Raw genomic sequence first — 72,089 nt, 5'->3', positions numbered from 1 at the left:
AATCTACTATTATTATTTAAAACTAAATAGAACAAATTTTTTACATGTTTCAAATACATCATTATTTTAAAAATTCTCCCCAATTCTTTGTATTTTAATATAACAATTTTTTTTAAGACATTAAGATTTTAAATTGTATAGATTTTATTTTTTTAATATTATAATAATTACTCATATCAAATAAAATTGGAATTTATGAATTTTTCATAATAAAAAAATTGAGAGTCACTTTATTACATTCAATTTATGAATTTTTCATGAGTCACTTTATTACATTCAATGATCTTTATAAATATTATATTTTTAATATGAATTTATTCTTGTTTTCAATAAATAATATAATTAATAAATAAATGAAGTATTTTAATTTTTAAGAAACAAGGCAAGAAATTTTAATGACATTTACCAAATATAATGTTTTAACAAATCAAGAGACATAATGAAAGTTGAAATTGTTTAGTATTGATTTAAGATATTATAAATCGATTTTCTTACTTTTGGATTTTTTTCATTCATAGTTCTAATAGCAAATATTATTCTAACAAGTGCCACATAGTGGCATGTATTGCCTAAAGTTCTAATAGTTGAAAGTTAAAAATTTAATAGTTAGAAAGTAATAATAGTTAATAATTGTGCTGATAATATTTAATAGTATTTAATCTAATTAACATTTCATATTAATGTAATGTTATTATTATAATATAAATTATTCTGTATATTTTATTGTTATTATAATATAAATTATTCTATATGTTTTATTGTTAGTTATAATATGTTTTATTGTTAGTTATAATAGTAAGAATATTAATAGAGTAGTAAGACTCAAAATACCAAGTAAAGTAAATTGATGATTTTAGAAATTAAAACTCAGACATAAACATTAAATTTAAAATTTAAAATTTACAATTGAAATAGGAAGAATTTTAAGTATTATTGAATTTAAACCTTATCAGGGAAATGCTAGAAGGTAGATCTAAGGTAGAAAAATCAAATATGAAATTTATCATATGTTATTATATTGTTTTAAACTTTAATAGATATTTCATTCGAAAATTTTGGTAGTGGTTCCTACAAATCCGCTCCTATAAGACCCAAAATATATGAGCCAATCAAATTTTAAGAAAATAATTTCTATAATTTTCAAAGTTAAAAATCATACGTTTAAACATTACAAAACTCAAAATTTAAACTTGAAAGTAGAAATACTTGCATTTGATTGGTTGAAGTAGAAAAGAATAATCACTAGTTATAGATAATTGATTACAATAGTATATTGCCTATGGCAAATACAATAAAGAATCTTAATCTAAATAACAACTTGAGAAACAACTGGTTAAGTACGTTCTTGCATAAGTTTAAACACAATTTTTTATTATGAGAAAAGTATTATTAGAAATTTATCCTTTTTTTATGGAGTTCAATTTAAAAGTAATTAGATTTGATGTTTACTAATATATTTTTAAATATAAATAAGATATATAAATTATAATTAATTTTTAATTTAGAATTTATCCTCTCTTTTTTGTGGAGTTCAATTTAAAAGTAATTAGATTTGATGTTTACTAATATATATATATATATATATATATATATATATATATATATATATATATATATATATATATATATATATATATATATTAAATTTAATAAAATATAATTTAAAATTATAGTTTAAATTGATAAAATAATTATTTATATTTAATTTAGCAGTGTATGAAACTCGAAGTCTAGATTATTTGTTGGAATTAATTATTATTATATCTTAAACGAAGGTAGATTTGAACCCAAGACCTCCCACATGAGAGGCTCACAAGTTATCATTGCGTTGTAGGCTTTTGCCTATAAAGAAAATATTTTTTTACTAAATTAATTTTAAAATAATTTAAAATAATTTAAAAAATTAAAAAGTAAATCAATTTTTAAAATACTATAAAGAAAAATTTATATATATATATATATATATATATATATAGAGAGAGAGAGAGAGAGAGAGAGAGAGAGGGAGAGAGAGAGAGAGAGAGAGAGAGAGAGAGAGAGAGAGAGAGAGAGAGAGAGAGAGAGAGAGATTTATTTATTTATTTATTCTTGGGTTGGGAGTCTTACCCTTGCATTCTTGGGAGTCCTACCCTACCCTTGCATTCTTGGGATTCCTAACCTTTTTAAATTACTCAGCATATTCAATACCATCCCTCCTTTGTCGGTCTGGTATTGGGACTTTAGACCATTCCACTAGAATGTCACCTAGTTAAAGGATTTACAAATAATTGTTAGGTCAACCTTAATTCAAAGGATTTACACTGAACTAATACAATGATTAGAAAGTAACAGTAAAGCTTGATTTGATAACAAATTACGACTCACTTGTAGATTATAAATCTTTGTTTTAGTCCTCCATTCTACTTGGCATTCACAAACTTCAACTCTAATAACTTGTTCACCCTTCAAGCATTCATAATCTTAAGCCTTCTTGCTTTGCATGCCAACTGCAGTCACTTTTGTTCGGCCATTAAATGAAGCAATACCCTAGACTCATTATCTTCCTTAGGTTCTCGCATATGACGACCTTTGCTTCTGACCAAATATCTCTATAAATAGAGAGTTCAAATCTTTTGTCACTTAACCATAATTGTCCATTTTAGGGTTAGGTAGGATAAAATGAATCTACCTACTTTTCCATTTGGTTCCTCTAGAAACTTTTTCTACAATCTCCCTTGAATTTGCCTCAAAACAATTTATCTTGAATTTTGTGTCACCAACTCATTATAATAATATTCCACACACTTCACTGAATTCAAGAAAATAAAATAGTCGGCTCAAATTTGTCAAACTTCAATTTAACACTGTTTACTGTCACTCAACAATTATATTATTTTTCCACTCAGCCAACACTAGTTCACTCGACAAACACTAAAATGTACTGATGCTCGGCACAAACTAAACTTTACTCGGCATATACTAACAATCACTTGGCTTGCACTATTTTTCATCTTTGCCCGATACCTCTTGATTTTTACTCAACTTCCACTGATTTATGCTCGGCTTGCATTGACTACTCAGCAAGGCTTGGCAGACTCTTTTCTTACTTAACCTTCTTCCAATCTTAACTTGAGTAATCTTTCATTTTAGACTTTAAGTAGATAAACAATACACTATAGTATCAATTCCTTAACTGGTATTAGTTTTTTCATACCAAATAACTCAACCTTCCTCTAGGTGATATTATTATCTCCTCTTTTCAAATCATCTTCATCAATCAAATAAATGATAGCTTTCAGACCAAAAAGCAATTGTCTCACCAGTAGGTAGCAAGTTTGACATCATTGACAAAATAATGATTGTTCCATTACAGGTTCTTCTCTTCAAAATAGTCTTCTATCAACAATATCCCTCTTTAGCATTGATGGCAAACCAATACCAACAAAAATACCAAAAAGAAAATAAATCTTTGAAATTTCTCCCTCCATCGGTGTAGTATATGTCCTTCCTCTATGTAGGGTAATGTGAGCTTTGTCAAGTTCCTTTATAGCTCCCTCTATCTTATATCTCCCTCTTTAAAGTATCTCTCCCTCTTTTTGATATTCGGGTATCTATCTATCTCTCTGTTCTATTCTTATATCTCCCTCAGTACTTTCTCCCTCTTACTAGGTATATGTATATTTATTTCTCCCTCAATCTTATGTCTCCCTCTTGAACAACAATGCCAAAGAATAGTCATCTTTACATGAGGATATAATAAATTCAGGTTCTCCCTTTGTCACCTTTCATGTGACTACAAATCTTCTAATTCAACTCCTTTATTACTTTAGGTAGCTCTTAAAGTAATATCGACTACATCAAGTTGTAAGATACAACATTCAGCTCAGTTGATGTAGAGCACTACTTATGCTTCTTAAATAGCTTTAGAGAGGGGTATCACCCCTATTTTACCTCTTAGATACTCATGAGCATCCTTAGGTAAAGCTTTTGTGAACATATCAGCTATCTATTCTTTTGTATTCACATATTCCATCCTTACTTTTTTGTCTTAAACTAACTCTCTCGAGTAATAATACTTGATTGCAATGTGCTTAGTCTTTGTGTGCATCAAAAGGTTCTTTGATATATTTATAGCACTTGTATTATCACAATAAAGTACCACAGGTTCAGTGATTTCCTCCTTCATACCTTTGATTAGTTGTTTGATCCATATCACACTTGTACAATTTACTGTAGCAGTCACACATTCAGCTTCAGCGGTAGATTGAGATATGCAATTTTGTTTCTTGTTGGTCCAGATGACCAATCTCTTTCCTAAGAAAAATGCTCCACTACTTGCACTCTTTCTATCATCAATGTTTCTATCCCAATTAGCATATATGTAGACTCTCAACTCAAAATTTTCATTTTTCTTGTAGTATAGACCATAGTCTTTTGTTCCTTTCAAATGTCTCATAATTCTCTTAACAACCATCAAATGATTCTCCTTAGGATTTATAGAGAATCTCACAACAATCCCAACATATAATGTAATGCCAAGTTTTCTATGTACTACATATTGCAACTTGACAATCATAGACCTGTATAATGTTTGATTCACATCGACAAAATCATCATTCTTTGACAGTTTGTGTCTTGTCACCATAGGTGTGCTAACTAGTTTTGAATCTTCCAATCCAAAGTTTTCAATATTTCTTTCACATACTTACACTGAGTGATGTATATACCATATTTCATTTGATGTACTTGCAAACCAATAAAGAACTTGATCTCTCCAAACATATACATCTCAAATTATTTCTTCATTTCATTTGCAAATGCTTTACATAATGTATCTTGACCTCTAACTATGATATCATCAACACAAATATTAGTTAGTAAAATACCTTTACCTCCTTCTGTCTTCAAGTACAAATTGCTCTTATCATCAATTTTTTAAAAACCACTCTTCACAAGATAATTGTGAAGACTTTCATACCATGGTCTTAGGGCTTGCTTTAAACTATATAAAGCTTTGTGTAGTCTATATACCATGTTCTTGTTGTTAACATCAACAAATCCTTCTAGATGTTCAATATAAACCTCTTCTTCTAATATACCACTTAGAAATGTTGACTTCACATCCATTTGATAAACTTTGAAACCTTTGTATGCAAAGTAAGCAAGGAGAGTTCATACTCCTTCCAATCTTGCAACACATGCAAATGTTTTTCCATAGTCAAGTCCTTCTTCTTATGCACACCCCTTACAAACTAATATTTCCTTAGTCCTTGTGACTTCACCATTTTCATCTAACTTTTTTTTTTTTCTATACACCTACTTGGTTCCAATCACATTCTTATCCTCTAGTCTATGAACTAGAGTCCATGTCTTGTTCTTCTCAATCTACTCAATCTCTTCTTTCATGGTTGTACTCCAGTCCCCATTTTCTAAGGCATCTTTCACTATCTTAGGCTCATGCATGCTCAAAAAACATGTATCACTTCTCAACATGTTCCTTATCATTGGTCTAACACCTTTATCTCCAATAATTTGTTCAATAGGGTGATGTCTCTTGACATACTTTGACAATCTTGGTTCTGCTCTTCTTTCTTCAATAGGTCAATCAACTTCTAAATCACTATGTACTTCTCTATCTGGTAATTTAGCATCTCTTTCATGTACACTTATCTCATAATCATAATGTACCTCAACTTTTATCTTCAACTCAGATCTTGACTATAAATTGGTTCCTGAATGCAACTTAGTATTCATTGTATGCGACTCAACAATCATTGAAACTTGCTATTGATTTACAACTTGGTTTACAACATCTTCATCAACAGACATACTTTCAGAAAAGTATACAAAAGATTTGTACTCTTCAAGTTCCTTCACAGGTTCATCTTTGTGTACCTCTGTATATTCATCAAACTTTACATTTACAATTTTCACAACTTTGTTAGTGTTAGCATTTAAACACTTATAAGCTTTACTTCTTGTGGAATAGCCAAGGTATATACCTTCTTCACTTTTAGCATCTAATTTACCATTCCTGAAATCCTTAAGAATGTAACACTTACTTCCAAATACCTTAAAATATTTTACATTGGGTGAGTATCCATACCATAATTCAAAAGGTGTTGAATGAGTACCTTTCTTAACTTGCACACAGTTCAAGGTATAGACAACTATACTTACAACTTCTCTCCAATATTTGAAAGTAACATTCTTCTCCATCATGAGTGTCCTAGCATAATCCATTACAGATATGTTCCTCCTTTCAACAATTTTATTTTGTGGAGGGGTTCTAGGTGCAGAATTTTGTCTTTTGATTCCTCTATCATTATAGAACATCTCAAACTCATTTGATATAAATTCTCCACCTCTGTCAGAGCTCAGACATTTCAAGCTTTTGCCTGTCTCCTTTTCAACTCTAGCTAAGTATCACCTAGACATTTGGAAAGCATCAGATTTCTATCTCAAAAACATAACTGTCATCATCTTAGAATAATCATCAACAAATAGGATAATGTACTTGTCACCTTTGTAGCTTTGCACATCAATTTGTCCGCACAAATAAATATGAACAATCTCTATAATAACTGTAGAGGTATGAGTCTTACTTTTAAAACTATATTTTTTCATCTTGTCTAACTAACATTGTTTGCATATCATATTGTCAGGTTTCTTCAGTTTAGGCAAACATCTTACTCTTTTCATGTTATCGATAATAACTAAGTTATCGAAGTTAACATTACATAGCCTTTTGTGCCATAACCACACATCATCAAATTCTACACAAGATAAGTAGCATCATTCATATCAAGATACAATAAATTACCTCTAGTGTGATCACCTTTCCCAATTAGTTTCCTATCAGTGTCATAGATCTTTGTTATCTTGTTCTCAAACTCAAATTTGCAACCTGAACTATTCAGTTGTGACACACTCAAAAAATTATAGTTCCTTCGACATAATAAGCATTATCACACTTGATATTTTTTGTGAGTTTGATAAATCCTCTTTCTTTTATCAGATAGAGTGCATCATCACCAAACCTTTCACTATTCCCATCATAATAATCAAGGGTAATGAACTTACTTTTATCTCCAGTCATGTGATGTGAACACCCACTATCAATGATCCATCTATCACTCTTGTTCACATAAGATACTAGTGCAGTTGCCTCATCCTCATCAAAATCATCCTTCATTGCAACATAGACCACTTCGCCATCATGATTGGCAAATCCATCTTTGGTTTCCTCTTTAGCAATGTAGCAAGACTTTTTGCCTTTATCTTTGTAATATTTGTTGTCCTCTTCTCTTTTACTTTTGTATTTGTCTCCACTCCTATGATTCTTATTCTCTAGACATCTAGCAGCAATATGGCCAACCTCATTGTAATTAAAATACATGATAGGTAACTTACCTTTGAATTTTCCTTTGCCTCTGTGAAATCTCCTTGCTAGTAGTGCTTCAAGTTGTTCTATCATCCTCCTCACCTGTATCACTGACACTAGAAACATATTTGACCTTTTTCTTTTTCTCTTTAGGTTCCTTTAATGACATTTTAGCTTTGAAAGTAAATTCAACATTCTCATATTTGAAATTTTCAAAATTAGAGAGTTCAAAAGTAGTGAGTCTACCTATCAATCCTTCAAGGTTCAGATCATTACTAAGTGTGCACCTCTATTCTTGTATGTTAGAAACTCTAATAACATAGATGGGCAGCAGGGTTCTCAGTACTTTGTTGATCACAGTCTCATCTTTAATCTTGCCAGTTGCTCCTCTAATAGCATTAACTGCTTCCTTTACTCTGACACAATATTGAATTATATTCTCACCTTCTTGTATTCTCATATCATCAAACTTACCTCTTAGACATTCTAATTTGGCTCTAAGCACATTTTTGTCTCCTCCATAGATCTTTTCTATAGCATCCCACATGTTCTTGATAGTATCACATTCCTTGATGTTATCAAACTTAGAATAGCTTAGGGTAGATGCAATCTCTAGCATAGCTTGGTTGTGTTCTTTCTTCTTCTTCAGATCCTCAACAGTTAGGGCTCCAACAGGGTCAACATGTTCAGTGGTGATGGTAGATTGTGCATGGTCTCGAAGACCTCCTAGGTGTAGCTTCATCAGACTTTTCCATGCAGGAAAGTTTCCCTTGTTGAGCTTGGGTACCTCTCTTTTGGACATCTTGATCTTTTGCTTCGAGTACCTTCAAACTAGTCCTCTTAAGCATTATGGCTCTGATACCAATTGTTGAAATTCTTTAGAATAACTAAGAGGATGGGGGGGTGAATTAGTTATCCAATGTCCAGATGTACAAATAAAACTTTTCAATGCTTAGTAGGCCCATATCCATAAAACTTTATCATGCATGCATTCATTAGATCATACAATACTTAAACTTTGTAGGTTAATGTCCTAGGTCAAAACAACTTTGTAGAAATGTAAACATGAAACAACATAAGAACATTCATACAACTTGACATAAGAATTTTATGTGGAAACCCAATTTGGGAAAAACCACTAGTAACATGCTACTAATTCTCACTCTTCTAAAGTGATGTCCTATGAAAGGCTAACCTTGTTAAAGGTTACAATACACATTGTTAAATGTGACCTAGTTAAAGGATTTCAATCACCTTGTTAGGAGTGAGCCTTTTTATAGGACTTTATACTATTCCATTAGAATTTCACATGGTTAAAGGATTCACAAATGATTGTTAGGTCAACCTTAATCCAAAGGATTTACCCTAGACTGATACAATGGTTAGAAAGCAACAATAAGGCTTGATCTGATAACAAGTTACAACTCACTTGTAGATTATAGATCTATGTTTCAGTCATTCATTCTACTTGGCATTCATACACTTTAGCTCTAATAACTTGTTCACCCTTCAAGCATTCATACTCTTAAGCCTTCTTGCTTTGCATGCCAACCACAGTCACTTATGTTTGGCCACTTCCCCTGGACTCCTTGTCTTCCTTAGGTTCTCACATATGAAAATCTTTTCTTTTGACCTAATATCTCTATAAATAGAGAGTTCAAATCTTTCATTGCTTAACCATAATTGTTCATTTTAGGGTTAGGTAGGATACAATGAATCTACCCACTTTTCCATTTGGTTCCTCTAGAAACTTCTTCTACAATCTTCCTTGAATTTGCCTCAAAATAATTTACCTTTAATTATGTGCCACCAACTCATCATTGTAATCTTCCACACGCTTCACACAATTCAAGAAAACAAAATAGTCAGCCCAGATTCATCAAATCTTTGATTTAACACTATTTACTGTCACTCGACAATTATACTGTTCTGTCACTCAACCAACACTAGTTCACTCGGAAAACACTAAAGTTTACTGATGCTCAACACCAACTAAAATTTACTCGGATCTACTAACAATCACTTGGCTTACACTATTTTTCATCTTTTCTCGTCACCTCTTGATTTTTACTTGGGTTCCATTGATTTCTGCTTGGCTTGTACTGACTACTCGGCAAGGCTTGGCAGAAACTTTTCTTACTCAACCTTCTTCCAGTCTTAACTTGAGTAATCTTTCATTTTAGACTTTAAGTAGATAAACAATACACTATAGTATCAATGTCTTAATTGGTCTTAGTGTTTCTTTTTCATACCACATAACTCAACCTTTCTCTAGGTGCTATTGTTATCTCCTCTTTTCAAATAAACGATAGCTTTTAGACCAAAAAACAATTGTCTCACCAGCAGGTAGCAAGTTTGACATCGTTGACAAAATAATGATTTTTCCATTATAGGTTCTCTTCAAAACAATCTTATATCAACAAGAAAGGGTGGGGTGGGATGGGGGATGGTGTGAGCATGTTAATGTTAACATTTACCTTTTCATATTAAATCTAACAGCCATCTATATGTCAAATATTAATATTTATTATAAAATATATATTTTTAAAAATAATTTAATAAGCACTAATAAAATATTTGCTAAAATTATAAACTTTACAGGTTTAAATAATTATTTTTAAAATTTACAATAAAAAAACTTATGGAATTACATGGAAATATAAATATTTTTCAATGTAGTGGATTAAAATTTAATCATTTTACCATGGATATCTATTGACATTTCTTTAGACAGATTTATTTAAGATATCGATACTAGTTGATAATAATTAATCAAAGCTTTGTCCCTTTACTTACAAAAAAAAAATTAAAAATTAAAAACTAAATCAATTTAAAAATATCATAACTAAATTTGGATTTTCTAAAAGAAAATATAGATTGAATTCTATTTCCGAAATCATATACTATTTTGTAAACAATAATGAGAAAATAAGAAAAAATAATGAAGTGTATAATCATAAAAGTTTTTTTTGGGAAACAGACAAATTTTTGACAAGAAAAAGAAATTTTTAAGAACAAGACTCTTACATAAAGTCTATCTTAATTAGTTAAAGTTTTTTTTTAGAACAAAACTCCCACATAAAGTCTATCACCTTAATTAATTAATGTTGGAATTATAATAGGAAAGGTAAACTTCTGAAAGGGGAGCGGGCGGGGGAGGGGGGCATGAATCAGTGCTTTAACTTTGATCCATAAAATATTCACCACACATTCATAACAAGTAAATTGAAATACCATGTAAAGCATGAAAATAAGTAAGTATTCCCACATATATGACACAAGATATGATTACCCAGAAACCCTCCAATGAGAAGGTAAAACTGGGGTGGGGATGTCACCCTCAAATCTTCAGTACTGCAGTAATAAAGTTTATCCAATGGAGGTTATAATGTTTGACCATGAAACATGATCTACCTTATGAAAGGTCTACCCTGTTAAAGGTTTACAAAGACTGTTAAGTCTTACCCTAGTAAAGGATTTCAACACCCTATTAGAATTGTGCCTTGTTAAAGGACTTCAAATCACAATTAAGTAAGCACCTTGTTAGAGGATTTCAATACAACCTGTTAGGACTGCTCTGTTAAGAGATTTTACTGATTCACCTATTAGAATGTCTCAGCATTAATCTTGTGATTAACACTCTTATGCTTGATGATAGTTCACCTCTATCATATTGTGTACTTGATCCTTCTTGATCAAATGTCTCTTTGTTGTTCACTGTTTCCTTCCTCTAATGGATTTTGCAATACGATTCAGATCATGATAACTTGGTCACCATGAATGTCCTGGTTTGTGCATGCAGAACTTTCCTTAATCATTAATTCATTCCCTTTCATGCTCATACTAAGTTTAGGGCTTTTCTTCCTTAAGAAGACCTAGGTGACTTAGGGCTAGGTATGAATCAATGACTATGATTCATCCATATTGCCACTTAGACCTTCCCTTTATTCGATTGGGTGCATGTAATGCATAAGGATTCCAAGTTAAGATTCGTTCTTATTACCAAAATATCATAATTAAATCTTTAAGTTAGCTAAAAAATGGTTTACATAGTAGTTTGTGCCAATACAAACAACTATGACAAAACCGTGTTACTCGGCAACTGAAGTCCCTAGTGCTCAACACATACTAACTTCAATACTATCACTCAGCATTTGAATGACTCAACATGCACTACTTGCTTGGCTCCTGAAATACTTGGCACATACTGTCTGCTCGACACTTGAGTGACTCGGTACTCATTGTTTACTCGGCATGCTCTAACTTATATGCTGTGCTCGACATATGTTACTTGTTCGACATAACCTAAGTAAATGACTTAAGTGTATAGACACTCACTATTCAAAACCATTATGAGATCAACAATCTCCCCCTTTGACATTAGTGTCAAAAAAACTTGGTCATGTATTAATACTCTTATTCTTACAAGCATAACATAACTAACTATTAAGCTTCTATACACAATTTCAAAATATCATAATTTTGCAACAACTTATACCTCAAAAATCTCATAACTCCCCCTTTGTTGCTTGATCTATTATATTTTGTATTTTGTATCAAAATCTCTCCCATTGAGGAGATTTGCCTCAACTAATACTCTTTCACTTGCTTTCTGCTCTTACTCCCCCATTCAAAATCTCTCCTGCTCCCCCATAGCTCTTACTCCCCCTTTTTGACACTGATGTCAATGGGTCATACACTAATAGTGTATTTGTCCAAAAAGGATTTATGGACCTCAAGAATAATCTCAAGAGCAACATCCCAATTGTCACAAGTTACCACCAAAAACTTAATTTGGATGGCTAGCTTGACAACAAGGTGTACTAGGCCATCTAATGTAGAAAGATTGGGGTCTTTCTTCATAAGAGTTTCTACATAGCCTTACTCTTCGTGTAGAATCTCCATGTGAGTAGTCAATATAGTCTAAATGCTTATTAGTTTAGCCCTTATGTTGGCTTCATCTACAAATAGTGCTTCTAACTAACTTTGGGTTTGTAACAAGGTCCTAAAGTGTTTCTCACTTTATGTTGGAGTCATGGGCAATTTAGCTCTGGATGACTGCATGTGACTTTCCTTAGGATGTGATTCCTTATTTCTTGTCTGAAGAGTGTAGGATTACACAGTTTGGTGTGCAGAGATAAAATGTTCTCTAGTACCTTCTTCACACTTACTATCTTAGTTGCCAATGCAACTTGTGTAAGTGTTATTTCACTAGATATCTTCTCATTTACTTTACTTTAAAAATTCTTCTCAAACCATTCTAATAATTTGGCATTAGTATCAAGGTTTGTATCACTTACTCTTTCCACTATGTTGGTCAATTGTTCAATGATTGGCTTTGTTTCATCTAGAGTAGGCAGACTAAATGCATATGAGAAGATGTCTTTGATATCAAGCAAAGCTTGCTTCTACCTATGCTCCCTTCTGAGTAGTTCTTGATGTCTCTTTCTTGCTATGACTTCTTGAAGTATACCCATCTACTCAATTTTTATTGCTGCAAGATCAAACTTGGGCAATATAATTTCTTCATATAGGCTAACATCTCCATAGGTTATTACCTCTTCTGCCTTGGATGAACTAGGACTCGACACTGAAAATTGCAAAGGTGTTGCATCTATGCTTGGCCTCTGAAGAGTTTGACTAGAAGGAGTGCCAGATTCTGGTAAAGTTACCAGTGCTTGAATTGTTGCTAGCTCCTTTAGCTTGGGTGTCAAATTAGTCTCTTCAAGCTTGTCCTTTTCTGCCTCATTGATTTGAATTACAACTTGTTCTTGTGTTGGAGGTGCAAACGAATCTACTTGACTTGTTTGACTCTGTGTCTCATTAGTAACTGGTGTTTCCAACTTATCCTCTCCAATTGTCTCAACCTTATCTATTGCAACTTCTCGTACGCTTTCTAAGACTGGAGTGCCATCTGTGTGTGTACTGATAGTGCATTATGTTGTCTCCTTTCTCTAATATACAACCAAGGGTTGTGAAGGTTATACACTAGGGACTTGAGAAGTTATTGTAGGTCGTTCTTGTGTTTACAGCTCCTCCCTTATAGTTATAGTCACCGATTTTTGAATTTCATCACTTATCAATAGAGGATTGTCACATAATTTGGCCTATAGTGTGGATTAGTCAAGTATATTTTTTAGATCTTCCTCTGTTAAGGGATTGATGTTCTAAGTAGTAGGATTGGAAACATCCTTTAATGTAATAGTTGTAGTACTTACACTTATTATCTACGGAGGGCTGACGCTCAGTATTTGTGTATCTTGTACACTTTATTCTTATCACTGCTATTCTTTAGTTGTTACTTGATTATCTATATTCATATCAGTGCCTCTCTCAACTGTGCCTTCTTCATTGTCATCATCTTTGACTTCAATAGGTTCTTGTTCACCTTCTTTGACCATGGCTAGTCCATATGTGATCTTCCACATTTGTTTGGACTTCTTTACAACATCTGAGCTATGTTGTTCTGTAGTATGCTAAATGCCCTATACTTAGGAACAAATCTAACAACATATTTCTTTATTGCTTTAGATATTTGTGACTTACTAAGTTCTGGCATAACTTGAGCAAGGGTTGTCCCCCTAACTTACCTGTCTGTATCTAAACAATAGTTCCATTTTTGCTCAACTCTTTCATATAGACTTTAAGTATGGAGTTGGTAATAGCCATCATGACATATATTGCCTCCTCCAATTGATTCTTCTCAACTTTTCCAAGCTTTTCAAAATCAATGTGAGAGAAACTTGATAAATCAACTTTGTTTCTAACATTCTCACATAAGCTATCCAAATTTGAAGATGGATTATGATTCACCACTTGGAATTGGTTGTTGTTATTAGATTCAATCCTTTTCTCATTAGATTCAACTTGAGAAACATATTTTCTTCTAGGTATTTTCTATGCTTCACCTTCCTACTCTCTAGGTTTGGCTTTCTCTTTAGCCTTTTGTGCAATGACTCGTGTACTGGCCCTTGTGATAGGTGTCGTTGGTTTGGGCTAACTTGGTTTAGAAACCTTTTTAGGTCTTGTCACTACTTGTACCTTGGCATTTCTCTTCTTTTGATAAGTAAGAATAGGTGCTTCCTCAACTTCTTCTTCCTCGACATCTTCTGCAATCTCTATTTCTTCCTCTTGTTGATCCTCACCCTGACCTTGTGTCAATGCCAATGGTGCTTGAATCTGAGTGTCTTCTTCCTCTTCATCCTCTTCCCCTTCTTCACCCTCCTCGGTACCTTAAAAAAAAAATTCTTTTAGTTTCTTCACCAGTTTATCCTTCTTCCTAATCACTGAAGCAGTCTTCAATTCCATAGTAATCTTTGATTTGGCCAACTCATAGTTATCAAAAGATTTGACATCTTTGTCCACTTCTTCTACAAGTGATGTTGTGATTGTTGCAAAGGCCTCATCAACATTAATCCCATAACCTAATGGCCTTAGCCATCTCACTCTGGGAATTGTTGCTTGAACAAATGTGTGATCAATGTCAACTAGGAAACAAACATCATCATAATATCTTTCCACTAATGACACTAGAATTCTTAATCTCTTCTTCGTGGATTGTTTGAAATCCTAAAAATAACTAGTCATTACTGACTCAAAGTTGTCACCTAACTATTTAATGAACTCTCCTATTTGAACTGCAACAAATCTATTTGTCTTCCATGCAACATTACCAGATGTAGGAAATGTGTTCTATACATAAAAGAAGATACATACCAAAATAGATCTGAATTTACACTAAGCACTCTTGGTTTTCCTTATTGCTCCCAGATTTTCAATCAATTGTTGTATCTACAGCTCGACAAGATCATATGTATGATCCTTCTTCACAATCTTGTAGCCCATATCCACTGCAAGACAGGGTACATTGTTCAATCTACTTGATTGATTAATCTTATGTGCAATTACCCTCACTGCAAAAGCTATCAGGGGATCTATGATTGGGTCTATGGTCATTCCTCTCTTGTTCCACACAACCCCTATGTTCTTTTCAATAACTTCTCTGGACTTACTTCTCATAGTCTTTGGTCGATCTAGGGTTGGATACCCTGTTACCCTATGAATTATCCTCTTTTTTATTTTGATTGGTCTATTATCTAACAACATTGAGCTATCATGAATTCTGCTCAAAACAATCCTGATCCACTCAGTTTTGAACATGTTAGGGAAATCTAAGGCATGAGTTAACCCTTTCTTTTCTACAATCTTGAATTTTTCCCTCAACACACCATTTTCACATAATCTTCTATACTCCTCTTTGATTTCCATGTCACCAATACTCCCAATCTTACAATTATAACACTTTCTGACATCTTGAATCATTAAAACTTGTGGTGGTATCATAGATAATGCACCAAAGGGATCTTGTTTGTATGCTATGTCTAGAATAGCCTTGACAATAAGTGGTTTTATCTCATTGCTAACTAACTGAACATTTAAAACCTCTTTTCCCTCTACACCTTTCATTTTGGAAGAACTAGACGCCATTATATAAATCTAGGGTTTATGAAATTTGAAACAATGTAGCTTAGCACACGATAAATACCTTGTAAATCCTAATGAAATGATGTCAAACAACTACTCAAATCTCATGCAAACACTTCAAATGAAATTTCTAGATCATCTTTGGCTCTTCTTGCTCTCTCTTGAATTTGAATGATGTTAAATGAGCAAAAATCGATCAAATAACCCTTTAAAACACTATAATTAATGCTAAGTGCTTACATAGCTGTAAGCTTGACATCAACTAATTTCTGGCTCACTCAACATCCACTTGTCTTTCCATTCGCTCAGCAACCATTACAAGCTTGGCATCAACTAGCCAATCTATTAGCTTGACATCCACTAGCATTTCACTCGACAACCATAGGAAACTTTTCATGCTTCAGCAATAACATGAAAAAATGAAAAAACTTAAATTTTTTTTTTTTAAATTCCTAATAACACTTTGCATCTTTATTCATGCTTATGTAATCTTTTCAGAACTAAATCCTTGGAACTGATGTATGAAGCATCCTTTTTTAAATATCAGTCCCACATACCTCTTGATTGCTTAGTTTGATGAGGTGTAATCACTTGACCCATTGGGTGAAGTGATCTCTTTTCCACTTGATGTGCTACAATCCTCCTCTCTCTTCCATGTCTTGTTCATTTCATTTCTGACATTTTCAATATCTACCTTGCCTTTGCTTTTATTGAACTTATAACTTGGTGCCCTTAATCTTGTTGGACAATATCGATTGATGTGACCAGTCTTCAAATAGCTAAAACATGTGGTTTGACTCAACCACCTTTTGTAGTCACTCCTAAAGTGTGTTCTTATACTGTTCTCAGGAACATGTCCATGCTCTTGACAATGGTGACAACTATACCTTGTATTATAATCCCAATTATAAGTTGTCATTGTTCTTTACCTTTGTTTGCTTGTTTGATGACCACATTGGTGTTGATATTAGATTGGTTTTGATATGTGAGTGTCTACACACTTAAGTCATTTACTTAGTTCATGCCAAACAAGTAATACATGTCGAGCACAACATGTGTAGAATAAAGCATGTCGAGTCCACAGTGAATGTCAAGCCACTCATGTGCTGAGTCACTCAAGTGCCAAGCAAACAACATATGCTGATTGATTTGGGAGCCAAGCAAGTAGTGCATGTTAAGTAATATAGATGTCGAGTCAGAATAAAGAACTTAGTATATATTAAGCATCAGAGACTTCAGATGCTGAGTAAGACAGTTTTGATATAGTTGTTTATGATGACACAAACTACTATGTAAACCATTTTTTAGCCAACTAAAGATTGAATTGCAATATTTTGGAGATAAGGACGAATCTTAAGTTAGATTCCCAATGAAATTACATGCAGCCAATCAAAAAAAAGGGAAAGTTTAAGAGGCAAAATGGATGAATCACAATTGTCGATTCATACCTAACCCCAAGTCACCTAAGTCTTCTTAAGGAGGACAAACCCTAAACTCTTTAGAGTGTGAAAATGTGTATGAGGGATCCAAGAGAGAAGTTTGCATGTGCAAACAAAGCATTCATGGTGGCTAAGTTATGATTTGAGATTACATTGTAGAATCAGTTAAAGGAGAATAGAGGAAGAGAAGAGCATACATCAAAGAGACATCTCATTAAGAAGGATAAAAAATACATCAGTTTAGAGGTGATCAGTTATCAAGCAATCAAGTGCTAAACGCAAGATCATTGCTAAATCATTCTACTAGGTGAATCAGTTAAATCTCTTAACAGAGTAGTCCTAATAGGGTGTATTGAAATCCTTTACCAGGGTGTTTACTTAATTGTGAGTTAAAGTCCTTTAGTAAGGAGCACTTCTAATAGGGTGTTGAAATACTTTAACTGGGTGAGACCTAACAGTCTTTGTAAGCCTTTATTAGGGTAGACCTTTCACAAGGTAGATCATGTCTCATGATCAAAACATTCTAACCTTCATTGGATGCACTTTATTACTACAGTAGTGAAGATTTGTGGGTGTCATCCCCACCCCAATTTTACCTTCTCATTGGAGGGTTTCTAAGTAATCATATTTGGTATCATATGTGTGCGAATCCTTATATGCTTACATGTTTTAGATGTGTATGCTTTACATGCTATTTCAATTTACTTATTGAATGCATGCGATGGATGTGTGGTGAAAGTTTTATTGGCCAAAGTTTAAACTATTGATTCAACCTTCCCTCCCCCCCCTAGAAGTTTACCTTTCCTATTGTAATTCCAACAATTGGTATTAGAGCCTTGTTCTCTAAAAGAGAAACTTTGCATCTTTGAGGAAAGATCTTGAAATGGGTCTACAAATTGGGAAAGATTATTGAGAATTAGGAGATTGAAATACATCCCATTCTACATTGATTGAATTGAGCAAGAGAAGATTTAAAGAAATCCTTGAAGAGAAGGAAGGAAATTGTTGTTGAGGAGAATGACACACAATACAAAGAAATAGACACTACCAAGCTATTTGCTAATGGAGACTCTAATGAATTTGATGCAGTAGTTGTAGATCTAATGGCAAAGAACATATCCCAAGCTAAGGAAATTAGAAATCTAAAGTTAGAGCAAGAATCACAAGCCATACTACTATGTGAAGTGACTAAACAGAAGAAGAAAGCTATGAAAGACAAAGCCATGATTGAAGAAGACAAAAGAGTCTTGGCCAATAGATTGGAAGAGAAATCATTAGAGCTAACTAAGATTTTCAATATGCAATTGGATACTTTAAGTCAAATAATGAATGCCAACTATGAGTTGAATGTCAAGGACATTGAGATAACAACATTGAAGTTGCATAATGAGCAATTTCAAAGTGACCTAAATAGGGAAAAGAAATTTTCTAAAAGTTTCAATAAACCAAGTGAAGCCATCAAATACTTTGAGTAATTATTGAGATCCCCTAGACCTAATAATGACACGTCTAGATTGGGACACACAAGTACTGAGGAAGGAGAGTCATCCAAAAGTGTTGAAGAAAGAAGCAAAAAAAGTAAGAATTCCAAACCTACTTGTCATAATTGTGGTAAGAAAGGACATACTACTAATGTGTGCAAGAGCAGAACTACAAACCGAAATGTTAAGCACAAAAGCATGGTTCACTTTCATAAGTGCAACAAACAAGGTCATCAGGCACACGAATGCAGAACCGAGACCATGCACACATAAAGATTTAAAGGATATTGTCATAACTATTAGAATTATGGACATAGAGATTTTGAGTGTAGATCCAAACCCATGTGCTCATTAAACAAGAAAACAAAGGTAAGGAATAATGACAACTCATATAACTGGGATTATAATACAAGATATAGCTGTCATTATTGTTAAGAATATGGACATGTTCCTAATAATTGTATCAGGACACACTTTAAAGGTGACTACAAAAGGTGGTTGAATCAAATCACATGTTTTAGCTATTTGAAGACTGGTCACATTAGTAGATATTGCCTAACAAAGTCAAAGGCACCAAGTTGTGAATTTAATAAAGGAAAAGGCAAGGCAGATGTTGAAAATGTCAAAAATGAAATGAACAAGACATAGAAGAAGAAATATGATTGCAACACATCATGTGGAGAAGGGATCACTTCACCTAATGGGTCAGGTGATCACACCTCATCAAACTAAGCAATCAAGAGGTATGCGGGACTTATATTTAAAATTTATATCATTCATCAATTCCAAAAGGATTTAGTTCTGAAAAGATTACATAAGCATGAACAAAGATGCAAGATGTTATTTGGAATCCAAGAAAAATCTTTAAGTTTTTCAAGTTACTGTCGAGCATGAAAAAGTTTCCTATGAGTGTCAAGTGAAATGCTAATGAATGTCAAGTGAGTCTAAAATTGGTTGATGTCGAGCTTACATCTATGTAAGCACTCAACATTGATTACAGGTTTTCAAAAGGGTATTTGATTAATTTTAACTCATTTTACATCATTTTAGAATTGAGGAAGAGTAAGGAGAGTGAGAGCTGATTTGGAAATCCATCCAAAGTGATTGCAAAAGATTTGTGCAGCAATTCAACACTATTTTGTCAGATCTTGCAAGGTATTTACCAAGAGTCGAGTTACATTGTTTATATTTTAGTAAACCTTAGTTTTTCTTAATGGCATATAGTTCAAAGAATTTAGAGGGTAAGGAGGTTTTGAATGTTCAACTGGTTAGTAATGATGTTAAGCAATCAATATTCAAAGCCATTCTAGACATTTCTTACAAACAAGACCCCTCCGGTGCATTATCCATGATACCACCAAATGTTTAAATAGTTCAAGATGTTAGGAAATGTTATAACTATAAGATTGGAAGCATTGGTGATATGGAGATTAGGCAAGAATACGATAGACTCTATGAGAATTGTGTACTGAGGGAAGAATTCAAAATTATAGAAAAGAAAAGGTTAACACGAGACCTAGATTTCTCGAATGTGTTCAAAACATAATGGATAAGAATTGTATTAAGCAGGATACATGATAGTTCACTTTGGTTAGACAATGGACCTATCAAAATAACCAAAAGGATAATCCATAGGGTTACAGGGTATCCAACCCTAGATTGACCTAAGACATTGAGGAGTGATTCAAAAGAAGTTATTGAGAAGAATACAAGAGTCGTGTGGAAAAAGAGAGGAATGACTATTGATACCATTATAGATCCATTGATAGACTTTTTCGTAAGGGTTATTTCACACAAATTTTACCAACCCAGCAGATTGAATAGTGTGCCCTGTATTGCAGTAGATGTTGGTTATAAGATTGTTAAGAAAGATCACACATATGATCTTGCAAAGATACAATTACAACAATTGGTTGAGAACCTAGGAGCAATAAGGAAAACTAAGAGTGCTCAATTTAAATCCAGTTCTATCTTGATATGTATATTATTTTATGTTCAAAACACTTTTCCCACATTTGGTACAATTGCATGGAAAACAAACAAGTCAATGGCAGTACAAATTGGTGAATTCATTGAATGATTAGGTGAGAATTTTGAGTATGTGATGACAAGTTATTTTGAAGACTTTAAGCAGTCTATGGAGAAAAGATTGAGAATTCTAGTATCACTAGTGGAAAAGCCTTATGATGATATTTGTTTCCTAGTGGATGTTGACTACACATTTGTTCAAGCTACTACTCCAAGGGTAAGATGGTTGAGACCATTAGGATATGATATAAATGTAGATGAGGCCTCTATAGCTATTACAACTATGGAATTGAAGACTGCCTCTATTATAAAGAAGAAGGAGAAGTTGGTGAAGAAGTTGAAAGCTAAATTTGGTGAAGGTGTCGAGCAAGAAGAGGAAGAGGAAGAGGAAGAAGAGGATGAAGAGGAAGAAGACATCTAGACATAAGCACCACTTGCACTAACTCAAGGAATGGGAAAAGATCAGGAAGAGGAGGAGATAGAAGTTGGTGAAGGTGCCAAGGAAGAAGAAACTGAGGAAGCACCTACTCCCACTAATCAAAAGAAGAGAAAGGCCAAGGTCCAACGAGTGACAAGGGATAAGAAAACTGCTAAACCAAGCTAGCCCAAGCCTACAACACCTACTACAAGGGCTAGTGCATGTGTGACTACTCAAAAGGCCAAGGAGAAGGCCAAACCAGCAGAGTAGGAAGGAGGAGCTAAGAAAAAGCCATGGATGAAATACATTGCACAAGCTGAATCTGATGAGGAGAAAACATAATTAAATGACAATAGCCAATTCAAAGTGGCGAGTCACAATCCATTATCATATCTAGAAAGTCTATGTGAAAATATTAGGAATGGTGCAGACTTGTTAGGATTTTCTCATGTTCATTTTGATAACCTTGGTAAAGTAGAAAAGAATCAAGTGGAGGAAGCTATATATGCCATGATGGAAAATTTTAAGAAAGCCCCATTAGAAATTGCTAACTCTATTCCCAAAAGCTTATATGAGAGAATTGAGCAGAAATGGCACTATTGTTTAAACTTGGAAAGACAAATAAGGGAGACTTCACTTGCACAAGTGATACCTGAACTTAGTAAGGTATAAATTGCTAAGTCTATGAAGAAATATGTAACTAGGTTTGTACCTAAATATAGAGCCTTTAGCATACTACAAAACAATATTAAAGATGTTGTGAAGAAGTCCACACAAATGTGGAAAGTCACATATGGACTAGCAATAGTAAAAATAGGTGAACAAGAGCCCATAGAGGTTAAGGATGATGAAGAAGATGATAACAATGAAGATACTATTGAGGGAGGGACAGAAATTAAAGAAGATGATCAGGCAACAACTGAGCTGAAGCAGTAAAAAGAATAGTGTACAAGATACGCAATTGCCTAATGTCAGCCCTCAACATGTTATAAGTGAAAATATTAAAAAAATCATAGTGAAGGATGTTTATGATCTAGATGCTCAAAACATCAATCCCCCTACAGAGGAAGATCTCAAGAAGATACTTGATCAGTTTACACTATAGGCAAAACTATGTGATAATCCTGTATTGGTGAGTGTAGATGCATTACAGAAATGAGTGATTAACACAAAAAGGGAAGAGGTGAATACACAAGAACCACCTATCATCACCCCTCAAGTCACTAATGTACAACCTTTGGATAAAGTACTTGAAGCTACAACTAAAAAGGTTGATACAATTGAGAAGAGTATAGTGGAAACCCAAGCCACTACTGAAGAACAGAGTCAAGTAGGTTAGATAATCTTATCTGCACCTACAACACAAGTACAAGGTGCATCACAAGGCATTGTGGCAGAACAAGACAAGCCTAAAGAGATTGAGTTGAAACCAAAGGTGAAGGAGCAATTAGCCATTCAAGCCTTGGTAACCTTACCAGTATCTAGCACACCTTCAAGTCAAACTCTTCAGAAGTCGAGCACATATGCAAAACCATTCTAGATCTCAGTGATGAGTCCAAGTTCATCAAAGGATGAAGAAGTAATACAATATGGAGATGTAAGCCTTGATGAAGAGATTATGTTACCCAAGTATGATTAGGATATAATGACAATTGAGCATATGGGCATACTACAAGAAGCCCTAGCTAGAAAGAAGCATCAGAAACTGCTCATAAGGGAGCACAAGTAGAAGCAAGCATTGTTGGACATCAAAGACATCTTTTTAGATGCATTTAGTCTTTCCTACTCTAAATGGGACCAAGCCATTCATTGAACAACTAATAACTTTAGTGGAAAATTTGAGTTCAATGCTGACCTTGACACAAATGTCAATTGTTAGAATGGTCAGAAAATAAATTTCAGAATAAAGTAAATGAAAAGATATTAGGTGACATAGCATTCACACAAGTTGCATTGGCAACAAAGGTATAAAGTGTGAAGAAGGTACTTGAGAACATTTTCTCATTGCACACTAAACTGTGCAATCCAACACTCTTCACACAAGAGACAAGAAGTGACATTTTGAGTTTAGAAAGTCAAATAAATGCATCAGGTGCAAAACTGCATATGACACTAGCTCAAAGAGAGAAGCACTTTAGAACTTTACTACAAACCTAGAGTTAGTTAGCTACATTATCAGTAGATGACGCCAATATAAGGGCAAAACTAATTAACATCCAAACAAAATTGACCCTACACATGGAAATTTTGTGCAAGGAATTAGGTTATGCTGAAACTCTTATGAAGAAAGATCCAAATCTTTCAACATTAGATGACCTAGTCCACCTTGCTGCCAAGTTGGCCATCCAAATAAAGTCTTTGGATGTAGCATGTGAAAATTGGGATGCATCTCTCAAGATTATACTAGAGGTCCATAAATCTTTTTTGGACAAACACACTATTAGTGTATAACCCATTTGACATTAGTGTCAAAAAAGGGGGAGAGCAAGAAAAGGGGGATATAGACTTTGGAGGAGATAGAGAAGAATGGGGGAGAGTAAGAAAAGGGATACAGAAAAAAATAGAACAAGCTAAGGGGGAGCAAGTAGAGAAACAACATGAAGTCAAAGAGTATCAATTGAGACATATTTACTCAATAGGAGTACAAAATAGACTTATCAACTCAGGGGGAGTTATCAAATTTTGAAGTATATAAGTTGTTACAAAATTTTGAGATTTTGAAAGTTTTGTACATAAGCTGAATAAGAGATATATTATGCTCGTAAGGATAAGGATATCAATGCATGACCAATTGTTTTTGACACTTGTGTTAAAGGGGGAGATTGTTGATCTCAGATAGGTTTTGACAAGTGAGTGTCTACACACTTAAGTCATTTACTTAGTTCATGCCAAACAAGTAATAAATGTTGAGCACAACATGTGTAGAATAGAGCATGCCAAGTCCATAGTGTGTGTCAAGCCACTCATGTGCTGAGTCACTCAAGTGCCGAGCAGATAGTGTATGCCAAGTGATTTAGTAGCTGAGCAAGTAGTGCATGCCAAGTAATATAGATGCCAAGTCACAATAAAGAATTTAGTATATGCTGAGCATCATAGACTTCAGATGCCGAGTAAGATAGTTTTGACATAGTTGTTTGTAATGGCACAAACTACTATGTAAACCATTTTAAGCTGACTAAAGATTGAATTACGATATTTTAGAGATAAGGACAAATCTTAAGTTGGATTCCCAATGCAATTACATGTAGCCAATTAGAAAAAGGGAAGGTTTAAGCAGGAAAATAGATGAATCACAGTTGTCAATTCATACCTAACTCTAAGTCACCTAAGTCTTCTTAAGGAGGACAAACCCTAAACTCTCTAGAGTGTGAAAAGGTGTATGAGGGAGTGAAGAGAGAAGTTTGCATGTGCAAATAGAGCATTCATGGTGGCTAAGGATTTATGATCTGAGATTGCATTACTAAATCAATTAAAGGATAATAGAGGAGGAGAAGAACATACATCAAAGAGACATCTCATCAAGAAGGATCGAGAATACATCAGTTTAGAGGTGATCAGTTATCAAGCAATCAAGTGCTAACCACAGGATCATTACTGAATCATTCTAGTAGGTGAATCAATTAAATCTCTTAACAAAGTAGTCCTAATAGGCTATATTGAAATCCTTTAACAAGGTGCTTACTTAATTGTGAGTTAAAGTCCTTTAGCAAGGCACACTTCTAACAGGGTGTTGAAATCCTTTAACAGGGTGGGACCTAACAGTCTTTGTAAGCCTTTAACAGAGCAAACCTTTCATAGGGTAGGTCATGTCTCATGATCAAAACATTGTAACCTTCATTGGATACACTTTATTACTATAGCAATGAAGATTTGTGGGTGTCATCCCCACCCCTATTTTACCTTCTCATTGGAGGATTTTTTGGTTATCATATTTGGTGTCATATGTGTGTCAAACCTTATATGTTTACATGTTTTAGATGTGTATGTTTTACATGCTATTTCAATTTACTTATTGAACAGATGAGATGGATGTGTGGTGAAAGATTTATTGGTCAAAGTTTAAACTACTGATTCACCCCTCCCAGAATTTTACCTTTCCTATTGTAATTCCAACAATTGGGTTGGAGCTGCACTCAAAAGCTCTATGTCCATACTTTTGACAATTATAACAATATCCTTCAAATCTTTGAGTATGCATGGTCTTGGTTCTGCATTCATATGCTTAATGACCTTGTTTGTTGCACATATGGTAGTGACCCATGCTCTTTTGCTTAACATTTTGATTTACAATCTTTCTCCTACATACATTAGTAGTATGTCCTTTCTTACCACAATTATAACAAGTAGGTTTGGAATTCTTACCTTTGTTACTCCTTTCTTCAACACTTTTGGATGATTATCCTTTAGTATTTGTGTATCCCAATCTAGATGTATCATTATTAGATCTAGGGGATCTCATCAATTATTTAAAGAACTTGACGACTCCACTAGGTTTATTAAAACTTTCAGTAAACTCCTTTTCCCTTTTCATATCATTGCTCAATTGTTCATTCTGCAACTTTAGTGTTGTTATCTCAATGTCCTTGGCATTCAGTTCATGATTTGCAACCATCATTTGACCCAAAGTTTCCAATTGCATGTTAGCAATCCTAGTTACCTCTGATGATCTCTCTTCCAATCTGCTAGTCAAAACTCTTTTGTCATCTTCAATCATAACTTTGTCTTCTACTACTCTTTTTTTTCTTGGGTCACCTCACATAGTAATATGGCTTGTGATTCTTGCTGTAACTTAAGATTTCTGATTTCTTTAGTTTGAATTCTATTCTTTTTCATTAAATCTACAATTTCATGCATCAAATTCATAAAGTATCCATTTGCAAATAGCTTAGTAGTGTCCATCTCTTTGTATTGTGTGTCATTTTTCTCAATAACAATTTCCTTCCTTCTTCTCAATGATTTCTTTAAATCTTCTCTTGCTTCATTTAGCTGATGTAGAATGAGTTGTATTTCAATCTCTTGGTTCTCAATAATCTTTTCCAACTTGTAGACTTCCATTTCCAAGATCTTTCCTCGAAGCTACAAAGCTTCTCTTTCGGAGAACAAGGCTCTGATACCAATTGTTGGAATTACAATAGGATAGGCAAACTTTTTTTTTTTTTTGGTGGGGGCGGGGGGGGGGGGGTTTGTTGAATCAGTGTTTTAAACTTCGAACCATAAAATATTTGCCACACATCCATAACAAGAAAACTAAAATACCATGTAAAGCATATACATCTAAAGCATGTAAGTAAGTAAGTATTCACACATATATGACACCAGATATGATTACTTAGAAACCCTCCAATGAGAAGGTAAAATTGGGGTGGGGATGACACCCACAAATCTTCACTACAATAGTAATAAAGTGTATCCAATGAAGGTTACAAGGTTACTTCAACTCATAATTAAGTAAGCACCTTGTTAGAGGATTTCAATACAACCTATTAACTGGTTCACCTGTTAGAATGTCTCAAAATTGATCCTACGATTAACACTCTTATGCTTGATGATAGATCACTTATATCCTACCGTGTATTTGATCCTTCTTGATCAGATGTCTCTCTGTTGTTCACTATTTCCTTCCTTTTTTCTCCTTTAACTGATTCTACAATACAATTCAAATCATGATACCTTAGTCACCCTGAATATCCTGGGTTGTGCATGCAAAACTCTCCTTGATCATTCATTCATTCCCTTTCACGCTCATAGAAAGTTTAGGGTTTGTCTTTGTTAAGAAGACCTAGGTGACTTAGGTTTAGGTATGAATCAATGACTATGATTCATCCATATTGCCACTTAAACCTTCCTTTATCTGATTGAGTGCATGTAATGCATAGGGATTCCAACTTAAGATTCATCCTTATCACCAAAATATCATAATTCAATGTTTAAGTTAGCTCAAATATGGTTTACATAGTAATTTGTACCAATATAAACAACTATGATGAAATTGTGTTACTTGGCAACTAAAGTCCCTGTTGCTCAGCGCATACTAACTTCAATACTGTCACTCAGCATCTAAATGACTCGACATGCACTACTTGTTTGGCTCCTGAATCACTCAGCACATACTTTCTGCTTGGCACTTGAGTGACTCAGCACATAGTGTCTACTCGACACTCTTTGTTTACTCGACATGCTCTAACTTATATGTTGTGCTCGGCATATGCTACTTGTTCGGCATGAACTAAGTAAATGACTTAAGTGTATAGACACTCACTAGTCAAAACCATTATGAGATCAACAATTAATTACTGGAAAAAATGTAATTTAGAATTTATCCCTACTTTTGTGAAGTACCCACTACTTAAAATTTTAAAATAAGCTTTGAAATAAAAGGGGGTTGGAATAAGTGTAGTGCCCACCCGTAGTTTTTATTTTCTATTTTGATTGTTGAAATCTTACAAGGCTTTTTCATGCATGCATTAGTTTCAAAGATATTTGGTATGATATTATTCCATGACTAGGATTATATATAAGTGAGGATTACTTGGTTGATTTTGTTTCACATCTTATTTGATGATTATGATTACTTTCATATTGATGATGTTTTAATGTGATTGCTATCATAATGATGTCATATGATTGAATCTAAATGATGATTATATTATATTCATGATGGTGAGTGATTATATTTGAATATGTGATGATTTGTACTCGTGATTAATTGTGGTACTTACCCCATACTTGCATGTCTATGGCATGTGTGTTTGTTTTACTTTTCTGTTTGATGTGTCTAATGTGGTTAAGGGAGGGAGTCATAGTTACTTGCTAGTTAGTATTTACATGATGTGCCACTTTCTATCATTGCATCTTTAGCTTATATATATATGCAAATGTACATGCTCATTTTTTATGTAGGTTGTAGGTACCGACCATCGACTTCCCTGAATTGCCAAGATGAGTGTGCCCTATTGCAATAACTCAATGGTAAGAATGAGAAGATAATGATTAGATCTAATCCTGACCATAACCTAAATACTTATCTTGCAAGGAAGACTCGTAGCTCACAGAGCTAGAAGTACTAATGGAAGTTTTAAGCCTTTGTTTAAATTTGGGCATAAAAAAATGGTTATTGAAGGGGAATCCGAGATCATCTCAAATGTCATTAAACAAAGACATATCCCCAAGTGGAAGATTAAATCTATACTGTAAGATGTGCTAACATATCTAGATAAATTTGTGGAAACCATAATACAATACATATATCAAGAAGGCAACCAAGTGGCAGACAATCTAGCAAATGCAGGTGTAGACGGTGAGGAAATTTACTCGATAAATTCTACTCTTAGGCCACAATTTAGAATAGTAAGTTAAAAAAGGATAAAATATTCTTATCAAGAAAACTTACTCTCCTAAGAATTTGTGAAGATAGCTTTAACTAGTATCAACTACATGATACCTCCTCCATCATTACTAAGCTTGTCTCAACTGTGTCCCCGCATTGAGGTTCCCTTTCCTGCTTATATATATACTTTGAACTAGAATTCTCCTCTTTAGGAGTGGTTAGTTATCACTTCTTAATGACACATGGTTCAACCAATTTATTTTTGTTCTTTATTTATTCTCCCCCCCTCTCTTTTCCTCCATCTTATTATTTTCAATGTTAATGCTTGGTCTTATCCTATAATCACTTATCCCTCTAAGGAGCCCTTCTTAATATCTATCTTTCCCCCTCTATCTAGCGTTCCTTATTTATCCTTTTAGTTCCCCTATTCTTGTAGGTGTTAGCATGAATGCTTATGATATTCCCATGGGGGAGTATCCTAGAATAGCAAGAGCATTTGGGAGATTTTTAGTATGATCATATGTTGCATTCATGGTAATGTTTGTCATTGATGTCAACATACTGGTTATTCTGTAAAGAATGGGAGAGCAATAGATAGAGATTGAGATTGTAAGGTTCAAGGATTGAAGATGAGGTCAAGTATAGTTGGAGATATCTTCTACAGATTGCCATGATGACATGGCTATGAGCACATGCAACAAGTCAAAGATTGGTGACAATTATTTGAGATTTACTATAGTTAATATATAGACAAAGTTCCTGAGAAGCAATTTCTAGTAATTAGATTATATATCCTAATAAGCATAGAATTTGATTGAGCATAGTTAGACAAAGGTAGAATACATCATGATGATGATGTGGTTAAGTGCATAAAGTTCTTTAGTTGCACATGTGAAGATTTGTGAAGACTACGAGCTAACAATGTTATGTAATAATGAAAAGATGTAATGTAACATGTATTGTTTTATCTTAATGAGGTCCTGTTTTAATTGTAAATTGAGAAATCTTGAAGGCCAACTCAATAAATTAATTCGAGGACTTGGTACTAAGGAATTTTTTTTTCCTTGTGATGCAATATAAAATGATGTAAGTGAATTGTAAGTGTGAAATACATGCGAGTGAGCCATCTTATGGTTTTGTGTGATGTGAGTTTGTGAATCTGGTATTGAGATTAGAGAAGTGTTTGGTGCAATAGAGCCACAGTGAAAGTGAAAAGTAATTATATTTGGTGGACAGTGCTAGTGGAGAGTTGATTGTTTGATATTGTTTTGAAAGGAGTAATGCTAAGGCCAGGTGGACAGTGAGTTCGGTGGTCTTGCCCCCGAAACTACTTGGATAGTGGATCATTTTGCCTTCCACAACTCCTAACAAGGTTGGAATCTCCTTATAGGGATTCAAATCTCCTAACAAGGACTAATATGTACTAAATGTATTTAGTTTACTCCTAACAGGGTCCATCCTTTTGCAAAGAACTTATATATTAGTACATAATTTTGTGGGTGCCATCCCCACTGGGGTTTTCCCTCTGATCAAGGTTTATCTAGTTAAAAAAATCCAATGTTACTACGTATGGTTATCTTCTTATGGTTATTTCACTTGTTGATTACATGTTTTAGATTTAATAAGGTGAATAGAAGTTGTTTTGATTGGATAATTGATCCATCCCCCATCCCCCCCTCCAAGTTATCTTGGTGGAAATTACTTTTCTAATAATTGGTATTAGAGCATCACGTCCTTGAAGGAAAATCTTAACAACTTAAGAAGATCTATGGCAAGTCATTTCAGAAAGTATAGTCTGAAGTTTGATGGAACCAACTATGATAGTTGGAAAAAGAATACAAAGACACACTTTTTATGCATGGGTCTAGAATATTGGTTGATTCCTAACATTGTACTAAAAGACAAAGAACTATTCATGTGTAATATGCTTGCTAGAGAAGCACTTTTGACAACCCTTCTTCAAAATGAATATAGTCAAGTAAAATCTTTAAGATTATCACATGAAATTGGAAAGCTTTGCAATCTATTGATGAAGGTGATAAGCATGCTAAGAAGGTTAGATTGCAAAATTGGATATGCTTATTTCAAGAAGCTAAAATGATGTAAGATGAATTTGTAAGAAGTTATTTTGGTAGAATATAAGAATTGTTGTAGGAATTAAGGCTTGTGATGGAACAAAAGATGAAGATGAAATTATATGGAAGATCTTGAAAACTTAGACACCTTCATAGAATCAGATAGTGTTGATGATTGAACAAGTTATACCTTTCATAGAGAAGTTTACAAGAGATACTCTTGTTGGAAGTTTGGAATCACTATAAATAAACCTAAGACAAAGTGAATATTTGCCTAGAATTGAGACAACATTCAACACATTAAGTGTTTGACATACATTGACAAGGAGAGCAAGTACTCATAGAGATTACGCTAGCAACAACAAATGAAGATATAAAGATTGAAGGAGTTGCCTTGTGAAAAGAGAACCTAAAGGTAAGAAAATCTTTAAATGTTGGACATGTAATGAATATGGTCATTTTGATTCTAAATGCCCTAAGAGAGTAAAGAAGTACAAAAGGAATTTCAAGTGTAGGAGGCCTAGAGAATGTCTTTATGCAAATTATGAAGACCTGGAAGCTAGTTTGGAAATATTCTTGAGTGAAAGTGATGATGAAAGTGATGAACTAGGATTTGTTATTGTGTTGCATAAAAATGTAACTAAAAGAAAACACATTAAGCAACTAATGCACATTCCTACATTATCATGCAAAACCTCAAAATATGAAAAAATACATGTAAATGAACAACAAAATAGCACTATGCAAACCTCATGAAACCATCAAGTCTAGATGATTTCATTGCTCATGGGATGTGGTTGCTCACAATTCCAACATCATAACAATAAGGTAGATAGTGCTTCCTTGTGAAAATGAAGAGAGGGCTCTCCTTTTATAGGAAAATGGATGCAATGGATGGTTGAGATTGAATGCAAGATGGAGGGCTAGGATCTCTCAGGATCGATGAGGTGTCAATGAGGTGGAGGACAAGTAGACTCCACATGGATTAGGGTTTTGACCATTCAAAGGGGGCAATATGCTCACACATGTGTGAGCAACCTTTGATGGTGACATGATCAATGAGGTGTGAGAAGCATGGCTTCTCACACATATGTGAGACAACTTGATTCTCATGCAAGAGTACAAGTGTGCAAGGGGTGTGAGAAGGATGGCTTCTCACACATGTGTGAGACAACTTGACTCTCATGCAAGAGGACAAGTGTACAAGAGGCATGCAAGACATTAGGGATGAGGGAAGTGTGAACATCTCTCACACATGTGTGAGGATTCCTCACACATGTGTGAGAACACACTTAGGATTAAGAGGTGATTACCTAGGTGATTATGCAAAGCAAGCATGATTAGGAAGTGGGTAGGTTTAGCATGATGGGTTAGGTAGGCTAGTGAGGTTAGGTGAGGGTTAAAAGTAGGAGCCATGTGCTCAAATAGGATTAAATGTAATATTTAATTCCTAGTGGGATTTAGGCAAGGATTAATTAAGTAAATGAAGTACTTAATTAAAGTGAAAGGGGTTAGATGCAAGTGGAAATTGGTTAGGATTTAAATAAACCTTATTTTATTTAAATTAAGGTAAGGCAAATGTAATTAAATAAATGCAAATTTATTTAATTAAGGTATGGGAATTAAATAAATTATGAATATTTATTTAATTGGCTAGGAACGGGTTTTGGACAAATTTAAGTGTCTACATTTTGCCCCTCTTTGATATAGTATTAGTAATGTTATATCAAAGAAGAATAAAATATAGTGGCTAGGAGGATAAGACTAGTAGCGTGATGCCCCAGTCATGAAAGGATGAGGAAGGATGACGAGGATGGAAGGGTATGTCCCCTCGAGAGGACATGTGGGTTAGGAGAACACGGATGTTCTCTCGAAATGGATAGGAAGATGGAAGGGAGTTATGCTGCAATAGCGTGAACAACCTAAGTTTGATATTGTACTTAACACTATGCACCAAGGTATGAGGAACCAAGATGACAATGTGTCCAGTACGTAATAAAAAGGGTCTAATATAACCATATGCCTTATGAAACCATGATATGGAAGATCATGATTCCTGGGACAATAGGATGCAAAGACCATGATACATGCAATAAATGCTAATGCAGACAAGTAACAAGCAACCATGCACAAAAGACCAAAAGCAAACCACCATTTTGCCCCTAGTCAAGCTGAAAACCCATTAATGGATCGATTGATGATGATTGATTAAGGATGGCAAAGCTAATGCTAAGCATAATGCACATCCAAGGATTGGGAAGGATTCATCCCATGATAATGATGTTTGAATATAATAAATGGATTATCAGCTGATCGGGTCAAATTGATGAATCGATTAAAGATTGATGTACAAGATTACAAGAGTAGATTGGTTGAATTAGTATTGATTGCATAGTTGATATGTTTTTTGATTTTTTGATTTTATGGCGGATAGAAGAATGATCGTGGATGAGATTGGAAGAATAGATGTTGATAGGATGAAAAATGATGAGAGTAGAATTGATTTGATGTGAAAGAATTAGAAGAATGGAAATTTGATTGAATGAATGTGAGATAGAATGGATAGAAATGAATTGATTAGAGGAATGTGTCAAAGAATGGATAAGATGAATGGATGGAATGAATGTGAGATAGAATGAATAGAATGGAACCAATGACAAGGGAGGGTCAAGGTATGGGAAATGGAGGAAAAGCAATGTGATGTTGGTGGATGCAAGGAATAATGAAAGGATATGAGGGGCCAAATGATATGGTGTTGGAAAGTGTGAAACCAAGGACCATGTTTCGAAGGAGTCCAAATGCCCCATACCAAAGATATGAAAATGGAGGGAAATATGGTGGGAAAGGATGCATGGAAAAGATGCATGAAAATGGAAGGATGGTATGAAGCTTAGCGTATGGAGGAAGGGAAGGCATGAAAATGGGAAAATGATGTGAAGGCTTAGCGTATGGAGGAAGAGAAGGCATGAAAATGGGAAAATGACGCAAAGGCTTAGTGTATGGAGGAAGAGAAGGCATGTCTTCTGCCAAAGCATGTATGAACATTTATGGTATTGTGCCTCTAATAGTGATCACGAGCATGGGATGAAAGTGGAATGAATATGGGAAATGTGAGGGAGGGTATGAAATAGGAATAATGATATGAAGAGTATGGATGACATGTGGGATATGAAGTGGATGAAATGAAAGGGATAACCAAGATCAAGGACATATGAAAGAAGGATGGAAGCATGTAGGAGTATGGATGGAGCTTGGATGAATGACAAGGACGATGGGATCCAAGATATGGACAACATGTCAAGATCAACGATGTGGATGTGAAAGTGAATGGAAGTGCGTAGGATGATGTATGGATAATGTGCAAGGGATATGGAAAGTGCATAGATGGATGGAAGGAAAGTGAAAGTCAAGATCAAAGATGGAAAGGGATAATGAATGGTAAATGGAAGTATGTAAGATATGTAAGGAAGAGCGGTATGGATGGAGCGTGCCCCCAGTGTAGAGTGTAAGTGGACAAGGAAAAGTGAATGGAGGGATAAGTGGAATTGGAAGGCAATGGATACATGATAAGAAAATGAAGGGAGGACTCAAGCATCTATTTATATGGATGGTATCCCTTGATTTTCTTTTTTTTGCTTTTGCTTCTTTTTTTTTTCAAGGAATTTGTATTATGTTCTCATAGATGTTGATAGGGTAGTGAACAGAGGAAAATGGCTTATGAAAAAGGTTGGATTAAGGGGGTGGAGTGGGTGGGAGGAAGACATGGTTGATGGATGCTAGGTTGGAAGACATGTGAATGAGTGGATGAAGGAAGTGGAAAGATCGTCATTGGCACACACCTTGAAGGGTGATGGAAAGGAGGAAATTGTGGGGGATAGATAGGAGAAAGTTTGAATTTTGGGATCTAGGTACCCAAAATAGATGAAGGAGACGATGGATTTGGAATGGTGGATTTGGGTATATGAGGACCCAAAATGGATGTGGAAGCCTTTAGATTAGCCAAAGTGGATGTCATTTGGAATCTTTCTTTGAGATTCATTGCTACATTAAGTAGCTTTGGTATCCACAAAAATTTTGCATTTTTTATTTTCAGCCTTTGTGGCCTTTTGATTTTGCTTTGGATCAGATTTTTCTTTTCTTGAACATGTCGTTTAGAGGGGACATGTTGATCCTTGGGATTTTGTGGATTTTTGACTTTATTCTCATTTTCTTTTGCATCCAATTTGCTTCCATTGGCTATGGTATGGGTGCGTGAAGGTAAATGAGATGGAGAGCGTATGGATGGTGAACGCTGGAAGGAAGTCAAGGATGTGTACCGTTGTTGATCTTTAGTAGGACTATGAGGGGATGATGTGGCAGACATGGATATGGTGGATGAATGTATGTAAGGGCCCAAAATGGATGGAAGGGATGAAGGGTCTGACGATGGAACATAAGGACCTAGAATGGATGGAAGTGGGGAAGGAATGGGAATATGGATATAAGGTCCTAAAATGGATTTGGTATATGAATGCTGGGAAGCTTTAGGTTTGGAAGGAGGAATTGTGGGGTTGGAAGAAGTGGAAGGTGTACCAACATCTTGAGAGGTTATTTCATTAATGGGATATTTATTATTTTTAACGCAAGATGCGAGTCCATGTGTATGGGGTTCATGAATGGATTGAATAGGTGTGATACGATCATGTGGAGGATTAGGATCACAAGGGGGATCACGAGGGATAATAGGATCTTGAGATGGAGGGGGATCATGAAAGGAAAATGAAGGGGTGCTTTGATCTTGGCTTAGAAGAGGATCATGGAGTGTAATGCATGGATCATGAGATGGAATAGGATCATTGAATGGAGTGGAAGGAATGGAGCCATGAGATAGGGTGATTTGATCTTGACATGGAGGAATATTAATGGATGGAGTGGAAGGAACTTCTGCATGAAGGGGAAGATCTATGGAGGCTAACTCTTGAGATGGAATGGAATTTATTGTACATGGGATGCCTTGATATTGATTAGGAAGGGAATCATGAGATGGACGAGGAGGGATAAATCAATCTCGAGGGATAGGGGAAGGATGGGATGGAGAAATGCTCAGATCTAGAGGAGAAGAGGCATCTATAATGTCATGCTTTGGATGAAGAACTTTGGGTGATTGGCTCTCTTTATTTTGTATGTTACACTTAGCCAAGAGCGATGCGAAAAACCCCTTATGAGGTGGGGATGAGGTTTTTGGAGGATTAGGATTGTGTGAAGGTGGAACTATGGCTAAGGGATTGCATGGAGGGTTGGGGTTGGATGGGACATAAGGACTAGGATCTTCGAAACATGTGGGAAGAGGACACATGGCATGGAAGGTGGCCTCTTGTTGTTGGCTTGCTAAGAGATAATTCTTTAATTGTTCCATTTCCATGGCAAGGGCATTTGTGTTGGAGGAAGTGTGTGGGCTATGAATGGAATTGTGCATAGTTGAAGGGTAATGAGGTGGATTTCCCTTGTCAAAGGTAGAAGAATAATGAACATGAGATGGGTGAGAGTTGGATATGAAGTGTGGAGGATGGATTTGATATGTAGGTTGAATAGGAGGTAGAACTCCATATTGTCTTTGAAGATTGTCAACCATTTGATTAAGCAAATTCAAATCCATAGATGCTAGAAGAAGAAAGATGAAAGATTTGATGAAGGAAATATGAACTTGGGACTAGGAGCGAATGTTGGACTTTGTGTTGATTTGATTTGAATTTGATATTGATATGATTTTATTTGATTTTGATTTGATGTTGATTGGATATGATGTGATTGAATTAAGGTTTGATTTGATTTGATTAAAACCCTATGATATTGCAAACAAGTGAATGTTAGATTTGAATGAAAGTCCAATGTTAATGACAATGCTCCTATGACCAAAGTAGAAAGATTGGTGAAAGATTGAATTAGAAGGAAACAAATGAAATTAGGAAGATTGATTATGGAGGAATATGTAAATGGCTTGAATTAAGAATTGATTAGAAATCAATGAATTTGACAAGGGATTGGAGTAGAAGAATGATGATGTGGAGGATTGAATTAAGAATGCATTATGAGATTGGCAGAGGAAATTGAAGCTAGATGATGATGAATCATGACTAGGATGAAGATGAGGAATGAGATTGAATGAGGAGGAAATGATGTGGCCAAATGGAGATGATTAAGATGTGGAGGAATGTTGTGAATGATGAAGACAAGAGATGTATGAGTGTGATGAAGAAGATGTGACGTGGAATGAGGTGGACAACTTGAATAAGAGGTCTTAAACCAAGACTTGTTTTTGTTGTTTTTGAAATTGTTTTTGATTTTTGAAGTTTTATGATTTTTTTTGGATTTTATGCTTTATGATGTTTGTGGATTTTTAGGTTTAAGATGCAAAATCAAACAAGAAAATATGTACAAGGCAAGTGTGTTTCAACCACTCAAGAACGTCAAACACACCAACAATCCTATAAGGTTTTGACTAGAATGTACAAGGATCAACTAGAGGGCATCCTTGATATACGCAAGGTACGTGAGGCCCAAATCTGTAGATGAAAGAAAATATTGCCACACAGTCGGGGGGAGACGGTAACCCAAATCTCCTCCTTCACTTCCCAAAGGTATAAAGTTCTTTGGGGCTTAGCCAAGAGTGACAATATTTTACTTTCAAGAGAGGTGTCTTTCGATTCACCTCCCTATTTTTATACTCCACCAGAACACGGGAGTTGAGGTTGTCCCAAGGGGTGATGAAATCCCCAAGCAGGCCTCCTATAAAAGAAAAACAAGACCACTTATTTCTTGTGCACCCAAGATCACTCGAAGGCGCGAGGGGAGAGAATAAATAAGTGGCCTTAGAGTTTAATAGACACACGTTCTTTCCCAATGAAGCTTTAAATTTTGTAATCTACTTGAAGACACACGTGATTAAACCATACAATGTTCTTTCCAACTTGAAATGGTGCCAATGTAAATGAAAACACAGGTTCATCAACAAAAAAGTAAAGCGAGTGTGCATAAATGAAATGTTGAAAATGAAAGATGTTGAAAATAAAGTCAATTTCCTTTAAGGTATTCAAGATTGTGTTTAGGGTTTACTTATTAACTTGCATCATACATTTAAATGAAAGTAATTAAACATGCAAGTTCATTAACCCTTAAGTTTAAGTGATAAAAATCACTACAAACTCCTTTAGTGATGAAAATCACTATTGTTTATTTTAAGTCTTTCAAACTTAATTCCCAAGAGTAATAAACATTAAGAAAAACCTACAAGAAAATATGGTTAGGTGTTTAAAATGCTCCCATCTGCAATGCTGCAACAAACAAGTTAATTAGCTTCAACAAAATCTCAAAAATGAAGACTAACTATGAAAAAAAATTATTTTAACTTTTTTTTGTAATTTTTTCTATACATGAATATGCTTGAAATGACCTAAATTCCATGAAACCACCAAAAGTCAAAATTCGATTTATACTTAAAAAAAATTAAAAAAAATTGCAGACGACACAATGCGTAGATGCTAAAACACGCCAAAATACGGAGACAATAAAATGCGCAAATGATAAAATAGCACGGACGACAGAATAGAAGGTCGCCAAAAAATGGCAGACGACAGAATGTAGGCAGAGATGACAGAATGCGTAGATGCTAAAACAATGTAGACGAAAAAATGCAGGCGGAGACGCGCCACCACAACGCAGACGATAATCGACTATGCGCAGATGACAATTTAGCACGCACACAACGCAGACGACAATCTAAAAAGTGGAGACGACAAATTTTTTTTTGGAGATGACAGAATATAATTTTTTTTTAAAATGGAAAAATGCGAAGATGCCAATTTGTGCAGACACTAATCTACGGAGACGTTGATCTGCGGAGATGCTGGTATGCGCAGACGCTAGTCTGCGGAGACGTTGGTCTGCGCAGATGACAATCTCAGACGACGCTGCGGCCTGCGAAGACAACAATCTAATGTTTTACGACTGAACTAGAGTTATTTGCATATTTTTGAAATGAAACCAGGGACGTGGGTCCCACCGGGCGTGCCAAAATGTGTTGCATAAAAATGTAATAAAAAAAAACACATTAAGCGACTAATACACATTCCTACATTATCATGCAAAACCTCAAAATATGAAAAAAGACATGTAAATGAACAACAAAATAGCACTATGCAAACCTCATGAAACCATCAAGTCTAGATGATTTCATTGCTCATGGGATGTGGTTGCTCACAAGTCCAACAACATAACAATAAGGTAGATAGTGCTTCCTTGTGAAAATGAGGAGAGAGCTCTCCTTTTATAGGAAAATGGATGCAACAGATGGTTGAGATTGAATGCAAGATGGAGGGCTAGGATCTCTCAGGATCGATGAGGTGTCAATGAGGTGGAGGACAAGTAGACTCCACATGGATTAGGGTTTTGACCATTCAAAGGGGGCAATATGCTCACACATGTGTGAGCAACCTTTGATGGTGACATGATCAATGAGGTGTGAGAAGCATGGTTTCTCACACATGTGTGAGAAGCATGGTTTCTCACACATGTGCGAGACAACTTGATTCTCATGCAAGAGTACAAGTGTGCAAGGGGTGTGAGAAGGATGGCTTCTCACACATGTGTGAGACAACTTGACTCTCATGCAAGAGGACAAGTGTGCAAGAGGTATGCAAGACATGAGGGATGAGGGAAGTGTGAACATCTCTCACACATGTGTGAGGATTTCTCACATGTGTGAGAACACACTTAAGATTAAGAGGTGATTACCTAGGTGATTATGCAAAGCAAGCATGATTAGGAAGTGGGTAGGTTTAGCATGATGGGTTAGGTAGGCTAGTGAGGTTAGGTGAGGGTTAAAAGTAGGAGCCATGTGCTCAAATAGGATTAAATGCAATATTTAATTCCTAGTGGGATTTGGGAAAGGATTAATTAAGTAAATGAAGTACTTAATTAAAGTGAAAGGGGTTAGATGCAAGTGGGAATTGGTTAGGATTTAAATAAACCTTATTTTATTTAAATCAAGGCAAGGCAAATGTAATTAAATAAATGCAAACTTATTTAATTAAGGTATGGGAATTAAATAAATAGTGAATATTTATTTAATTGGCTAGGAACGGGTTTTGGACAAATTTAAGTGTCTACAGTTATAATAAAGAAGAAAGTCTTGAAAAAGAAGAATGGTGCAAGAGCACCTAGGTAAGGCTAATTGGTAACCTAGGGTTCCTAGTTGATTTTTGGCTTGTAGTGGCCTTAGCCAAGCCATTAGTGTAATAAATGGGACAGTGAGTCATAGAGTTTGTCTTTTCCGTTAGGAGGTCTAATTAGGTCCTTGGAAACATGCAATATTACTTAGTTGTCCAATGTTGCTAAGTGTGATGCAATTGTTGTCATTCTTGTTAAAAGTGGCATTTGTGTGCTTGGAGGGCTAGATTGGACAAGGAAAGGGTGGAATTTTAGTTTCATGTCCTAAGTGACATGTTCAAGCATTTAGTAGAGTTTTAGAAGGCTTTAACCAAGCCCAGTCCAATTAGACAAAAAGTTGTCAAGTTGCATGACAACTTTTATTGCAAAAAGTGTAATTTCGAGCATAGGGTTGAATAACCACCTTAAAGAGGTTGGATCATGGTTATTAGACCTATATAAAGCCTCCCTTGACCTATGATAGGGGTTGGATGGTATTGTGAAGAAATCTTGGTTAATGAACAAGTATTTTGCCGTGTTATTTTACCACAAATAGAGTGTTTTTGCTTCTTTGAAATATTTTATGGACTAAAGTCTATACTGCAACCTATTTATAAGTTGGTAGATGTAATTACTCAATTTTTTGTGTCATTATATAGGTTTTTGATTCCATTTCTTTCTACTTTTGTAAATAGTTTGGGTTTTGCATTGTCATTGGTCTGAACTAGACAATTTTGGAAGATGGGGTCATAGCTCACCTTTCCACTATGGAATTTGTATGGTCTCTTGGAATGTGTGAGCTGACTCTTATACTATAGGCATGCAAGAGCTTGGGCCTTGGAAGCAAGTTCGACCTTTTTACAATGATGTCGTAAGCAAGCCAAGTGAGCATGATTAGGGATCATAGTGATTGAAACAACATTTGATGGGATTGAGTGCATTGGTTACTTCAATCCAAGTGGATGGAGAGAAGGATATGAGGATGGAGAAGTCTTGTGCAAAGGGAAGTCCTAGTGACATGATATGATAAGGATTTGAACAAACCTTTGTGAACTATGTTAGCATATTGGGAAACCCTTAAATTTAGGCTTAAAGATAACAACCCACTGTATGGACAGGTTGGGGAAGTGAGACCAGGTGAATCTCAAAGGCCTTCCAAAATGGTAGCAGGATATGTAGTTTGATTTCCCCCTTGTTAAGCTATTTTCCACATTATATGTCATTTGGTGAGTTTGGAGGACTAATTCCTTTTAGCTCTATTAGGCCGAGTTTGGAGCAATTTCTTGAAATGGATAGACATTTCTATAAATTTTTGGTTGATATGCAATGGTATGGCTCTAATGGCCTAGGAACAATCCTCTCTCTCCATTTTGGGTAGGTTGTGATCATTTGATGTAGGAGACCCAATAAGGCATCTAAGGAGTATTAATTGGATGGAGTTGAATTCTATATTGGTGTGGACAAGTTAAAAGAAGGGAGGATTGGGAGTGTAATCCTTTTAAGTTAGGGTTAGAGTAAGAACCCTGATAGGCTAGAGAAGTGACCTAGAGGAGACCCTAGGAGAAGTTAGGGTTAAAGAGAAAGATTTGTACTTACATCAAAGAAGTTAGAGAAGAAAAGGAATTAGTGTCACAAGTGGAAAAGAAGAAATCTGATTAGATCATAGACAATGGTTGTTCACATCATATGATTGGTGATATGAATTAATTTGTTGAGTTCAACAGTTGTGATGAAGGAATTGTTAGAGTTGGAAATAATGTAGCTTATCATATAAAGGGAATAGGATCTATCACTCTTGATGGTAAAACAAACACTGGTGATGTTTATTTTGTTGATGGTCTGGAACATAATCTTCTAAGCGTTGGAAAGTTGGTTGACGAGGGATATCAGTTGCAGTTTATCGAAAGGATGTGTATTAAAAAGGATAAAGATGGTAAGATGATTAGTATTGGTACAAGATCAAGAGGTAATATTTTTAACTTGAACCCTACAAAGATGACATGCTTGGTTGCTAGACTTGATAACAATTGGCTATGGCATAAGAGGTTTTGTCACATTATTTTTTATAACATTATGAAAGTAAGAATCACACTTGTTGTTAGAGTTTTTCCTGAAATAGTGAAGCCTAATAACATGGTATGCAAGGAATGTATTATGGAAAAGCAGAAGAAGAGTTCTTTTCCAAGCAATAAGTTTACTACATTAGTGAAGTTGGAGATAGTACACACAAACTTGAGTGGTTCTATAAAGACAAGAGCATTCTACGGTGAAAGGTACTTCATGATTATTCTTAATGATTTTACTAGGATGATGCAGGTAGCATCTCTTAAAGAGAAATCTAAAGTGTTTGAGAAATTTAAGGTGTTTAAGAATAGAGTTGAAAATGAATCTAGATGGAGAGTTTATTTCAAATTATTTTAGCAATTTTTGTAAAGTAAATGACATTAAAAGATAACTTTGAACCCCTAATACACCTAAGAAGAATGGTATAGTAGAAAGAAGAAATAGATCAGTAGCAGAGGCAATAAGAGCTATGATATTTGAGAATAATGTCTCAAAGATATTTTGGAGAGAAGAAGTTAACACAACCGTATAAATAAATGAATAGAGTTCATATTAGACAAGGTACTAATAAGACCCATTATGAGCTTTCGTTTAGACATGCACCCTCAATAAAGTAGTTAAGAATTTTTGGAAGTAAGTGTTATAGTAAGAGATAAGATGATATTGGTAGGTTTGATGCAAGAAGTGATGAAGGTATGTTTCTTGGTTATTCATTGAAGAGTAAAGCATACAATTATTTTAATAAAATAACTAAGACTATTGTTGAGAGCATAAATGTTAAAGTTGATTAGAAGTTTGGAATTCAAGAAAGAATACTTGATAATGATTCTGATGAAGTGACTAGTCTAGAGGCTAACCAAGAGAATGTTGAGTTGTTTTATGAAATTGACACAGAATCACAGAAAGACATACATACTATAGAATAGAGAGAAGAACTAAGGAGTGAACATAGAGTTCAAGTAAGAGTTGTGACCATGACACCTAATAAGAACTTGATAAAGAATCATCTTATTGATTAGATTATTGGTGACAAGGATAGAGGTGTGATGACAAGGAACAAGATAAAAAAGGAATAATTATGTTTGATTTCTCAAGTAGAGTCTAAAAGTGCAAATGAATCTAGTAAAGATGACTTTTGGATTCAAGCTATGAGAGAAGAATTATATTAGATTGAGAAGAACGATAATGGGAATTAGTTCTTAGATCTAAGGACATGAATGTTATAGAAACTAAGAGGGTTTTCAGAAACAAGATGAATGAACAAGGCGAGGTTGTGAGAAATAAAGCAAGATTGGTATGAAAAGGTTATTCACAACAAGAAGGTATTGATTATGAGGAAACATTTGCACCTGTTGCTATAATAGAAGTAGTTAGAACATTTTTTGAATATTCAACTAACAAGATATTCAAAGTGTATCAGATGGATGTAAAGTCAACATATCTAAATGGAGAACTTGAAAAAAAGTTTACATTGAATATCCTAAAGGATTTCCTTTGAAAAAAGAAGGAGATATGGTTTGTAAGTTGAAGAGAGCAATGTATGGATTTAAACAAGCACCCAGAACCTGGTATGTGAGGTTGGATAAATATTTTGCAAAACTGGGATTCGCTAAAGGTACCATTGATAGTAACCTATATTTAAAGGAAATTGACAATGATTTTTTGATTATTGAAGTATTTGTGGATGATATAATCTTTGTTCGTGATGATGAAGCAAGTGAGAAATTTGTTGGTGAAATGAAGGAGTTTGAGATGAGCACAATTGGTGAGATGAAGTATTTCATGGGTTTGCAGATTGTGCAAAATAGTGATGGCAATTTCTTATCACAAACTAAGTTTCTGAAAGACTCATTGAAAAGATTTGGTTTGGAAAGTTTTAAACCTATTGGCATACCTATGGTAATTGGTCACACATTATTTGGAAAAGATGAGACACCTAATATTGAGTAGAAGAAGTACATATCCATAATAAGAGGTTTACAATATTTGAATCATACAAGACCAGATATAGCAAATGAAATTGACATTGTTGTGAGATTTCAAGCCGATCCTAAAGAATCACATTATGCAGCAGTAAAAAGGATTCTCAAATATTTGAAGGGTACTCTTGATTTTGGATTATGGTATGATAGGTCAAATGACTTTACCTTATGTATATATACAAGATTAAATATTATATAACACAACAAAAGAAGAGTATGTAGCAACAATGAATAATTGCAATCAGATCATATGGATGAAGTAGATGTTGAAGGATATTGGAGTTGAGTTTATAGAGCCTGTTATCATACATTATGATCACACAAGTGCAGTGAGAGTATGTTTAAGAATCATGTGTTACATTCTAAGATAAAGAACATATCCATTAAGTATCATGTTTTGAGATAGAAAGTTGTAGAAAAAGAGACCAAACTAGAGTATACCAATACAAAGGAGCAAATAGAAAACATGTTTACAAAGCCTTTTCCAAAGGATACATTTGAGTATTTGAGAGGTATGCTTTGGGTTATGACCCTTCCTACTTCTGAGTGGATGATGTAGAGATTGCATCAGTCCAGTGGTACATAGCGCTATCGTTTGTCCGGACTGGATGGTGGATGCTTCCTCTATGGGGGAGTATCTGTATTTGTGATGACTTGTGAAGGACTCTTGATAGTTGGTATTTAACATCATCTTTGGATACTTGAGCTTAATGAAGATATATTTGTAGTAAAATTGGCATAATGATGCCTTTGTCATTGATGTCAATGGGAGAGAGCATTACATGAAAAACATATTCTAGAAATGAGGGAGAAGTTTTTTCTGTTATTGAAAGAGAAGTGTACTTAAGGATTGGTGAATATCGATGGAAGTATATCAATGGGGGAGAGATGTTCCTACAATAGATTGATTTGATTAATGAAGAGGATTTGAAAAGAAAGAGTACAACAACAAAGTTGTTTGGTATTCATGGAACTTAGAATTTTTTTTCATCTATGTTGCCATCAATGCCAAAGGGGGAGATTTTTAGCATGAATGTTGATAATATTCCCATGGGGGAGTATCTTAGCATTGCTAGAGCATTTGGGAGATTGTTAGTATTATCATATGTTGCATTCATGGTAGTGTTTGTCATTAATGTCAACATACTAGTTATTCTATAAAGATTGACAAAGAAAAAAATAGAGTTTGAGGATTAGAGATGAGGTCAAGAATAGTTGAGGATATATTTTACAGATTTTCCTGATTACATGGCTACAAATCCATGCAAAAATTTGAAGACTGGTGACAATTATTTGAGATTTACTGAAGAAACTATATAGATAAAGTTCTTGAGAAGCGGTTTCTATTTGGATTATATCTCCTAACAGAGATAGAATCTGGTTGAGCATAACTAGACAAAGGTAGAATACATGATGATGATGATGTGGTTGAATGTGTGAAGTCTGAGGTTGCATCTGTGAAGATTTATGAATACTGTAAGCCTCCAATATTATGTAATTATGAAAAAAAATAATGTAATGTGTATTGTTTTATCTTGATGAGGTCCTATTGTAATTGTAAATTGAGAAATCTTCAAGGTCATTTCAATAAATTAATTTGAGGACTTGGTATAAAGGAAATTTGTTTTCCTTATGATTTAATATAAAATGATGTAAGTGAATGTAAGCAAATTGTATAAAATATATGCGAGTGAGCCATCCAAGGGATTTGTGTGATGTGAGTTTGTGGATCCAACATTGAGGTTAGAGAAGTGTTTGGCATAATAGAGCCACAATGAAAGAGTGGAGTAATTATATTTGGCTAAGAGTGCTAATGGACAGTTGATTATTTGGTATTGTTCTAAAAGGAATAATACTAAGGCTAGTTGGACAGTGAGTTTGGTGGTCTTTCCCTTGAATTTGTTTGGATAGTGGGTCCTTCCGCTTTCCATAATTCCTAACAGGGTTGGCACAACTCCTAATAGGGTTGGAATCTCCTTATAGGGATTCAAATATTGTAATAGGGACTGATATGTATTGAATATATTCCATTGACTCCTAACAAGGTCCATCCTTTTGCAAGGAACTTATCTATTAGTACATCATTTTGTGGGTACCATCCCCACTGGGGTTTTTCCTCTAATTGATGGTTTCCTTAGTTTAAAAAAAAATTGGTGTTATTGTGTATGGTTATTGCACTTGTTGATTACATGTTTTAGATTTAATAAGGTTAATAGAAGTTATTTTGATTAGATAACTTATGGTATCGACTACTTGAGTCCTCCTCCTCCTTCCCTAGCTTGTCTTAACCATGTCCCCTTATTTTGGTCCCTTTTTCTTGCTTGTATTTTCCCTTAGATATTTATCTTTTCCTATTTAGGTGTATTTAGTTGTCCCTTCTTTTTCTCTCGTGGTTCAGCTGACTTGTTTTGGTTCTTTCTTATCTTCTCTCCCTCTTTGTCTATGTCTTATTTTTTGTCTTTGTTTTCTGTTGGTCTTATCCTATTTTCACCTTCCCTTTAAGGTGCCCAACTTGGCTTCAATAATGTTCCCTGTATTCCAACTTTCCCTAATTTTCCCTTTACATCTCTTGCTTCCTTAAGATCCAAACTTAGTTTCTTTATTTCTTCTGTCACTAACAACTATACTAAGCCAACCTATACTAAATTATTGTAATATAAACATTTAATATCAATATACATCTTTACTCAATCCTATCTAGAATCAATCATCTATAGGATCACAGAGCAATCATCACAGCAGAGAGATCATTAGAAGCACTTTTAAAGACACTATTTGATCAAATTTAATTCCCTAAATATCTAATTCTACTTAAAATTTAAAGAATCAACGAATTTATAAAAATAAATATAAGACTTGGACTAACACAAATTCAATTAAACTCAACCAAAAAAATAACTAATTGAGAAACATGCTTAGTAGAATAGGTCCCCATCATATCAATATGATCTCATAAGTGATGTTTTCCAATCTCCTCTACCTGACAACATGAAAGCTTTTATCATTAGAACATATAGTTGCTAGTCCCACTTCATTGTTCTCGAGCAACATATAACACTCAGTAAATTATTCCCATAATAAGATTAAACATACTTCAAAAGTTACTTGCAAATAATATTTTACTCAACTTAACCTCGATCTTTAAAAATGAAGAAGTTAATATGACCACACCACTCTTCAATGGCTAGACATAGTTTAGTATTAATTGGTGTATCCATGTCTAAGTATGATTTAGCATAGCTATCTAGATTAAGGTAACTTGCCTTCTCCCTTTGTTCATCATATTCCTACATATGCCAGAAAACCTTTTAGTGGAATTGAGAACCTTCGAGTTATTTTTAGAATCATCTAGGTGCCTCAAGTTCATTGAGTTAGTTCTCTTTAGAATTTGGTCCATATCTTTCCTTCCTCTATTTTTTTTTGACTATCTCTTCGTGTCTCCCTATTTGTCTACCTAGTGTGTTTTTTTTTGTTAAGCCATTATGGAAACAACAATCATTTTATTTCATACTTTTGAAGATTGAACCATGGAATTCATTGGGTCTGTGACGCTGGAAAGATGGAATAGGATGTTGAGAGTTGTTGATGATATGTCTAGGTTAGCAATCATTATGGCTATTGGAGAAAAGGTCTTCAACTATGAATTCACCTGGATGACCAACGGTGAAGTTATTGGTACACTCATAGCATGTTTGACCAGAGGTAATGTGATTCATGGGAATATTATCCACTTATGCAACAATCTCTTTGACAAAAATTGGTTGGAGGAGCTCAACAACACAATTTTATGCATTGCAACTGATCAAGCAGTACCATACCCAAAGGACTATATGGTTCATCCCCCATTAAGCCTACTCCATGCAAGAGTTATTAGAAGACCCATCCTTCGTATTAGAGACCCAACTCAATTTATCTCCTACTAGCCTAAAATCAATGCAAGCATTCAATTCTTGCTAAGATGGAGGTGCATAATTCAAGCTAGGAGCAATGACTGTCTCTTTAACTACTTCTATGCCTTTGAACATCAACCCATGCTAGAGATCGACTTTAGCAATTTGGACAACTTGGAGTTTGTTCTGCTTAAGTTGAACAAGTCAAGCAAGAGGAAAGGATTCCTAGTGCACTTTCCAGGCCATATTGATATCATCAAAGCTAAGGCAAAGGAAGATATCCTGGTATTTGTAAGAGCAAATCCTCCTGAATATTTTGGTTTTTTGTAAACCTAAAATGGTTAAGTTTTTCCCTATTCATAATCTACTAGTAGTATGTTCTTTGTAACTTTTTGGTCAAGTTTCATTATCATTTTTAGGATTCATCATTATAAGTTAACATCTTTACACTCCATGTTCTTAACATGCCCCATTGTCTATATTATAATGTCCTCTTTACTAGTAATCTTAGTCATTCATCATAATAAATTATGGTCATCAATTATTAGTCAACCTTGGTATTTGTAATCTTCTTTATAAATATGAATTTTAGTAATCTAGCTGATATGAAAATGGTGTTTGTAGGTGGTTCTTTGGGCTCCTCAATTAGTGATTCTTTCGGTCTTGTTGGTGTTCTCTCCGGTATGTTTTCTACTTCCTTTTGGTTTAGTTCTTTGTAAGTTTCATTTCAGGTAGTATTGGCCCTCCAAGGTTTTGCATACAATCTCTATGATTTACAATTTGAATTGGATCCTCTAAATACATTTAATTCTATCCAAATATATCTCTTCTAGTGGAAACTATGTAAAATTTGTTAGGATCAACCATAGACAAAAATAAAAATTACATGCAAATATGATCAATATCAAAAAATAATAAATCACATAGATGAGAACACAAGACACAAAGATTTAACGTGGTTCACCCAATCCCTAGGCTAAGTACACCAACAACAAGTCCAATATTATTATTATCCAGTGATTATAATCTACCATTGCTTACAACTCAATACCACTGCAAGAAGCTACAATCTCATGATACATCATGAAATCCCTAACCCTAAGCCATTATATAGAAGCTTTTTTTGCTTACAAAATTAGGGCTATAATAAGTCATCCAATATAAAAAATAATAGCCAATGCCTTTTATAATAGTAAATTCATTTTTGGCTTTAGGGTTGTTGTCCTTGGAAACCCCCACAGAGGCATTTCCCCTCGACTCTCCCTTGTACTATGATATGGAGTGCACCTGGGGCATTGCCCCTTGACCCCATCTTAGGGTTGGTGTTTGAAACTACTAAACAAAAAAATGCTCGATACCAACATGATAATACTCATATAACCTAAGGATTAGCCAATTTCTATTAACAATTACATAAGTACACCATTTGGACCCAACTTCAACAAAACCAAGGATGGTTTCCTACTCTTTTGGCTCTGCAAAACCAAGGTGGCTATACCTAGGGATGATTCTAATGCAAATTGTTGTATGAAAATTATCTTAGTTTCATTCTAATTTTCATCTTCTACCCTTAGACATATACACAGTTTACCAATTTCTTTAATACTTACAAGTTTATATGCATCCCTCATAAGCAGATCTGGTCATAATTCTCCTAGAGTTTACAAGTATTTTCTGGGAATAGTAGCTACATAAAACTCAGAAACTCAATGTAAATGAGTGGTGACCAGCATTATAACCTTGAACAAAATGGAGTGAAAATGACTTTGAAAATATAAAAGTTTTATCATGTAGAAGCAAAATTTACTCTCAACTATGTTTGATTTATATGACCAGTGCCTTATCTGTTGGGAGAAAAAAGTCAAATATTGGCAGGAGATCTTGTTCAATTAACTAATAATTGAATTTATCAATTGTAATCACCTATTTCCATTCTTATGAGATATCCTTTTCATAAGCTCATGAATTCTACTGATTTATTAAAGCATTTACATAATCCATTGAATTAAAAGCAACAATATAACCAATATACAACCCATCCAGACTGCATTCAATCAATTGAACCTTATTCAAATGATCTCAAAATTAACAAATTCATGAAATGGAGATAAAAAATGGTGACAGAGATCTAGTGTAAATACCCTTTTGCATTATCCTTTTGCTGACTAATACAATAACCAATAGAAACTCAATTAAAACCCATGAGTTCATACTGATTATGTCATTTCTATTTGTCATCAGAAAAGTACATGACTAGAAGTAAACTCAAAAATAACTACACATAACTGGACTGACTATACTTTCTTGAAAATTGAAAACATACAAAATTTTAGACCATCACAATGCCTTGAAAACTCATTTATATAACATAAGTTGCAACAAGGAAAGGACAATTGTGATTAACAGGTGTCCTTTTACAACAATAAGTACAACAACCCTTTTCAAAATATCCTAGACACCTTAATTCAAAAAGAAACAACAAAAAGTAGTTGCAGATGACAACTGGAGCATAAAATCTTTAACTTTGTCTTTTTCTCTAACTGCTCCCTATTGGTAAAGCTTTTATATCTACGATTGCTTCCTAGACAATGACTTCTCTCTTGGTGGGCCATTCACATGTCCTAGTTGTTGCTAGTTCACTAATAGATTTCTGCCACCTGGCATCAGTGATCACTCTCCCTTTTGTGGTAAATCTATTCATTTTAGTCTCAACCTTAAATAGGGTGTCAATGAGTTCATTGAAAACACACTCATCAATATCACCTTGGAAAATAGATGCCACCTGTGGCAAGTCTACAATATGGTCAAAAGAATTAGACCATTCATTGAAATCCTTCACTTTACTATTAGAATCAAGGATAGAAAGAATTAAATAATGAAAACCATTTGTTAATACTTTCATTTCATTTTGTATTGCTGCCAGTTTCCTTGTGAAAAATTGCAACAAATCTTTCACTTTGTCCATGCCTTCTTTTACAACAATCACTTTATCTGACATATCTAGCTTTTTTTGCTAACAATGGTATCAATCTGTCAAAGAATTGCATATATGGTCCCCATTGTTGGAAGATTGTATCAAGCCATCCTATTGCATCCTTGCATGCCTATTCTGCAGATTGTAGATTGATGAATGCACTATATGCATCTTGAGATATTCTTTTCAAAATACTTATTTTGTGGCTTAGTATATTCATCATAACATTCTTTTTTGTTTCAATATTAGATTGAGGAGCTTCTGTCTCCACATTGACCATAGGCACTGATAGTATTATCCCTATAGGTATCTCCTCTATTTGGGCCTCTGCTTCTCCAGTGTTCTTTTCTTCTTCCACCTACCTAGGTGCATGTTCAGCCTTTGCTTTAGCCTTAGTTTCTCTTTGAGGGATGCCACTTCCACTTCTAAACTCTAAAATTTTCCCTCCAACTCTTCTATTCTCTGCCTTTTCACATAGCTCATCTTGAGCTCCTTCTCATACATTTTCTTCATATCTATACATTCATTGTATACAACAGCTAGCCTATCCTCAATTTCATCTACCTTTACCTCATTCATGAGTGCAGAGTGTTTAACTAGGCTAGAGATTTCTTTCCCAGTAGTATTTTCTAATGTCCACACAATCATGTTACCTTGTGTAGTTTCTTGTATATCCATCATTCTGGGCTTTTTGGTGTCAGGGGCAACACTCCATACTACTAGGGTTTTTGTGTCTATGTTAAATCCTGACCCCCTCTTTAATCCCTCACTACTATTGGCCTCATAACTGATGGCTTTGTCTTGTCTTCTCATTTGATCAAGAATAAAAGCCCTCTCAATATCCCAATGTGGTATCAGAATCATACCACTCCTATGTACCAACTCCCTGGCCTTTGCAGGGGTCATTGTCTCACTCTCAAGATCATAAGCTAGCAATTTTTCAACTAACTCTTTATTCTTCTTAGGATCCTCTCTTGGCATGAGGCTTAATGTGAGCTCATTCTATTTTATTTTGTAAAGAAAACTTTTAAATTCTGACGATTTGATGAAATCATCATCTTCCATAAACTTTTCAGATTGAATGAGCCTATCATCCAATCTTGATGCTACAAATTGGAGATCACTAGAGGCTTTTCCTACCTCTGTAGCCTTGTGATGTAAATAAATTTTCCTAATATTAGCAACATAATCACTATTTCCTAGCATCACTTGTAAGGCTCTACTTACAACCCTCTCTAGGATGTGCATTGTTTTCTGCCTTTTATTGCCCTTCGACACCCATGTTGAAGTTGATGGTTGCTCCTCCTCCAATTCAACCTCCAATTGTACATCTGGCTTAGGGGATTCTCTAATTATAGTGGCTTCCTCTCCCTCTGGCTCATGTGGCATCTGTGACATGATGTAATAAAAAAATTCTACCATTTTTCTTAGGTTGCCAGGGTAGGGAACCTCTATATAAAAACCTTTAAAACCAGGGTTGGTCCTTCTCAAAGCCTCCTCTACCTTCCTTATTCCTTCATACTTCCTTAATACCTCATCAGTCTCCCCTATTGCTACTGTGTTAGCAATTAAATCCTCTATAGGGATTAGCTTGCTTGGAGGTAGGATGTATCCCCTAATGGCCTTAACCTCACTGTTAATATAGTTTTTAGGATCATACATCTTATAAGGCCCAGTAGAAAATTTATATTGGCCTAGGTTCTCACTCAATTCCTCATATACATTTTTTCCTATTTCAAAATCTCCCACTTTAAAATTTCTACAAACAAAAGTAGGCTTGTGCAGAGGAGGGATCATTTCTTTGTTCATCAGTAAGAACTGCCAAAATAATTCAATAATGGCCAATCTAGGAGGTAAATATTTGGGTAGAAGGTGAGGGGGCTGTGGGCATGCATATATCCTCATTAAGGTGCACTCCTTAAACAAAAAAATGCCCCCCAGTTATAATCTAATTTGGTTTTCTCATCTAAAAATGAGCGTCTAAGCAAAGTCTTCAAAACATTTGGTGCCCTAAAAAAGGTATGGTCCAATTGCCTCATAATAACAGAACTAAACAAATTAAAGAACATAAATGCATTTGAATAATGAAAATTATTATCCCAAATGCAAGTCCAAAGTTGCACAGGTAACTCACCAAATTCATCAGAAGTTTGATCAATGAAGTCCTGGCTGATGTAACCAATGTTATAACACAAGATAAGGTGCATCAACAATGAGTAATGGTGGAAATTGAAATCCTTCATTTCTCCCTTCTTTGCATTAACAATCTGATTATGCATGCTGTCCATAATAAAAGCCACATAATCATATCCTTTATGGTGGAAGGGATCCTATATATCACATGGCATTAGGAACAAGGAACCATAGACACAATCCTCTGCACCATCACTTCTGAGAACTTTGTGTAGCCCACATACTGTATTTTTGAAATAATTCTTGAATCTGCTCAAGGGCAAAAAATCTCACACCTTCTTTGGAATCATCCCTGCCTTTTTCACACTATAAGGGATGTGGGGTAGCATGACATTATTCACAAAATAGGTCTTATTGCTCCCAAATTTCCTTTTCAAGTCTTCAATATCAATAGGCACATCCATTTGCCCTTGTAATCCAAAAGCTTTTATGAAAGAAGTTCTATCCAGTGTGCACAAAAAAATCCCATTATGCCTTTGAAATCTCCTGGTGACTGTATTGTAGGAATTTATCAGTGCTTTTAGCAGGTCCACATCAACAAAAACTTCTAGAAATATCAATTTTTCCATATTCCTGTTCCATGGGTTATAGACTGGTACATTTTCAATTATGTTTTGATAGAAATATAAAGATAGATTGAAACCATCAATTCTAAGGCATTGTGCATCCCTGACCAGGAAATAAGGGTCTTTGAAGATATGCTCATTAGCTGAAATGGTGTTGGATGACCCTGGAAGAAGTTTTAGCTAGTCTCCAACATGTTTGTTTGGCTTTCTAACCCTTGACTTTTTCTCAATTTTGGTAGCACCCTTCTTCTTTTTGCCTTCAAGTGTGACTTCTATGACATCGTCACCTTCATCTTCAACCTCTACCTCTTCTGTAGACACCTCCTCAACCTCCTTGTCAGCCATCTTCTCTGCAATTATATTTTAAACTCTGGCACAAAAATCTCAATGCTATGGATACTCAGAGAAATTTTCAGAGCACGAACACAAATTCTCAGAATGGTAATATTCTACATGTTCAATCAAATATTTATGTTTTAATCATCCAGTCTACCAGCCTTTTTAATAAATTCTACATGCATGAGCTTTTAATACCACCCTCGTAGGCTGACAACAAGGAACATCAACCATGAAATTCAATCTTGATGTACTTTTCAGTGTTTTAATTTACTTGGCCATGGTGAATTTGTCCTTTTTTTGAATTGGCATGACACCTCAACCATTCTCTTTTCAAATTCTGGTATTCTTTTCTTACACTTAGTCAAAATCTTTCAATCTTCGTAAACCTAGAAACACCTTTGGCAAACCTTTAAGTTCATCTAGTGATGCCTTAGAACATCGCAAGCATATAAGCATTAGGGCTTCTTTGACATTGTGTTGAAAATCCTTTTATGCTCTTACGCAACCCCTTACACCATAACATCTCAAGACTTCTCAACTAATAGCTTCGTTCTTATGCTTCAAACCTTCCTCGTATGAGCATAAAGCCTTTGTTACAACTTTCTCTTTGCCCTTTACACTCACACGCACACGTATCACCGAAAACCTTAAAAAACTTGCTTACGCTGCTATGCTTACTTCATTACTCGGGACATAGGAACACTTTTCACACCCATCCTCGGTCATATGCTTAAAGCTTTACTTGTGGCATCGTAATGCCTCTTATCTTTCCTTTATTTATCCTTTACACCTATACAAGTTACCTTACTCTCGTAACATCAGAAGACCTTTACAAATGACATCTCGCTCTTATGTTTCTCCTTTCTTGTAGCAACTTAAAGCCTTCTCTCCATTCCTTCCTTTATCCTTTTATGCTTGTACACGCAGACCTAACTCATAACCAAAGAGAAAGGGATAAATAAGTTCTTTGTTCATATGCTTATCATACAATCATAGAGGTGTAATAAGAAATTCCCCTTTTCACTTATCAACAACCCAGATTGAATCTCAGAAAAACCAAAAAAGACCATCGCGGTTAATTTTAAGCACATGCAAAATGAAGAACTTAAGTTGTCTGCCACATGGGTTGTGCCCATCTGACATGTATGATGTGTCACCACTTGATTCACTTGCATCAGGGCCCATCTAACAACTCAACAGGTCCCACTTAGCATGCTCACTATTTTAACATGGCTTTATAGTTGTTTGCAAGTCTAAGAAGTGAAGGTACATAAACAAAACTGAACCTCATTCTTGTTCTTATGAGTTCTCTTTACACATAGAATCATAAAACACTTTATGCCTTCTTGTAAACCCTCCTTTACCCCACGTTGGAGTATTACATCCTTACACCGTTCATTAGAAAGTAGGTGTGTAGATCAAAACTCAACACCTTTCTGCCCCTTCGCTCAACTATTTACATGTAATCCCATAAAATGATGTGACACATCTCTTTTAAAACCTTTTATGCTCATATGCTTAACACTTTAACAAATGACCATGAATACCTCTTAGGGCTCCTTTCGCTCACCCGCTCAGTTGTTCATCGTAAAGCTGTAAAACCACTTTTAAAGCATAAAAAGCCTTTACGCTTCTTCACCCAAAGATCAAGTGTATGATCAAGAAACCTCAAAATGAACCTTTCGCTGCTACAAAATGCAAAAGCGTATCCTTGTAAAACATGATCTCCTTTATACCTTTATGCTGCATGATAAAACGCGACCAAAAAAATATGAGCAAGAAGGTGTTACATTCTTACGTGAAATCCTACATCGTAAGACCGTAAAGCAAAAAAGTTAAGCACTCCACAAACTCTTTTAAAAATTTGAAAAGAGACCTAGGGTTTTCACATACTTAAGGTATTTTAATGGCTATTTTAAGACAAAACTTGAGAATTTAATAGAATTCAACAACACACGAACCAAGGCACGACTAGGGTAACCTAATTTTTTTTGAAACATATAAGCAAGGAAACCCTAATCTACATAATACAATGACTTAAATGATTTTTCACTAAAATTTTAAAATTTCTCTGCACTGTGAAAAATCAGATTAACAGGGGTCTTGCCTCCAAACCCATATAGTAATAATTTGGGGTAAATTACACTGAATAAAAGAGGAAAAATTAACCTCCGAGTTTGATTAGGCTCCACATTATGATAGCCTCCCACTTGGAGACTGATTAGACTCCACACCAATAACCTCCCACTTAGAGATTGATCATAACACCCCTAAACCTATAGCTCCCACTGGAATATCAAACCACCCTAGACTCTACTGCTCTTTTATTCTATTTATTCTAGAAGACCAAACAAGGCTGAAGATGAGTTCAACTTCTCCCTTGTCACTACCTTTGTAAAAATATCTGTCGGCTTATCATGTGTATGCATATTTTCTAGCTTTAATTGTCTATCATCCAAAAATGACCAAATGAAATGGTACCATAACTATATGTGTTTTGTATTTGAATTTAGAGCAAAAATCTTCGCAAGATGAATAACACTCTGGTTATCTATGAATAAATAATTATCCCACTATGGGTGTCCCAATTCTTCCATGAAGAACTGATGCCATATCATCTCCTTGGCTACCTCTGTAGCAACAACATACTCTACCTTTGTAGTGGATAAAGCATTAACCTTTTGCAACTGAGAAATCCAACTCACTGTTGTCCCACCAATAGTAAATACCTAACCTATAGTACTTTGTCTAGTATCAATATCCCCTACCAAATCAGAGTCAACATAGCCCTATAAATTAGTAGTAGAACCACAAAATGTAAATACTTATTGGATGTTCCTCTAAAATATCTAAGAATCCATTTGATTGCATTCTAATGCTAAATCCCTAGATGACTCATATACCTGCTAACAACTCCCACTACATGTGCAATATCTAGCCTAGTACATACCATGACATACATTAAGCTCCCTACAACTGAAGCATAAGGTACCTTGGAAATTTTAACCTCCTCTTCTTGTGTCTTTGGATACATTTCCTTAGGCAATTTCAAATGACAAGGCAAATGTGTGCTAAAAACTTTGGCATTTTCCATAAAGAAATGTTACAACATCTTCTCAATATAATCAACCTAATATAATGTCAAATTTTTGTTCTTTCTATCTTTGCAAATTTTCATACCAAGGATTTGTTTTTTTACCCCCAAATCCTTCATAGCAAATGAATGTGCTAACTATTATTTTAACCCCTTAATGTGATCCATGTTAGAGCCAACTAAAAGCATATCATCAACATATAAATATAAAACAATGTAGTTGTCATCAACTAACCTCTAAAAATAAACACAATGGTTAGAATAATACTGACCATAACCATGCTCATTCATAAAACTATTAAATTTAAGATACCATTGTCGAGGTGCTTTCTTCAAGCCATATAATTTTTTTTTCAATTTGCACACTAAATTCTCCTTACCCTTGACCTCAAATCCCTATGGTTGTGTCACATATATATCTTCATCCAAATCACCATGAAGAAAGATTATTTTAACATCAAGCTACTTCAAATACAAGTCTTTAGTAGCCACAATAATTAAAACAATGTGAATAGAAGTCATTTTAACAACAAGAAAAAATATCTCATCAAAATCAATGCCCCTTTTCTAGTGCAAATCCTTTTACAACTAACCTGGCTTTAAATCTTTTCTTATCTCCATCCTCTTCTTTCAACCTGTAAACCCATTTATTTTGTAAATCCCTTTTACCTTTAAGTAACTTACATAAATCCCAAGTCTTTTTTTTTTTAATCAAGGAGTCCATTTCTTCTTTCATTTCAGACTCCCACTAAATCTTTGTATCCACCTGCACAACTTTATCATAACATTCAGGTTGTAATGCCCCGCCTGGAGATCCTTGGAAACAAGGATTCAAATCAAGCCAAGATTTTTTTTTTTTTTTACAAGTATGAATGCACATGACAACATCATACAGGGATCACAAATATCGCAATGGAAGACTTCAACACAATTTCGACAACCAACGAATCTCCAAACGCCACTACCAAACTGACACACCCAAACAAAAACCAACAACCACCACAACAAGATGATGGCACAAGAAATGACCACTCATCAACCAAAACACCAAGCTGGGGTAAAATGCAGAAACCTGAATTTTGGCTAAGCCTGAAATCTTGACGCCCTGAAAATTGGCTAAGTCTGGATTTTTGAAGCCCTGAAATTTCCTAGAATCCATAACTTATCTCCGAGAGGTCTGAAACCTATCTCAAAAGATTTTTCGCATATATTAAAATATATCTTAAGTATCATCTATTACTTAAACGATATATTTTAAACCCCAAGAGACTAAAACAGAAACACAGAAACCAGATTTCAAGAGAAACCGACAGAATTCAAAATGCAACAACATAGGGTCGAAGAACGCCCAAAAGGGTATCCAAAACAACTCACAAAAAGATCGGATCACGAAGAAAAGTGCCTGCTGATGGCACACACAAGTTTTTCACAAAAACCATGTGACACTTTTTACTAAGGGAGGGCGACACTTCTCCTTAAGGCGTGCAACACTCTTCCAGTGTCGTATGACATTTCTCAAGAAGACATGTGACACTTTTCAGCATCGTACGACATTTCTCAAGAAGGCGTGCGACACTCTTCCAGTGTCGTACAACATTTCTCAAGAAGGCGTGCAATACTTTATAGTGTCGTATGACATAGTTTGCATAGGCGTACGATACTTTTTAAAGTGTTGCACCATGCTGAACAAATGTCGCCCATAGAAAACAAAAACACTCCCAGAAGCAAAAAGGACCAAAATAGAGCAAAGAACCTCCACACCAGGGAGTACCGGATCCACAAAGGCTCAAGGAAAGAACACTCGAGTGCAAGAATAACACAAAAAGAAGAACATCAATCCATCTAAACTACAATAGCAAAGAACATGCTAAAATAAACATCAAAGAGAACAAAAGCAACATCACAATGAATTGAACAAACAAACTAAGTACATGGTTCCTCCCAACCATCAATAGCATCATAAGACCATCGTGGGTCCTAGCCATCCCCCGCACGTAACATCCCAAGTCACCGACCAAATTGTCAGTACTATCGTAATAGGGACGTCACTCATAAAACATGCAACAATATAAGCATAAGGAAATCTAACATGCTAGTAGAAAAGCATAAGATAATCCTACAGTAGATAACATCACCTATCACATGCTAAACAACAGTAAGCAACAGATATACTACTAAATCAAATAACATCATCTAATCATATGCTAAACATCATAATAAGGGAATGCATCAAATAAAATAACATCATCTAAACATGATATACAAGAATCCCAATGAAAGCACAAATTACAAGAAAGCATACTCTGGAACCCAAAGTATCAAGTGAAGACATCCAACAACGGTCGCACTAGGACAAAACTGTCTCTGTACACCGATCCCTAGCAGTGGTGAAGATAGCTACGCCTCCCAACCACGTGGCACCCATAGGTCCACACCTGCCATGCTGATGGAGGTAAAGATCCAACCACAAACACACATAAAGCACAACATCCAAGGCTAACACTCATGCCAGATAGTATGATGGCTGCAACCAAGAGCCTAAGACAATGCAAGGAGTACAAGTCCTGGTCAGTCACTCAAAAGGCTGCTAAGTAGGGGCTGACATCATGGAGAGTCGCTTGGCATCCAAAAGCCCAAGCTAGTATAGGTAGCTACTCTTCTCGAAAGAAGGCACACAACCTAGGGCAGCAACTCTTCACGACGAAAGGCGCACAACCCAGGGCAGCTACTCTTCTCAACAGAAGGCGCAGAACCCACACATTTTATTATCTTGAATTTATCACCACCCAATGTTTTAATTTAATTATCACTTATATAAAACTTCTTATGCCAATCGGGGAATAGTCACCAGGTTGCAAGATAGAAACCCCTCCATATGCTACCCTACCCTACCCATGCTCATTCAACGACAAGTGCCCGTGGGCATGCATACTCCCATCCCAACTCCAATGATCATAACTTCTGAAAGTACCACGAAAGATCGAGCCTCGCAAGTCACTCGACAAATGTACGTGGACGTACTTGTGTGTGGCACACCACCATCACGAAGATCATAACACAAGGACAGGAATGAGAACACAATGCAAAGAAAACACCCAACTGAAAGCAACATGGGAAGGACGGATTCTAGATGAATCCCAAAGCCAATAAAACTATACATCATGAAATCACTCAACCGGCCTCAATCTGAGAGTTTGGATTCTACACGAATCCCAATGATGTAACGAGACCAAACATCATGAACCCACTCAACTGGCCTCAATCTGAGAGTATGGATTCTACACGAATCCTAGCGTTCACAAAACAAAAGCAAAGGTCCAAAAGACACAATAACAATAGGTATAAAATTACTCAACCGAACACAACGTCGGGAGTACAGATGCAACATGCATTCCAATGCAACATAAAAGTGCAAAAGTGGTCTGACTAATATCCAAACGGATAATCCAAGTCCACGATCCACATTGTGCCAAGAAAACTCGAGAAAACAAGGCAACACACAAAATGAGGCAAAAACCCCAAAATTTTAAAAAAATTCCAAAATTAAAACCCATTTGGCCTTTGGGTTCAAAAACTCCAAAAATTCAAAAATAAACAAAATTGGACATCGTATGCAAAAAAGCCCAGCATAACGGCGCAAAATCCCAAACCCTCATTACAAAAAATAAGGAAATGTTCATACCCGCCCAACCGAGTAGAACTAACATACAAAAATGGAGGAGAACACTAGTTCTCAGCCTCCAACCAAACGACTCCCAAAAATAGAAGCAGAAATAATAAAACAGGAAAGCCCTACCTCACAGCCAAAAGGGCAAAATGGGAATCTGAACCATAAAATAAATATCTTGCAGAAGTAGCTGAAAATCGCGGCAATCCAAAGTTTCCTCGAGCTAGATCCAATGAGCTCAACCTTGCGACGATCCCACGCCCATAGCTCCCACAACGAACAAAACAATAAATCCTCATGAAGAGGATTTTGGGTTTTACTCTCCAACTTTCCAATTTGAAAGTGGGAAGTGAGGAATTAAATTCCTCTTTGGATATTTATTCACTTTTCGAGTGAATAATCGTTTAGGGCAAATAACCAGCCAACCTAGTTAAACCCCGAATCGACCCAAACGAAAATAGGCTATTCTTATAAATAGGAATTCATCTATGGAAAAGCTGCCAGAAATTAAAATAAAATAATTAAAAAGCCCGAAAACCCAAAAACACATAAATCTCCTTAATAACTTTCGTGACAATGCGAACCTCTAAATGCACAGACACGCTTATTGGTCTAATCACATAATGCAAATGAGTTTGGATTTAATAATCACTGAAAGGTTTAATTTAAACACTTAATTAAGGATACGTTGACCATACCGAGACGACATTGGTAAAATATGAAAGGATGAATCACTAACTCCATGTGCCACTGCTAGGGATATAAATCATGCACACTAAACAACACGATCAAGTGCAATTTCTTATAATAACATAGCCAAAGCAATAAATGCATTAAATCACCTAATTTAACCATATTTAATTATATTAAAATAATCTATTTACATCACTCACGTTCGCATAAAGCATAACAATACAGGAATGAAGTAAATAACCATAGCATTAATTCCATCACATAACAAAATCAGAGATATGTCCAAATACCAAGTAACTAGATATCAACATAAAACACACTGTCATATCAAAATGGCATCATCATGCAATATGATTAACTGAACATCATAGTAGTCTAAAATCTATGATACTGAAATCAAAGTATAACATCACATAAGTAACATATATCTCTTAGATCAAAATATGACAAGGTAAATGTCTTCAGCACAGAACCAAAGAATCCAACATGAACAATCCATTCTAATTACTTAAGCATTAAATAATGATTATTTAAACAACATTAAAAAGGTGCTTAAAACACATAAGCAAACACAGTCATAAACATGACTAACCACTGCTACAGGAACCTAGTCCAGCGTAGCATGGTAATAGTATATAGTGCAATCTCTGCACACATCTCAGGGTAATCATAGAACAACCTCATGATACCACATCGATCTTGGTAACCACTGGCACAAACCTCAGTGAACCAAAAATCACATCATAATCTCATAGATCAGTCAAAAGCATAAACAAAGCAACTGATACAGAAACATAAATCCAAACACCTCAATGGTGTAGACCACTCAGGGTCACAATCATGATCCCATCACAACAAAAGATCATCAAGGTTGCATCCATCAAGATGACTTACAAAAGTCAAATGGGAGAGGCACTACATGGGTTCACCAACATCTGTTAATGAAATAGAATTCAAAGAGGGAGAAATCTTTATGGAGGTCAACTTAACCTTGTTGACCATCTAACATTTACTGGTGTGTGCGGTATTTTTTGTTAGAATTATTGCAGAGGATGAGGGACTATTGGAACATCAACTTTTGGAGTATCATCCAACACTACATAATCATTTTCTTTCTTCTCATGTTGTTGCAATAGATCTTTGTATAACATATTCTCATTGAATATGACATTTGTGCTTCTTATAACTTTAAGATTTTCAAAATACCAAAGCTTATAACAAAATTCATCAATGCCATATCCATCAAATGCACATTTTTTTGACTTGGCTTCCAACTTGGTTCTATTTTCATAATCTATATGTGTGAATGCTTCATAATCAAAGGTTCTGAGAAAAGAATAACTAACCTTCTTACCAATCCATGCATACCACAACCCAAAGGAGTATAGGGACCTCTATTGATCAAATATACAACAACATTGACAACCTCAACTCACATGTTTAAAGGCAATCCAACATGCAACCTCAAGGTCCTTGCATTGTCCATTAGTGTCTTGTTCATGCGTTTAACCACTCCATTATTTTGTGGACTCCTTGGATCTACGAATACCATTAGTGGAACAATAATATTCAAACTCTTTTCTATAATACTCACCATCTTTATTAGATCTAAGACATTTTAGCCTTTTATCAGTCTTATTCTCAACCAACCATTTCCATTTCTTAAAAGTTCAAAATACATTAAATTTCTGTCTAAGGAAATAAACCCATACTTTTCTAGTTGCATCATTAATAAATGTAACATAATAATAAGAGCCACCAAGGGAAGATACCTGAGTTGGTCCCCATACATCTATATGCACAACCTCTAATTTTTCATCTTTCTTTTCATTCCTACCCTTCACAAAACTAACTCTCTTTTGTTTTTCATACACACAACTTTCACAAAAATCCATATTGACACATTTCAGACCTAGTAAAACTTTCTTTGAATGAAGTAATTTCACACCATTCTTACTCATGTGTCCAAGTATGTTGTGCCATAACACTATTTTATAATCTACAACAACTGTTTGTTCTTCCTTCTCAACTACAACAATTGTTCCAAAATGTTTATTTTTCTCTAAAATAATTAAAGTAGAAGGAACAATATGACTTGCACAAAAATATAAGGTGCCCACTTTTACACCTTTTGCTACTACAAGGGAACCTTTTGCAATCTTTCAATTTTTATGATTAAAAGTAACTGTGCAACCCTCATAATATGTTGAACCTGTGGTATTTAGTCTTTGATTATTGTCATTGGTGTCAATAATTCATCCATATGATCTCTGAATCATTATGACAGTCAATTGTGATATTAGTATATACAATGTAGAATGTTAGATATCTTAGTCATTGAGTACACAAAGTGAAATACTAATGGGCATATGGTATGGTTAAAATCATGGAATTATCTTATTTAATGTCTTTCAACATTGTTCTAAACAAATTTAAGACATGCACTTATACAATTAACACTTAATGTTCATATTGGTGAAGCGGTTATAAAAAATAGTTTTAGTCTATGTGAAAATTGAAAGGCTTTTTTATCAGTTAGGCCCCTATTATCATAGTGTTACGGAAAGGGTTATGTCCTCTCAAATGGGTTTGAGTTAGTTTTTTAATAACACGTGTACAAACAAAAAAAAATAGTGCCGACCACAAACAGTTAAAAAATAGTTATGGCAATTTGACAATTTTGGTAGCTTTTGGTCTAATTACATTTTAGGGTATGTAACAATCTCCAAAATTTTGATCATCAACATTTATAATTAGGGCATTCATCCCTTTAAAAGATGTTACATTTGTTTTTCAAGGAAAGTAGAGAGGTTATGAGAAATTGGTTGTAGACAGGAAAGTTTTACTGTTGATCAACAAGACATCAAAGGATATGGTAATGATATTTTCTTCTAATTTGTTATATATAAATTAATATTGATTATAGAAGTGTATCAAAGTTTGAAATTTTTTTACATATTGATTTATGAGAAATTTACATTAGCATTCAATCAGATCCTTTAATGACAAATGATTACATAATTTGATACTTAATATTTTGAAGAGAAACAAGGATTTATCACTTCAAAAAAATTGGTAGTTTGAAAGGCATTAACTCAAGTTATCTTCTTTCATTCAAATATGTTGTTTTAAAATTTGATTATACATTTCATAATCTAATAAATTCATTGACAGATGCATGTACACTTTGGTGTAATTTGTTGATGTAAAAGAATCAACAAAAGATAGAAGAAGAGAACTATATGTTAGAAATGCTTTAGAATAACTGGGGGGTGGGGTGAATTAGTTATTCAAGGTCCAACATGTCCAATTAAAACTTTTCACTAAGTGTAGTGAGCCCATTCAACCATTCATTCATCCAAGCTTTAACTTTCCTATTCAACAAGTTACTGTAAATCAAGATGCAAGCATAACACATAAAAATATCAACACATAATACAATGATTTACATGGAAACCCAATTTGGAAAAAACCACCAGTAACATGCTACTCAATTCTCACTTTTCTAAAGTGATTCCCTATTAAAGGCTACAACACACTGTTAAATGTGACCTAGTTAAAGGATTTATCCACCCTGTTAGAAGTGGGCTTGGTTAGAGGACTTTAGAAAATTCACTTGGAATGCCACCCTGTTAAAGGATTTACAAATGGCTATTAAACCAACCTAAGTCCATAGGATTTCCATATCTAATACAATTGCTAGAGAGTATTAGAAATTCTTTGACCTAATTACAACATACAACTCAACTTGCAGATTTTAGATCACCATTCAACTCATATCTTTGCCTCGCTTTCAGTCTCTGCAACTCTAACAACTTGCCCTCCTTTCAAGCTTAGTCTCCTTGAGTCTCCATGCTCAACATACTAGTGCAATCATCTCTTCTTGACCACTTATTAAAGTAGAGTCTTTGTGCTCTATTCTTCCTTCTCCTAGATGTCTTCTCCTTGACACCCTTCTAACCACTTCTCTATTTGGCACACTAGCAGCTCTTGCTTCTTGGTCTATGACTCCTTAGATAGAAGTTTTGGAGTTCATTTCTTGCTCAATTCTTCCCTCCTTTAATTTCAATTTGTATGGATTAGGTAGGATTCATTGAATCTAACTCATATTAGTTTTCCTCTAGAAACTTCTTGAATAATCCTTTTGAATTTGCCCAAAAATAGTTTACATAAAATTCTGTGCCACTGGCTCATCATCCTTATCCTCCAAATGGTTCACAAAATTCTAGGTAACAACTATGCCAGCTCAGATTTGGCAAATCTTTAACTTTTAAAATAATGCAGTAGCTCAACACTATTGAAATCTTAATGTTCGACACATACTGTGTTACTCGACATCAACTACATTTTTACTGATGCTCAGCATTTGAAGTTCACTCGGCACCTACTAAGATCTTCTGATGCTTAGCATTTGAACTTCACTCGACACACACTAGATTTTCCTTTTGCTTAGCTCCAATTGAGAATTTTCTTGGCTTCAACTAGCTTGCTCGGCACCCACTAATGAACTTAGTTTAAGCTTTGTAGTCAACCTTATTACAACCTATTCCTCTAGTGTTTCGAAGTGTTTCCAACCTCTACATCTTCAATTATGTTACCAATACATCATTTAACCATTTTCTTAACTTATCCTTGCACTTCATTACAACATTATAACTCAACCTTTCCCTTAGGTTCTCTTGTTATATCTTGTTGATCAAATCCTCTTCATCAATCAACTAAGTGATAGTACTTGGATCTTATAAGCAATTTTCATTCCTACAAATAGTAGGTTTGACATCAATGAAAAAACAATGATTGAAAACATTCTTTTAACAACCAACTTCCTTCTTTGCAACAATCTCCCTCTTTGATCTTCAACAATGAGCTTTTCAATCAAATTTCCAACACTATTTCCTATTTTATGTTTTCAACTTGGAGTTGAACACTTGATTTATGATTTGTATTGTAACAAAGATGATCCTTTTATTTTGTATCTCACTTCTTCAATTTGGAAGTTGGCACTTCTTATGGTTTTGAAGTTGATGATTAGGTGTAAGGGATTGGAGTTCCTTGAAATTGGTGTTTCTAAAATAGGGTGTTGGTGCTTCCTAGAGTTGTAGCTCTAAATTTTTTTCCCAAATAGGCCAATAAAGTTTTAGATTCAAAGTGGCTTTTTTACCCTAAGGGGTTTTCCATGTTAAAATATTGTGTCACTTTGTTATGTATAACCTATCTTTCTCATGTGTTAAATTTAATAACTTGTGATTGTTTCAAGTTTTGAAAAAGAATTTTAAACCACTGATTCACCCCCCTCTTAGTGGTGTTTCTATTCCAATGCTTGCCTTGTTGAAATTAAATTCCTACTTAGACTTGAAACATATCTTAGCTCTTGTAGTTGCCAATGATTCCCAATCAACAACTTAATCTTATTTTTTAATCTTTCCAACAATCTAAAATAGTTCATTATCCCCCAAAAAGACAAGCCCAAAATCCCCTTGGATGTAATCAAGAAAATAACCTCTATGGAGAGTAGCATGAAATGAAGTCCTTGAATCTAAAGCCCATGAATCATCAACACTTTCTAAAGAAAGAAGAAAAACATCCTCTTCGGATTTATTATTTACCACGTTTATCTCCTTGTTCCCTTCTTGTTTGTCTTGTTCATTTTTCTTTGGAGTCCAATAATCTTTCTTCTTATGCCATGGCTTTTCATAGTACCAACAATATCTTGGTCCTTTTGGATTGAGACCTCTTTCCCTTTGATTTTCCTCTTCATTTCCCATGATTTCCATAATTATTTTCTCTTTCAGTCATTCTACCTCTACTTTGAGAGTTCAAAATAATTCCTGATGTAGGTCCACCGGAGTCTTTCCTACAAGTTTCTGCACTCAGAATAACACCAATTACATCATCAAATTTTAGGGTATTAGATCTAGAAATAGAATTACTCAAAACCATTACAAAGCTATTCTAGCTTTCAGGAAAAGAACACAAAATCAAGAGAGCCCTAATTTCTTCATCAAAATTAACACTTACAAAAGATAACTAACTAGTAAGTGTATTAAACTCTTTTAAATAATTTTCAATAGACCCACCTTCTTCCATCTTTATATTAAATAAACACTTCATGATAAATACCCTTCTTGAAGCAGAGGGCTTTTTATATAGTTTCACTAGGGTTTGCATCAACTCTTTTGTCATCTTAGATTTCATTACATTAAATGCAACCAATTCCGCTAGACATAAATGAATACTTTTAAGTGCCTTTTGATCCATAATTTCCTAGTCCTCATTTGTCATAGTGGTTAATTTATTGGTTTTTCCTTGTAATGACTATTAAAGAAAAAGGTTAATTTAATTTAATTTATTAAATTACCTTTCCTCCCTTCTTACAATTTCATTTTATGCACCTTTTGCATTCATATTTAATAATTAATTAGTAATTATTAAATAGCATTTACCTTTTAGGTTACCCTTTTCAAGTTTCGATCTCCTTCTACAAGGATAAATCATTTGTAAGTATCTTGCATCTTTTTCATTTCTATGAATACAATTTGCATATTTGCAGAGCAAAACCCTTGTCTCCTCTTGTCTTTTTCTTCTTTGTGACAAGTTTTTTACATGTAGGTATTCAAGGGATTCATGGATTCATTTTGTGTATTGCTCTAATCTTTCCTGGTATCAAAGCTTCTATCATGGAGGCTTTCATTGTACTTATGGTATTGAGAGATTCTCTTGAGATGTTTCATTTGTGCATTCTTTTCTATCTCTTTTTTGAGTAGATTTTTTCCCACTTAGTTTTCTCTATTTCTCTATTTCATAGAGATTTGATTGTGATTGGGTACCTCATCAGGCCTTGTTGCTGGGACCCAAGTTTTCTTTCTGCATTGTTTGTAGTTGCATTGCTCATCTTAAGGGGGCGAGGGGGGGGGGTGTTAGAGAAAAAGGTTAACTTAATTTAATTGCCTCCATATTTTTTTGCTTCTCTCTTCTATAATAGGTGTTTGCATGTAGGTGATTCTTGAAAGCTGTGAGGTTGATCTTTCATCAAATTCAACATGGTATTAGAGCAAAACCCTTGCCTCCTCTTGTCTTTTTCTTCTTTGTGATAGGTTTTTTTACATGCAGGTATTTGAGGGCTTCGTGGATTTTTTTTGTGTATTTCTCAAATCCTTCAATGACCACTATAAATCCTTATGATAAAGACAATCCTACAATTTTCATCTTCCATAACTAAAATTTGTTCCCATTCAACTTCTCAACCTTCAACTTACCCTTGCTTGTCATCGCTCCCACTCAATCGTGAGAGCTACCTGTAGAGGATAACTAAAAAATAAACAACAACACCTCACTCTGATACCACCTGTTAGGATAAACCACAAATAGAAATAACAATTACATGCAAATATAACCAATATCAGAAAATAATAAATCATATAAAAGAGAACACAAGACACAAAGATTTAATGTGGTTCATCTAATCCCTGGGCTACGTTCACCAACAACAAGTCCAATATTATTATTATCCAGTGATTACAATATGCAAACCATTACATCTCAATACCATCACAAGAAGCTACAATCTCATCATACATCATGAAATCCCTAACCTTTAGCTTCGGGGAGCACACCTGGGGCACTACTCGAATAAATGGGGAGAAATTAACCTCTAAGTCTAATTAGGCTCCACATCACAATAAAATCCAACATTATCAAATATATATAAAGGAATTTTATAAAAGTAAGACTTGGCTTGTCTCCTTTTTGTTATTTGCTTTGTTTCTTTTCCCTAATAGCAAGTGGTATGGACTAAACATTCCTTGCATGTTTAACGATCTTTGATTATTTAAGAGCCTAACAATTATTCAAATATATAGCCAACAAAGATAGTAGTAAAGTAGATATTATAACACAAATTATTAAGGTATGGACTATTAGAAAATCAACAAAGATAATTTATGACTTTATAATTTGATATACAAATCGATATCATAATGATAAGTGAAAAGCCCTATCCAAATGAATAATTAACTGATATCAATGCTTTTGAGCCAACCCTCACCTCTCAGTAAAACCCCTTGCAAAGCAACACAATTCATAATCTTTCAAATCTCAAATATGTATCCTCACAAACTCTTACATAAGAAATGGATTGTTCGTTAAATCGTTAATAAATTCTCAATCCTTATCTGTCAATATTCAAAAGGTTATAACATATAGATCGATCAACATAATCTGATCTTGGATTACATACTAACAGCTAAAAATTTATAAGAAGATTTAAACTTTAATCATTTGTTAACCTCCATTACCATATAATGGAAATCAAGATCTAAGCTGACTAAAATAAATAATTCAGATTGATAGATAGGAACATGCAAGACTCAACAATTAAGTAGTGTGTATATAAACCCATTTATATTGTTGGAAATGTATAACTTATTATGTTTAAAAATATAAATATTAAGAGTGTATTGTTCAAAACTTATCATGTTATAAAATATAAATATCAATTAATTGAAAAATATAAAGATCAATTTGAAAAAATTATTTCATTTTATATTGATATATAAATTTGACGTTTACAACAAAATTACACTAGATTTCGTAAATGTTTAGTGTATAAATTTAGTATTTATAATAATTAGATATAATATACTAATTCTATTAGATTTAATGTTTAATATAAACTAAAGCTTGGTATTTGGTTATTTTAAGAATGAGCTCTTTATATTTAATTTCTAATATTTATTTCAAAACTTATTATATTTTAAATAGAGAGATCAATTTTAAGAATTTTATTGCATTATATTTTAATAGGTTGCCTCATTGTTGTAACTCTTCTAAACACTCTCCTGCATCTGAAACTTTAAACTTTTGAAACTGAATTGCAATGACAATCACTAAATAGATTAAAATACTTTGTTCATTTATTCACAATGGGGGAGAAAAGTTGAATACTAAGAGAATTACCTTTATCGATATTTGACCTCCCTCATCTCCCATTTAAATTTTCTCCACTTCCAATCCACTAACATGGTCATTTAAGATTCCCAACTTTAATTATAAGCTTTTAAAACTCTCCTCAATGTTTTAAGATTTAATTTAAACAAAAGTTTCATTAACAAATAACTAAGGATAAGTAAATGCAAATGTATGAATATTTCACTCAAAGAACCAAAGGCCAATAAAGGGCATATTCCTCGATGTCTGATATAGCGCTAAAATAAATTTATTATCTTATTGCCATAGATCATTTATTGTATACAACTAACAATTATAAATGAGTTGTACGTTTTTGATAAATCCAAAGCTTAATTAAGGAACTATTGGAAATCTAATGGGAAAGTGAGATGCTAAGAGGGGGATGGTGGTTGTGGTAGTGGTGGTGGGGGGTGAATCAAAATCTTCAAGAATTTTACAACATCAAACATAAACCATATAAAACTTATTTCACCATGTACCTCAAACATTCAACCTCATGTGATAACATGTAATATCAAATCAAATAGCTATATGTATGAATAAAACACATAAAACAAGTAATGAATACATGACACAATATTTGGTAACACAAAAACCATCCATGGTGAAGGTAAAACTATGGTGGGATGACACCCACAAAATCTTCACTACTACAATAATAAAGTGCCTATTAGGGCTATAATTTTGATCACTTTTGATGATTTACCCTATGAGGGGTTTGCTTTGTTAAAATCTAATTAGAATATTAAGTGAGCACTCTGTTGGGAGATTTACAATGAGCTTGTTAGGACCAGTTTGTTAAAAGATTCACCTAATACACTTGTTAGCATATAACAATACCTTGATCCTTTGCTTTGCACTAGTATGCTAATAACATATATTCTCTATCCAAAATTTAGTCACCTTTTTGTGATTGATATACAGTATCTTCTCTCTACACTTCTTGATCCCCTTAGTCCTTCAACCTCTAATTCACCTTCAACTTTGCAATCCTCTCACTAACAACTTCAACAACATTAAATTATGTCTTAAACCCTTGCTTTATAGCCATCTAAAGAAACTTCTAGATCTTGATCAATGATTAAGATTCATCCTTTTTTCCACTTAGTCATTCCTATTTTTTGATTGGTTGATCATACAACATAAGGATTAATGATACCTAATCACAGGCATAATTAATTCCTTTATTCTCTCCTCAAACTTAGAAACACATTTCCAGCTCGACAAAGGTGGTTTACATATGATTTTGTGCTATTCCAAACTTATATATAAAGATTGTATAACTCAAAACACATAGCTTCTGATGCTTGGTTGTGCTTGTTCTTCATGCTACCCCTCAGCATGAACTTTACTTGGCATAACTATTTATCTTTACTTTTCTCAGCTTGTGTAGCACTCAACATACACTATTTCTTCCTTCAAGGTAGCTCAACTTGTATGTTTCCCTTTGAACTGCTCGATAATAACTAGATTTCTCACCAATGCTTATGTGCACTCATCAACTATATCTGCCTTGACACATACTAAACTTATTTACTTCTTCACTTTGTATCTCGACCTGTATGATGGCTCAGTCATAATGGTGATCGAACAACTGTATCTAGTAAATAATTACGTGTTTTGCACTAATAGAAAATTTTCTTTTAGGATCAACAATCTCCTCCTTTGGCATTAGTGTCAAAAATACTTATCATTCAAAGGACAGATAGATACAATCATACAAGTTTAGGAATGGAGGCAATACATTAACAAAAGGAAAAAGATATTGCATAATGTATTGATAGAAGAAAGAGATACCACATAGAATTATATTCACTTAGAGGCCAAGGAAATTACAGTAACAAAGTATGCAATACAATTGA

This window comes from Cupressus sempervirens, chromosome 10 (genome assembly GCF_028749045.1).
Source record: "Cupressus sempervirens isolate cs-2001-9-10 chromosome 10, ASM2874904v1, whole genome shotgun sequence".
NCBI classification, from domain to species: Eukaryota; Viridiplantae; Streptophyta; class Pinopsida; order Cupressales; family Cupressaceae; genus Cupressus; species Cupressus sempervirens.
Note: the sequence above shows the minus strand (reverse complement) of the source record.